Genomic DNA, 72,089 nt, shown 5'->3' on the forward strand with positions numbered 1-72,089 from the left:
CTGCCCGTTTCCTTACCAGCAACAGCTGTGCATATGCAATACATTAGGAGTGAAATTTGAAACCTTCCACCCCTGAGAGAGGATGAGGACAACTAAGTATGTTGTACTACCAATTATGAATATCAGGCACATGCACATGTTTGTGAATTGCTATACTGTCATTAGTACGTTGCTCACTTCTGAACAGTTTGTGGTTTGCTTGTGTTGACATTAGCACAGTCTGCTCAGGACAACTGGACATATTTCAGTACTGTGTATGCCTACCTACACCCGTGGGTGTGCCTGACTACACAGGTATATGGTACTTTTGGGTAGGGGTGCAGAACTGCGGAGAGCATTATTTATTATCGTGTGCTGTTTATCTTGCTGAACATGCAGAGTTGCTGTGTACCTGTTAGTCTATGAAGGCTAGTAGTCTGTCTCAGTAGCTCCCACCTGTGGACATATCCATATGGTAGACAGAGGTTAGCCTAGTATCCTTTGACTGTGCACCACACCAATCTTTTCAGCACCTGAACAATGGCATTGTCACAGGTAGTTGCTAGCAGTACATGGCTACATCCTTTGATATTTCTGTGGTGTACTCCTACATACGGGCATGCTTGTGGAATTCATTCTACAGCTATTTACTGAGTGTGTAACAGCAGACAAGCTGATATGCCTGTGTGTTTCTGACACTTCCAGGCCTCAGATACCCTCAGGTAAATATTTGAACAGCCTCAGGGAAAAGTACATATAAGTAGGATACACCGGTGATATATTTCAGATATTTTGCTGTTGAGACTTTGGGGGATTTGGAGAATATGTATTACTACACCTTTTCTGACGTGCAAGCAGTGTCTACTCTCACTTATTGACATTTTTCATTAAGTGAGATTCCCCACCTTTCTGCCTACTGTTAGTACATTTCACAGGGAGTCAGAGGGGCACAGCTAACATTTGTTTGCAAATCAGGGACATCCCTGTAAATCAGTCACAGTTGGGAGGTCTGGCCTCTGACCTATTCAAATATACCAGTGTTTATCCTGTTCTGATACTGTGTGGGGTTTGTAAGGTGCTACTGTAACATTATTCCCAACTAGCATGGCTGGTTCTCTTTTCACAGTCATGTCATGCAATTCAACAACACATGCTGGTTAAGGGCCACAGAACAATATTTGTGTTATGCCATTCCTATTCACCCTTTACATTCACTCATTGTAATGCATGACATATTTCTTTCAGCACCACATTAGTGTATATCTGCTGTGGCTTAGTGGTACTTCCTGCAGTCTTGTGAGTCCAAGGTTTGGGGTTCGAGACTGACAGGGGTATTTTATCATGCTGCTGAGCAGTACAAGGGCCCTGCCATAGAGTGAGTAAGGCAATTTTAAGCAGTTGTAAGTGGGTTTGCGCGGGTTTGCATGATGCTTAGCGATGCTTAGCTAAGCACACACATGCGAACACTGGTGCAAACCCGCTAACTACTGCTTAAAAGTGCTTACTCCTGCTAACCCCCGCGCTAATTTATTTTAAAGAAAAGAAAATGGGGAGATAGGAAAGTGGTAAAAAAGGGGGCACAAAGAGGTACACTCAGTAGGTAAACAAGCTCGGGATGTGCAGGACGGGTGTAGGGAAGGTCCATAGCTGCCCATTTCTTTAACAGCAACAGCTGTGCATATGCAATGAATTTGGAGTGAAATTTGAAACCTTCCACCCCTGGGAGAGAGGTGAGGACAACAAAGTATGTTGTACTGCAAATTCTAATTATCAGCTTACATGTTTGTCCGATGGGCATGTGTGCGAAATGGGCAGCTATGTATGGGGCATACTTTTTTGTGGGTAGAGATTGCCCCTTTTTTTTTTTTCTGGTGAGAGTGGGAAGTGAAGTAGAGGAAGTAGGTATATCAGGGGAGGTAGGTTGGGAAGGTAAACAGACAAGACAGACAAGACACATACAGGGGCGGTGTATGACACATGGGGTGGGTGACACAATTGATGGGGTCAGATGTTTGGAAATCGCAAGCCCATGAGCCCTCAGATGGTAACAGTGGAACTGAGATCCCCACCCATGGGCGGTCACCACTGAACCGTCACAGCCCTGAGGGTGGCTGTGCTGGGGGCTGCATAGGATGGGCAGGCTCACCTGTGAGACGTGCCACTCTCGCCTCAAGCTGGCGTAGGGGATCAGCGACTGTACGCTGGATCTCCCTACGCACCACAGCATGGACCCTTCAAAGGGTGACAGGTGGCCCTTCTCCGCCCACGCTTGCACGGGGGGGGATGAGCCCCATCCCCTGCAGCGCTTCCACCCAAAGGTGGCACAGGACCAACGGAGGAGGGGAGCCCGGGCTGGGCACCGGACCTGCTGGTGCCAGGTGCACTCGCCGGCTGAGGAGGGACAGGTGGGTCCGCTGGGACCGGCCTTCCCATACGTTCTGTGATTATGTGTGTTTTATTACAACATAAGCAAAACAGCATTCCAGATTAATTGTAACAGCATGCAATACTATTCCCATTAACCCAACACACCAATGGTACAACAGTTGAACAGCAAGCATAACACATGCATATATTGAACCACAGTGGTTATTCCAACAGCATGCAGGGATGTTTAGTAGCAACAGGCCAGCATGATTGTAGTGTTTAAACAGGGCACATGCATCAACGTGAATGCAAATATTTATAAAACAATAGGACATATGTCCCAACAAATATTTAAGATTACACATACCCATTGAGGTGTGGAATTGCATGGTTTATGCACATACAGTAGGGTGTGTAAAAAACCTTGGTTAACATCTTATAATGACCTTTTAGTCTACACTACATTCCTAGTGACTGCAAGTGTATATCCCCTATCTGTATTATTACACTTGCCGCCATACATTAGGTTGTGTACTGGGTTTGGCTAGTTCAATATATACCTGACCTATATCTGACATACTAACTGTCCTGGATGCAGATGTTACTGCTACATATTTCTTGATTGCATTTATATTTTTTTTATCTACATATCTGGGATGTTTTCACATGACATTTTCACTTCTATTTGTACAGAACCCTGCATTTCTTGACACACACTCACATTTCTGGGGAAAAAATAACATGCTACACGTGTGCCAGGTTTACTTATTCATGCCAGCCAGTAACTGCCTGTTGTGGACTGTATATATGTTTCACAGCTACTAGTACTTCCATCACCCACTTTATATGGGACTGCACAGCTCTGGGTTGCCAGCACCTTTTCAAACAGTACTGTTTGTATACTGCAAGGGTACAACAACATTTCAGACTCTGTGACACAGACACACTCTGGGTTTTAGACCTTTATTAATGACATTACACACTTTTCCACAGGCTCACTCCTTTATTTGTTTTAACGGTGTATATGGCAGACATGTTCAAGATGTATAATACCTTTATTAATGGGTTAGAACAATCTTTTTTCAGGCTCACTCACTTATTTTATATAACAGTGCCTGCAGAGATATTATTCCAGACATATGTTATCTTTCTTAATGGGTTTCTACACTCTTTTTCTGCCTCTCTGACGTTTTTATCTGACAGTACATGCAGAGGACTTATTCAGGCAATTTTGTGGCTGTATTATTGGACTACAACATTTTCTTTCATGCTCTCTCCCATATTTTATATAACAATACATGCAGAATAATCACTAACCTGCCTGGTGGCGCAGCCTTAGCAGCCTATCAGCATAGGCTTGCTGATTCGTAGCACAGTCACCTGCAGCTGTAAAGTAAATGAAGGGATATTGAGACATACCTATCTATTATACATACTCCATTATCAATTCTTACATACTGCATTCCATAGCTACATACTCAATTGTGGGGCATCCAGCATCCCACGGGCCTCCTGTATCCATTGGTTCAGGCGGTCCTGCTTTCGTCTCTTCAGGTCTGCATGGTGGTGATGGACCTGCTCACCAGTCCAAGGAATGCCTGTGGCACTGGTGAGGTCATGAGCTAACTGGTTCCAAGCCTCAGCCTTATACTCCGTCCCTTGGAACTGACCCTGCAGGAGTCTTGACTCGTGATGGTGGACAAGGAGCCAAACCATGTATTTGGACTCCTCGATGCCCCAACGCTGTGCTTGAAAGCGTGTTCCCTCTCCGACACCAGACATTCTAACTGCAGATGTGAGCTACAATCAGTTATGGAGTGTATTCCCACCTGTGGGGCTTAAAAATGCTGCATTTCCCACAGTTTTTGTGATTGGCCATTTTGTAAAATTCTCGGCTGACTGCAGACCTGTGTAGTAATGGTTAAACTACCATTCGTACATAAATGAATGTTAATAGTGGATTTTTTCTCTATGTTGTCATGGCTTAGTGGTTCTGTACTTTGCTTCTGATGCACAGAGTCCTGGGTTTGAATCTTATCATTCATTTTATTTTCATACTATCCATACAGGCTAGGGGGTGTGGCTGCATTTAAGCAACTTTGCTCTACGTTGCTCCTCGGTGCCCTATGGTGCCCTGGTTGGCGCGGCGCGCACGTCCGTGCAAACACATTGCGCTGGGTAAAGCGCCATTGAACTATGGGCAACTCTATTGCACTGGGTAAAGTGCTATGAAACAATGGGCAACTCTATTGTGCTAGGTAAAGCGCTATTCAACTATGGGCAACTCTATTGTGCTGGGTGAAGCGCTGCTTAACTGCAGGCAATTTTATATCAGGATCCCTTAAAATATTTATTTTGTTCACTGATACATTGGCCATTTCACTGCTTTTTGGTAATGTTTAAACATATTTGTCAGGTATTATTTCATATACCGATTTAAAAAATAAATACGAAGGGGAGTGGTGGGACTCAAACCGTGAATGCCTTTTCTTTGTGCGAACGCTCTACCATTACACTATTGCTATTTGGTGTGATTTGCATTAACATTCTTTCTTATGCTCTTCCATGTCAGAATTGCTAACTCTAGCTAAGCAATGGGCACACCTGCGCACTCACGCGCAAATACGGGCAGCTATTTTGGGGATTTAAAAAAAATATATTTAATGTTTTGCGTTTTAGAACTGTGATAGGGGTTTACAATATCAGGGAGTGTGGTGTTGGGTGTAGGGACATTTGAGCGGACTCACTCTTGTGTGTATGCTTTGTTTAGTTTTAAAACACTTGCAGGGGCATGGACATTTAGACTGCTTGGCAGTCAGACACGCCTCCTGCTTTCTTACACGGTCCGTGTAAGACTTATGGTTGAGTCAGCATACCCTCATGCATATTCATGGCACGCTGATGTCAAACCATTCAACTGCAGCCTCCGAGTAAGACTTATTAAGTCTTACACAGAGGATTAGTGAATCTGGGGGAAACTCTTTTCAACTATTTTGTTGAATAGACTTTTGGATTACTATGCAAGATCTTACATTTAGGTATTTTCCACATAAGATTAAAGTCAGTTAATAAAATATTCTAAACTAGACCAAATAATGAAAACTGAAAACTGTTAAAGATAGAGCAACAAAACCACACTGAGTCAAAAAATAAAGTAAGCGCTTTCGTTTACTAAATGAGCAAACTTCTTCAGACAATTAAAAAAATAAAAAATAAAATGCAAAGCTTAAATAAATTTACAAATCATGACATCACACACTAATTAAATACCGAGCCTCCATTTAAAAGACTAAACACTACATATTTCCTTGCTATTAAGACCATACATAGTTAGAAGCCTTAAATATCAATGGATCAACCATTAAACACATAAAACACTAAACTTCTTAGACATTATAAATATAAAGTCATCTTTAAATATAATAGACAGTATAAATATAAGCATATATATAAAACATATATAAGAAGTATGTATACATATATATATATATATATATATATATATATATATATATATATATATATATATATATATATATATAAAATAAATAAAACATTCATATTTTTCATCTGGTCAAAGCCTTCAATTTCAGAATGCTTCTAATAGACAAAAAATCATTCAAGCCTGGGGGAGTTAAAGCATTCAATTTTAGTTGCCAAATCAATTCTTTTTCATCCAATTTCAAGTCGATTGGCCCACCTCTAATATTATCAACCATCTTTTCAATAACTAAAAATTTAAATTCATGGGTCGGGCAAGAATTAATATGCCTAGCTAGAGCATTATTTAAATTCATTTTTTCAATTGAATACATATGTTCGTAAATTCTATTTTTCAGGGGTCTTTCTGTTCTACCTACGTAAAAAGCAGGACAATAAATACATGAGCTCAAATAAACAACCCCTTTTGTATTGCAGTTGAATTTACCCTTTATAAATTTTTTTTATCCCTAATGCTAAAAGAATTTGTCACTTTGTATGTTTACACCACCAACAAGCCTCACATTTGAACATCCCACAATAAGGTAAATGATGTCTTGGTGTTCCTCTTTCAAGAATCATTTTCAAATTCCTACCCCTCCTAAACACCACACAAGGAAAATCATCCACATTATTTTTGATTAAGTTATCATCCAAAAGGAAATGCCAATTCTTCAAAATAATTGATTTAAGGGAAGGTGCATCCACAGAAAAAGTGGTAATGAAACTCAATTTGGTTAATTCGATATCAAAAGGGGCATGGGAATGATTGGTTTCTGATCCAGTATGGTTAAGACCTCTAACCAAACCAAAATTCATGTCCTGTAAAGGGTCCGCATTATCAAAAAGGTGGACATCTCCAATTACATCCTTAACATGCCCCTCCCTAGAAGACAACAATGATTTAAAGAAACCTCTCAGTCTTTTATAATGGACTTCCTCAATAAGGTCATCAACTAATTTGCTGGGGTAACCATGTTTAATAAACATCCACCTCAAAAGATTGCATTCATCCATGAAATCAGATTCCAAAGAAACCACCCTAGCAGCCCGAACTAATTGGCCCTTTACTACGCCTCTCTTCTGGGCAAAAGGATGGCAACTGGAATAATGTAGGAATGCACTGGAATAAGTTGGTTTTCTAAACATCTTCGAAATATATTTCTTCAAAGAAAAATCCTTAATCAGTTCTACATCCAAAAAGGAAATGTTTTCTGTTTGAAATTCCCAAGTAAAATCCAAAAAGTTGGTAAATTTAGTAATATGCTCAATAAATGCAATAGCTGAAAGTTCATCACCTTTCCAGAGGATGAAAATATCATCCAAATAACGGGTGTACCATGCAGTTCTCTCTTGAAAAATAGCATCCTTAAATAGGAAATGTCTCTCCCAATAGGCCATTACAGTATTCACAAAAGTGACCCCACAGGGAGAACCCATGGCAACACCCGTTTTCTGTAAATAAAATTCCCTATTGAACAAGAAATAATTGTTAAGTATAAGTTCCAATAGATAATCAAATCAATATTAGAACCCTCAACATGTTGTTCTAAAAGGAAATCTCTTACCCATTCACAACCTATGTCCTGAGGAATAACTGTATAAAGATCACGTACATCAATTGTGAAAAAGATTACAATCCTCAGAAAAAGGGAAATTATTACTCACCCCTAAAAAAGCCAGCGAGTCCTTACATATCTGACTCTCATTTTTCAAGGCTTCTTTAAGTTTAGTGTCCACAAATTTGGCACAAGCATAGGTGATAGATTGTCTACCATCAATAATTGGACGAAAAAGGGGAGTTATCCAAATTTTATGGATTTTAGGTAGTCCAAACATCAAAGGGGTAAGAGGATGAGAAATGGAAAGGTAATTGAATAAATCCATATCAATACATCCATCCATAAGTACATTTTTAATAAAGCCCTTAATGCGTTGATATGTACCGTTCATTTCATTTAAGGAAACTTTAACATAAACCTCATTATTAAAAAGTGCACGCATACTGTTATAATAATCATCATTATCCATAAAGATCAAGCCACCCCCTTTATCAGGTTTAATAATATGTATATCAGCAAAATTCAAATCTTTCAATGCTTCCCTTTCTGCACGAGACAAATTAAATAATAATTCAGATCTATATAAACCTTTGTTGTTCAAAACATTCCTAAAGTCATTCTCACATTTTTTTTTCAAAAGTAAAATGGAAGGATGTAATACAGGGTTAAATATGCTGGCAACCCTAAAGTCTTTAATCAAACTAGAATTGGTACCGAAAAGAACATTCAAATTCAATTTCCTAGTAAAAGACTTAAGATCAATGATAGTTCTAGCTAAATCTCCCCTAGAAGAAGGAATAAATGTTAAACCTTTAGCCAGAACATCAATGAGTAAGGGGGCAGGTGTAAATGTAGAATAATTATAGATTTTAAAGTCTTTGGTACTGTTAGATAATATTTTAACGGTTTTTACATGAATGCCAACAGGATTTAAACAACTTCTAACATCAGGGATTAAATAACTTACAGGACTAGGAGTAAAAATTATCTCCTCCTTCTGTTCTGCCCTTTCCTTTTCCAATGCTGTTGTTGTTGGGGCCAATTTTACTGTCTCCCGTTGTTTAATTTCCTGGCCCCCTGAAAACCCTGAGAGGAACCCAAACCCTCCATATTGGGGTTACTATTGTTATTCCCACCACTGTTAGGGTGCTTATTAGCAAGTCTTTCACTCCTTCTCACAGGGGATACTTCAGTAGGCATAACGTTATTCAAAACACTCTCATTACTATCAAAATTATCATCAGCATTCTCACCCAGGTCAGACAGCTCATTATTAAGTCCTGTATTCATGTTCAAGTTAACATTAGAAGGGGATAAAGGGTAAGCTAACCCTTTCACGTAGGCTAAATGGTCTCTGTTCAGTTTCTTCAGTTTATTATCTTTGATTTTAGACAATGCATTATCAATACTAGACAATATGTGAAAAAAATCATATTTGTAATGTAAAAAGTCATTATCCGAATGGATAATCAAGTCCAATTCTGCAAGTTCCATTTTCAGGACATCCATTTGGGCACAATAGTTCTTGACCAACAAGCCCATAAATTCAACCCCTTGTTGGTCAAATAGGCTAAGCAGTTTTTTATGAAAAACAGAATTAGGAGTCAAGCCCGAAGGGAACCACCATTGCCTAAGCCCCTTCGGAACTTGTTGCCTCCTAATACATTCATTTAAATATTGCACCTCCATTTGTAATTTCTTAAAATGGAACATTTTAATGTCAACATTTTGTTTAATTATTAATCAAGTTGTTTCCAGCAGCAACAGTACTCGATGAATTAGATGCTTGTAAAGTAATGTTAAAACAGGAAACCGGATCCTTAAACCATTTGTTTAGATTAGGAATGGCTAAGGAAGTACTCACTGCTCCACCGATATTAGAATTAGCTTGAATGTGTCTTTCTGATGTAATCCCACCATTCGGTGAAGAACGAACCCCAGAACAGGGCAAACCAGATGAAAAACTCCCATGCACTGGATTACCTCGATCCTGCGATCCGGAGGTATTAGCTTGTAACCTAGGAAGAGCTGAATCCTCAAGTAAGTTCAAACCAGAACTACCGGCATTTCCGGTGCTACAAGGCAAGGTATTCGCAACTTGGCTAGCGAGAGTTTCAACCCATTGTGATAACATTTGAATTAATGCAGTTAATTTTCCAATGGCTCCAGAATCAGTATTAGGTATAGGAACCTCATTGTTAAATAAATCTTGAGACACAAGTGTGGTCGATTCCTCCATATAAACCACAAACAAACAAACTAGACCAAATAGCGAAAACTGAAAACTGTTAAAGATAGAGCAAAAAAAACACACTGAGTCCAAAAATAAAGTAAGCGCTTTCATTTACTAAATACTAAATACTACCTTTTTCTGAGGATTGTAATTTTTTTCACAATCGATGTACGTGATCTTTATACAGTTATTCCTCAGGACATAGGTTGTGAATGGGTAAGAGATTTCCTTTTAGAACAACATGTTGAGGGTTCTAATATTGATTTGATTATCTATTTATTGGAACTTATACTTAACAATTATTTCTTGTTCAATAGGGAATTTTTTTACAGAAAATGGGTGTTGCCATGGGTTGTTCCTATGGGGCCACTTTTGCGAATACTGTAATGGCCTATTGGGAGAGACATTTCCTATTTAAGGATGCTATTTTTCAAGAGAGAACTGCATGGTACACCCGTTATTTGGATGATATTTTCATCCTCTGGAAAGGTGATGAACTTTCAGCTATTGCATTTATTGAGCATATTACTAAATTTGCCAACTTTTTGGATTTTACTTGGGAATTTCAAACAGAAAACATTTCCTTTTTGGATGTAGAACTGATTAAGTATTTTTCTTTGAAGAAATATATTTCGAAGATGTTTAGAAAACCAACTTATTCCAGTGCATTCCTACATTATTCCAGTTGCCATCCTTTTGCCCAGAAGAGAGGCGTAGTAAAGGGCCAATTAGTTCGGGCTGCTAGGATGGTTTCTTTGGAATCTGATTTCATGGATGAATACAATCTTTTGAGGGGGATGTTTATTAAATGTGGTTACCCCAGCAAATTAGTTGATGACCTTATTGAGGAAGTCCATTATAAAAGACTGAGAGGTTTTTTTAAACCATTGTTGTCTTCTAGGGAGGGGCATGTTAAGGATGTAATTGGAGATGTCCACCTTTTTGATAATGTGGACCCTTTACAGGACAGGAATTTTGGTTTGGTTACAGGTCTTAACCATATTGGATCAGAAACCAATAATTCCTATGCCCCTTTTGATATTGATTTAACCAAATTGAGTTTCATTACCACTTTTTCTGTGGATGCACCTTCCCTTAAATCGATTATTTTGAAGAATTGGCATTTCCTTTTGGATAATAACTTAATCAAAAATAATGTGGGTGATTTTCCTTGTGTGGTGTTTAGGAGGGGTAGGAATTTGAAAATGGTTCTTGAAAGAGGAACACCAAGACATCATTTACCTTATTGTGAGATGTTCAAATGTGAGGCTTGTCAGTGGTGTAAACATATGAAAGTGGCAAATTCTTTTAGCATTAGGGATAACATTTTTTTATAAAGGGTAAATTCAACTGCAATACAAAAGGGGTCATTTATTTGAGCTCATGTATTTATTGTCCTGCCTTTTATGTAGGTAGAACAGAAAGACCCCTAAAAAATAGAATTTACGAACATATGTATGCAACTGAAAAAATGAATTTGAATAATGCCCTAGCTAGGCATATTAATTCTTTCCCGACCCATGAATTTAAATTTTTAGTTATTGAAAAGATGGTTGATAATATTAGAGGTGGGCCAATCGACTTGAAATTGGATGAAAAAGAATTGATTTGGCAACTAAAATTGAATGCTTTGACTCCCCCAGGTATGAATGATTCTTTGTCTATTAGAAGCATTCTGAAATTGAAGGCTTTGACCAGATGAAAAATATGAATGTTTTATTTATTTTATATATATATATATATATATATATATATATATATATATATATATATATACACTTTTTATATATGTTTTATATATATGCTTATATTTATATTGTCTATTATATTTAATGATGACTTTATATTTATAATGTCTAAGAAGTTTAGTGTTTTATGTGTTTAATGGTTGATCCATTGATATTTAAGGCTTCTAACTATGTATGTGCTTAATAGCAAGGAAATATGTAGTGTTTAGCCCTTTAAATGGAGGCTTGATATTTAATTATTGTGTGATGTCATGATTTGTAAATTTATTTAAGCTTTGCATTTTATTTTTTATTTTTTGAATTGTCTGAAGAAGTTTGCTCATTTAGTAAACAAAAGCACTTACTTTATTTTTGGACTCAGTGTGGTTTTGTTGCTCTATTAATAAAATATTCTATTTAAACAGAATTTTTCAGTAACATGATAACATTTCTCCTACCATTTCTAATAAGGTGGAAATCATTTGCAAGGGTGTTACATTCAGCTACAGATCAAACACCTGTTTGTTTACTTTACTGGGAGTGAAAGATTCATCACAGATATTATACTGTTCATTTCTGGAAAGCAAGTTTCATTTCATTTGGGAAGTGTGTCTATGCTTCAGCGACCTTTGCGTTGAGGTCTCCAAATTATTTGTACATTTTACTATACTTCAGCGGAATTTGATCAGGGAGTTATCAAATACCCTTTTGGGTGCTGTTTCTGATGAAGTTCAGGCATCAGTTACTTCTCAGCTAATGACCTTACAGTCCATATCGAATTCTTTCATGAGGTTGATTTCACATGTAATGGAAGGAACCTCAAGCCCAGTGGGTTCAGGCATTTCCATAAGGAGACATGCCTGGATGTGTCTTTATGAGTTTGCAAAGCCCTTTAAGTTTTCTTTCATGAGTGCTCCTTTTGACGGAACATCTTTATTTGGCCCCAAGGTAAAACACACTCTATCCAGGTGTGAAAAGGATGGAAAGACCCTGTCTGCCATGGGCGTGCATTTTTTGACTCCGCAAAGAACCTTTTCTAGGAATCAATGAGGTGGTTGAAAAATGTGGTTCAAGAAGTCTCTGGGTCCTTTTCAAGGCAAACATAGGTTCATAGGTAGATACTAGGTTATCGCCCTAGGGCCTATACAAGCCTAAGCAAAAAGGTACCCTGTCTTTCGCGACCCAAGAAAATTATTTTCTTGTGCCCCTGTCGAGCGGAGCCACAGAGGTGATCCCCGGGGTGAATTTTCTATTTCCCATCCAAGCATCAAGATTTTTCTTGAAGACTGCCAATGAGGAGCTTTGTTTGACATAGATAGGTAGTTTGTTCCAAAGTATGGAAAGTCTCTGGGACAGGAATCTATCCCTCTAGCATGTTCTATTTATTGTGGTGACAAGGTTTAGGTCCCTAGAGCGTGTAGCTTGGAGGGATTGGGATTTCTTTAAGTGGAGCATGTCCAACAGCTCTGGGTTTGACATAGCTTTGTATATTAGGCAGAGATTGCTTCTGAGTAGGCGATATGTGACAGAGTAAAGCTGGAGTTTTTTGAGATAGTCTGTGTAGGGCATCTGTTTGAGGCTGGTAATGCTCTTTGTGAGGTATATCTGCAGCCTTTCCAGTTGTTGTAGATGTCTTGTGAGGTGCATACCAAAAGGGTCGTTGTACTCTATAATGGCTCTAATGAGTGACGAGTAGCGGTGAACAATGACCTCTTTTTTCCTGGATAAGAAACCTTTTGTGATGAAGTGTGCCATGTAGAAGGATTTCCTGACTACTGTGGTGATGTGATTATCAAAGGAGAGACTACTGTCCAGCTGTGTCCCAAGGTTTCTTATCACACTTTTGGTGTTAAGTAGACTACCACCTATGTTTGACATGGAGGGGGTTCCCCCCAGAGGCAGAGGAGGTACCTCAAACGGATGAAGACTTCCTTCAGGCAAAGGAGGCCCGCAGAACCAGGGTGCCAGAGAAACTTTCTTTGGCAAACCCTACCACTGCTCCTGAAAGGAGGCCAGATTGTCCACCTTTGGAGGCAATCAGGGAACTCTTATCCCTGCACCAGAGAGCCTGGATAGATATAACAAAAGATACTTGGGTACAATGGATTATTTCCTGAGGATATATTACACCCTTTTCCCTTTCTCCCCCAATCCCAAGAAAAACCCTGATGTCCCACCCAGTCAGAGGGAACAAGCAGCATTTAAATACAAAATCTGATTGAAAAAAAGAGTCATCCAAGAGGTCCCACAAGACCAAATAGAATCCTGACCTTGCTCAAGTTTCTTTTTAGTGCCAAAGAAAACAGGACTGAGACTAATACTGGATCTCTTCAAATTAAACAAGATAGTTTGAAGAACAAAGTTTCAGATGGTCATGGTTCAGTCCATTCTCTCATTTCTGGGCAAAGATGACTGGATGTGCCCATAGACCTTCACAACATGTACTATCAGATGAAAATGAACAGATGGTCCAGAAGGTTCTTATGCTTTCGGCTGAGAGTCAGTCATTATCAGTTCAGAGTACTGCCCTTTGGACTCGCCACAGCCCCCAGGGTGTTTACCAAGTGCATGGCAGTAGTAGCAGCTCACCTTACACTGCAAGGTTTCTGGATGTTTCCATATCTAGATGACTGGCTCATTACTGCTCCCAACAAGCATCAACTCATATGTGCAAAAGTCCAGGTTGTCCAGACTTGCTGTCTTCTGGGGAGTACCATAAACTATGACAAATCTTATCTGGAACCAACTCAGATTTTAGAGTTTATAGGACTGATTCTCAATACAAAGACAACTATTATTTCTCTTCCATTACTGAGAGTTTAGACCATAAGATTTCAAGTCAGAAAGATAATATGCAGCACTTCAGTTTCAGCCCAACTGGTCCTTCAGGCTCTGGGGTTGATGGTGGCATCAGTAACCTTAGTACCACTCACCAGGTTCTATATGAGAATTCTGCAATGGATGTTGACTACTAAATGGTTGATTATTTATCAACCAATGTCTTGCAAGATAAGAATCACGCAGATTTGCAAGATAGATCTGACGTGGTGGATTCATTCAGACCAGGTTCTACAAGGTCGTCCTTTCATTCACCCTCAGCCCAAAGCTGTAGTGACCACTGATGCTTCCCAGCAAGGGTTGGGGGGCATTATATGGGGAAGACAGTCCAAGACATCTTGTCCCATGAATAGGCCAATTTGCATATTAATGTTCTGGAGATGATAACAGTGCTGTTAGTGTCGCAGGCATTTCAGAATACTCTCACTTTGGGCACAATTGCAGTACAGTCAGAAAACATGTCAGTCATCTGGTACATCAACAAACAGGGAGGAACCAAATCCTACGCATTGTGTTTAGAAGCTCTCAGAGCATGGCAGTGGATGATCTCTTCCAACCACTTTCTTTTAGCAGCATACATTCTGAAGAAATCCAACGTGATAGTGGACAAATTGAACAGTTGCATTCTTCTACCTCACAAATGGTTCCTCAACAAAAAGACTGGGAGAACAATCTTCTGACAATGGGCCAACCTTGCTGTGATCTATTCCCACCCCCCCCGAACAACAAATGCAGCAGTTACTTTGTCCTAATCCCCACACAAGGGGAATCCCCAAGAGAAGCTTTACTTAATGATTGCTCCTCTGGTCTCCTTTATGCGTATCCTCCCACTCCACTGATTTCCAAATTTCTACAGAAAGCTGCAAGGTGAAGGGCAAGGTTATCCTCATTGCCCCTTACTGGCATGAAAAAGTTTGGTTTACCTTCCTTTGGCCTCGCCTAATTCAACCACCTTGATTTCTGGATCTAACTCCAGACCTCCTGTCTCACCCAACAGGTATGATACATCCAGACTTAGTGAATCACAGGCTGACTGCCTGGCTCCTCCAATTCCATTAATAGTCAGACAACCTATGCTGTCTTCTCTGGTCCATCATATTCTTTTTTTCTCCCATAAACCCTCCACCAGAAGACTGTACTCCTGCAAATGGAGGAGATTTATTTTTTGGGCTCAAAATCATAACACTAAACCTTTTCATCTCCCATTCATGATATCCTGGAATTTCTAGTGGATCTTTTTAAAGAAGGAGACATTTCTTCTACTATTAAAGTACAATTATCAGCGATTTCCACTTTTCACTCTGTAATATATGACTCTTCTGTAGCATCCCATAAGTTGAGCAAAGCCTTTTTAAAAGGCAATCTACTTTTAAGGCCACCATTTAAAGATCCTACACCCCCTTGGGACATTAACCTTGTGCTGCAGTCTCTTACACAGTCCCGTTTTGAGCCCTCAGCTACATGTGAGCTCAAATATCTTTCATAGAAAACAATTTTCTTAGTAGTCATTACCTTGGCCAGAAGAATTTCTGAGATCTAAGCATTGTGTTTGAAACTCTCATACTTGATTTTTCATAAAGACAGAGTTACCTTATGTACCAACCAAACTTTTCTTCCAAAGATGGTGTCAGAATCCAATATAAATCAATCTATTAATTTTCCAGTATTCTTTCCCAAATTTTCTTATAAAGGAGAACATGTATTACATTTACTGGATGTTCATAGACAGTTATGTTTTTACTTACATAGGAAAAACATCAGAAATGCTGATCAATTATTTTTTTGATATATGGAGCCAACATTGGGTAAACCAGTTACCAAAGTTACTTTAACTAGATAGATAACAATTTATTTATTATTTTATTTATCATTTGTTGACTGGGAAAGTCCGACTAGGTTCCACAGAGCCTGTTTTCAGCAGAGGCCCAGGGAGAAATGCTCCAGATGCATGTCTTTGGAATGTGGGAGGAATCCGGAGTACCCAGAGGAAACCCATGCGAACACAGGGAGAACATGCAAACTCCACACAGAAGGCACCCCAGCCAAGAATTGAACTGGAGAACCCCTTGCTGTGAGGTGACAATATTAACCACTGCACCACTGCGCCACCCAATTTGAATTTCTTTTGTGTATAATAAATTGGGCATTGCTCTGACAAAACCGGTTTGAGCCCACTTCACCAGATATATGGCAGCTTCTTCAGTTTTTCAATCCAGAGTGCCCATGGATGAAATTTCTGCAGCAGCTACTTGGACTACTAACCATACCTTTGTTAATCACTGCAAATTAGATCTGGTCTCCAGAGGAAGGCCATATTTTGACACTATGGTGCTCAGGAATATCCTTCCTTGAGTCCACCCTGGACATTAGGTAGCTGGGGACTCTGTCCCAACAGCTGAGAACAGAATGGAAATTGACAACATCAGATAAAGAAGTTATGTACTCACCATAACATTCCATCTGTGTTGTCTATTTTCATTCTTCCTCAACTGGAAGTGTGAGTGCTTAGGGGACATATATGTTCTTATTTTATATGAACTCCAGCTATAGCTTTTCCATAGTAATTTCCATATTTTACTTTCTACTAAGGCAGCAAAGAAGATCTGATGTAATTGGGACTGGTGCATTGTGGGTAAGGGAGAAGTTCCAGAGTTTTTGGTTGCCATGAGCTTTAGCAAAGGCCGAGTCGGATCCAACCCCAACAGTTGAGGAAGAATGAAATGGACAACACAGATGGAACATGACGGTGAGTACATCATTTCTTTTTTTGGTGACATTGTGCCTTTTTCCTCTAGGAAACTTTCAAATCACTTAGAAATGTTAAAGATCCTGATAGTACCAGCCATTATAATAACAAGATTTCAGTCATAAGTCATAAGCACTTGGTTCAGAGTTGTGAAACTGTGCACTCAGTATTCTGCTGATATTTTACAGTGCTAATCTGATTTCTTTATTATATTAGGTTGTTTTCAAGGAGACACATGTTAAGATTTTACTTAAAGCAATTCTTGTTATTCATGTACTAAGATGAGTTCCTAAAGTGCATAGGAGGACAAGAAATAGGTGGTGCAGTGGTAGCGTTGTTGCCTCACAGCAAGAGGTTCTCCTGTTCGATTCTCGTTTGGAGTGTGGGAAGTGCTTTCTGTGTGGAGTTTGCATGTCTTCCCCATGGTTGGGTGGGTATTCGAAAGACATGCGTAAATGGGCATGCCTTCGTTGAAGGTTGAACGTTGAACTTGTACCTCGGCGTTCGTCAAAATCTACTGCCAATCACTAGTGGACCGGAGTTCTGCTGTGGCGACCCCAAACTGGGAAAAGCCGAAAGACAACAACAACTGTGTGTTAAACCTAGGTGCAATTGGTAAGCATCTTAATCAACTAATTTTGGGCAGTAGCATGGTAACAGCAGTAAAGGAAAGCTTAACATTTGTAGGGCTCCCTAAATATTAAATAAATAGATACAAATGAATACTATGTCACAAACTGTTGAGGAACTTGTTGCAACTATGCATAATTCTAGAGTCTTCTCAGTGGCAGATGCCAGTAAAGCAGTTAGCAAGTGCTGCTGCATAGACAGCAAGTAAATATAATTGCAGGAAAATATCAGGGGCAGTTTTTAATTACTGGAGTGGGTTTGCATAATTGTTAGGTCTTCACCTCATAGACACATTGTACAAGGTTTGATTTTGACTTCTAGTTATTGGCTAGGCTTAAAATAGCCCTTCATGGCAGTTAAATTAGTATTCACCTGTGGACATATATTCTAGTCTCATTAAATTACTTACAGACTGACATCTGTAAATTAAATGTATTAGGAAAGATATTCATGGACAGTTGAGAAAGAAGGAACGACCCTTCCCTGTTACATTTAAGTGCTGTCACATTTGGGTCTCGCTGTAGAGAAGTATGTTACTGGCTTATCTTTTTTTCCAGTTTTGGAGTGTAATCATGGTGCTCTGTGCACTAAGTTGTTATGTTCTTTACATAATTAGTGAACTTAACTGTAATTATTTAAATCTTCTATAATTATTTATACTATCTTTTTAAATGAAGGTGTGTGTGTGTGTGTGTGTGTGTGTGTGTGTGTGTGTGTGTGTGTGTGTGTGTGTGTGTGTGTGTATATATATATATATATATATATATATATATGTATGTGCATCTATATATATATATATATATATATATATATATATATATATATATATATATATAAAACAAAAAAGTACAAAGGTCAGACAGACAAACCAATTAATAAAAACTACAAGGAAAACCTAGGCAAGCTAGAGTTTTCACTGCGTGACACCTTTAACCTCCTGTAATAGAGGCCTATGGGATATATGCAAATGAACCCTTAAGGGCATAAAGTGTTTCAGCTATATGGCTTCTTATTGAAACACTTGATGTCCTTAAGGGAGGTTTAAGGTATCACACAAAGAAAATTCTAGCTTGGCTAGGTTTTTCTTGTAGTATATATATATATATATATATATATATATATATATATATATATATATATATATACACACATATACATAGATATAGATATCTATCTATCTATATATATATATGTGTGTGTGTATATATATATATATATATATATATATATATATATATATATATATATATGTATATATATATATATATATATATATATATATATATATATATATATATATATATATATATATATATATATATATATATAGTTTTATGATATGTTGTCAGTAAAAGGATTGTACAATATAACTTTATAGAGTTAAATGCTGGACTAAAGTTATCCTTCACCTCTTCTTTCTACTGGTACTTTCTATGTGTACTAAACTGTTTAGCTATATTATAGGGTTGGCAAATATCAGTATGTCAGGATCAGTGAGCTGAGCTTCAACATTTTGATAGGTTGTCATAAAAGAGATATATGGGAGAGGAAAGAAGACAGACTTAGGTGAGAAAAAGTAGATGATGAGCATAAACAGAGTTTTTTTGCTAATTCAGAGTAACATGGAATTCATGCCTACTGACGTCAAAATATTGAAACCATTACAAGCTTCAAAGTTGCACTTAAAGAGCATCTCTTTACTTAATCTATCTGCAACTGCTACAATAGCTTACCAGCCCATTTCCATATCATAGATAGTAGAATAAATTTAAGAAACTTTTCTCAGCCTTATAATGTACCATCATATATGCCTGTATTTCAAATGTATATAAAAATGTATGTTTATGTTTATACATTATATGTACGATTGCCCTTTATTTTATATATGTCTTGACTTGCATTTTGCTTTTCTCTCAATACATAGTGAATAGATATTCTAATCATACACTATCTTCATTAAATCTTGTCATCATGCTTTGTATTTTGCTATGTAATCATTCTGTGTATAACATTGTTGAGTAGTAAGACCATAATGTGTTTCTAGCTCTATGAGCTCAGGTAGTGTTTGCGCAGAGCAATAGACTAGCCCACTCTCCCAGTGAACAAGTCAATATATACATAAAATAAAAGTCTTTCGGCTTTTCCAGGTTAGGGGTTGCCACAGAGAAACTCCCATCTGCTAATGATTGGCAGTGGATTTTTACTGTGCTGAGTTGCCAGCCCGACACCCAACCTTCAAAGAAGGCACACCCATTCATGCACACACCTACCTGCATGTCTTTAACATCACTCGACCACAGGGAGGACATGCAGACTCCACACAGAAGGCGCTTCAGCCAAGAATCGAACAGGAGAACCACTTGCTGTGAAGCGTCAATGCTAACCACTGCACCACCACAGCCTCAATAAATGCATAAAATAAACATAGGTAATTTGGTAGAATAGGAAAAATATGGTAAGGGGAGGGCTTTCCTATGAGTCACCACTGGTTGATGGGGATTTTCATTTCAAAACATTAATATCCTTTTGGGGGAGGTGTTTGTGTATTACTTTATCCACATGTTGGATACAGGGGAGGCTTGCCCCCTGCAAAAAAAAAAAAAAAAAGATTTTTTCCTTTTTTAATAGGTTTTTGACTCATTATTTGGACTGTAATTTTCAGTAAATGGTGAGTCTAAGAGATATGCTATGATGGGTAGTAGGTAAACCTAAGTGGAGAACCATAGGTTGAGAAGAGGCAATGCCATTGTTCAATCATTGTTCACCAAAGTTAAAGTAAGTTGGACATGGAGAGAGAGAGCTAGAACACCATCTTTACTGGAGGTAAAGATCAGCAGATAAGGGACAGGGCAATCTTCATGTGAGACTATGCATTTGCTGGGAACTTAGTTTCAGCATTAGCTTAAGTCAAACTCTATCAAAACAATATAGCTATCAGTTTTAACAATGCTGCAATGTGTATTCATGTTGTTAGATGCCAGTCTTGACTTGGGATGGCTTATGGAAGTCCTGCTAGATGGGGAAGAACCGAACAACTCTTAGCCTCCTCTCCAGTTTTGGTGTGGATGTAGCCACTGCTTGATTGCTATCTGATAGAGGCCAGGAAGCCCACTCCAGGTAACAACACATGGTAGAAGTGGTCTGAAAACCCTCCAGATGAGATTGTGTACATGGAAGTGCATTGACGATTTCCCTACATGAAAATGCAAGTGCCAGGGATGGCTGCATGAAAAAAAGATAATAATAATAAGGTACTTTTCCGTTATCGGGGCAACACCTTCAAAGCGGTTGCTGAGCTCCGATACTACTCTATTTACATGTCTTTCAGCTGTTCATCTTTTAGGTGTTTATGTTAACATTTCTCAAAAATGTAGAAGTCACATCTTTCCTCTTTAACTTTTATCCAATTTACATGATGTTTGTAGTAACTCCTTACAGACATGACAATACAGAGCATTCGGGGCTCAGCAACCGCAGGAGCAAATTACCGATAAAAACAAAATGTCATGTAAAAGGGAACACTTTAAAGCATTCTCTCAAAGTGTGAATGGCTCAACTTTACAGTGAAAAATGTTCTTTTTTGGGGAGCTAAGTGTCCCTTATTTTCCTTCTTTTCTGTGTCATACTTAATGTTATTTTCAGGACAGCCCGGCAAGATGAATGTGGGGGGAGGAACTGACAGGAGCTTTGCACGGTGGTGTTGCCTGTGATAGTCAATCGCCTCATGACTTGGGTACCGCACGCAGGACATTAACACTAAGAAGTCACTGTACAGGGAGATCATTCATTTTTCCTTTCTGGTAGGGCAATTATAACGATTGGATATGCTGCAGAAATAAAAATGAAGAAAGCCCACGGTTTCCACATTTGCTGCATTTATTTACTTTTCTTAGCATTTCGCGATGCACTTTCAGTGCCATCGCTTAGGTAAAATCCAGTAGCAAGACACATCCGTTAACCAGGCATGTGGACAGTTTACCCAGATAACTTCATTTTTTGCTTAGAAAATTTTTTAGGACAAATACTTTTTACACACATGTGGTCGATAGACATGTCAAGGTTCTGGATTTCAGCTGAACGCTCGCATTGAAAGTGTTGCCCTGATAACGGAAAAGTACCAATAATAATAATAATAATAATAATAATAATAATAATAACAATAATAATAATTCCCATTTGTTAACAAGGTTGGCACTGGACTCACAATCCCTTTAGAGGCAAGACTTGGGAGCAATGTCTGGTTAAGTGACGGCTAAGGTAATCATACCCTCTGTAGCTGAGGGTTGGAAATTACAGGACCAGTGGAGACTAGAGCAAAAAATTGGTTATGTAGGCTACGAGAAGGAATATTAATGTTGTTGTTGTGTCTTTCGGCTTTTCCCAGTTAGGGGTCGCCACAGCGGAACTCCGGTCTGCTAATGATTGGCAGTTGATTTTTACGTGCTGAGTTGTCGGCCCTAATGCACAACCTTCAACGAAGGTACGCCCATTCACGCATGTCTCCACAGTAGACGTTCTAGCTGAGAATCAAACGGGACAACGTCTTACTGGGAGGCGACAACTCTACCGCAGCACCACCACCGCGGACACACGAGAAGGAATATTAATATGCTAAAGAATTCACATCCAAGGGAAGTTTCAAAACTGCTGCAACACTTGGGATGTGAAATTACTTTAAAAGCTATATAGCTCAGGCTAACACTGAGAATTAAGGCTATTTGTTGCTCAAAAGTTTCATTTAATTTAGGCTGGTTCTGGAATGTGCTGTGCCCTAAACTGTGACAATGTTTGATTGCTCTGAGTTTCTGTTTTCCCATTGTGTGACTGAGCAGCTCACAGCCAAACAGTACTACTGAGTTGCCCCTGGAAATAAATACTTGTATCTAGTGTATCAATCTGGTTAACAAAAGCTGTATTCTATTGTAAAGACAAAGACATTATACAACGCTGTCAAAACATTTCTAAAGAATCATTGTCCAGGCTTGTCAAAATGGAAAGGATAAATATAAAGCAAACATTCAGATGCTTAGACAGCTGTATATAATTTGTCCTGAGATTACTTTTTTTTTCACTCCATCTCTGTTGGGCCATGTCAATGGCTCCCAGAAAAACAATTATTGTGTTTTTATTATATCATCTAGTAAAAACAACTGATACATATCTTATATTGCTGATGTGTGTCTTAACATCTGAAACCCAATATTATCAGAACACATATCTTTTTCACTAATAGTTGCATATATTGGTATCTTGCTTTATATGGTTAGATAAATTACAGCTAGAAAACAAGAAATCATTATTCTTTTATATAAAAGCTTTTAGCGAGATTCCATCATGAATACTATTTTTTCTCAAAATGTCTTTTTCACAAGAAGCTAGGAGACACAGAGAAAGTCCAAAAAGAGGCTTTTTACTCAAGTATGATCTATACGAGATACTATGTGAAAAACAATGATAAAGGCAATGAACTTATTTATATAGGAAGAAGTAAATATGGTGGGCTGGTATGACAGAAACCTTCAAGTGCAATAAGGAGAATGAACAGAGTCCAAAAAAAGAGAGAGCAGTTGAGGTGAGGAATTGCCTTCCTGAGGAAGCAATGAGTTCAAAACTGAAGGGAGAGGGTTGGGGAATTGAGAGAGCGTTGAACAGTAAAAAGTAGCTGTGTGGAGACATTTTCCACAAGAGTCAGAAAACTGCAGAGCGTTTGAACAAGTCATTTTTTCCTGCTACCAGATTTCATGCTTTTATATGTTTGTAACAATTATAAGTCAGACCTACTGGGGAAGTTTTGCAAACAAACATAGGAATCCTGCCATTGTTAATGGGTGGCACTACACCTTAGTGACAGAAAACCAACAGTATGAAAGAGCAATGTGTTATTTTTATATTATGCATTTTTATAGCAGTCTGATACTTTTTTTGCAGTCTGATACTTAATGGTGTGGTTTAACATATACATTTCCTATAGCCTTGGGTGTAAAATTTGTACTGGCATGCAGCCTGAGTATGAACCTCTAATAAGGAAAGAGGGCCTTCTAGATTAAATATATCTGTGTAATTGGGATTAAAGGACACACATAAAGGAATGCACATAATGTTGGAACAGGCAGTGACAAATTAAAAAAGAAATGAAAAATGACAGACGAAAATCAGCTATAAAAGTCTATAAACAGTTGGTGTGAAAATAAAGATCTGAGGAAAAAATCAGGCAGATTATTTGATCAGGAATATTTTCAAACATTCATAAAGCCACAGGTATCTGCTAGTCTGTACGCCTGTGACCACAGCATGTTATTGTTGGTGTAATTTAGGCTGGTTCTGGAATGTGCTGTCCCCCAAACTGTGATTGACATGAACCGCTCTAGCAAACAGTGTGGTTTGGAGGTGTGTGTGTGTTCTCATGAATATAGTGGAAATGTGAGCAGAACCAAAGCTGTTTTCATGTGGTTGCAGGCATCATTATGTATCATTTAAACATCTGAAAATCTAGTTAAAAGGACCTGCTTCCTTTCTTGGCACAGAGAAGAACAATCTAATATAAAACACACCTCTTTTAATTTTGTTGCAGGGCCACTTTTTTGTGGGATTTTATCTTATCTGCCTAGAACAGGGACCATATGCACTCACTGGAGAGGCATCAGAGCAAAATGGCATGTAAATCAGAATACTGGCTTAAGAAAGAGATAACAGGAAGTGTCCCATTTGAAATGTGTCATACTGAAATCTGGCATCCCAAGCTCTAAACATATGTCTTACCCAAATGCTTACCCAGGAAAGGATTCATGAAGTGACTCCAGGAAATATACCACTAAGGAAGCATTCATGTAATATATGTAACTCATCTGGCTAGCCCTAATTAAACCTGGTATCTGGATCGGAATCAAACAACCCAGAGTGCATTTTTTGCACATGTATCCTCTAAGGTTTTGCAAAATCCTTCCCTTATACCACATTTACAACTGCTTAGAGGTCAACAGAAAAATGAATAGATTATCTTTGAACATTCATAATTCTTTGTGTGAAAGAATATTGCAGGTGAAGCCAGTCTTTGCAAATGTTTTAAAATGTAGATAAAATTACGATTATCAAGTATACAACTCAAATTTGTTTTTTTTTTCCTGATTTAAAAGGAAATAATGTCATTTTTATTTTTGGGAAGCAGTATGCAGTAGATACATCGACAGATAAAGTGGTATGAATTGCCCGCTTGCAGTCAAGCATTTATAGATGCTTATATTCCAAATGATTTTAACATTCACAGTTGGTACAAGTTTATCAAGCTCTGGTTTTAAGGATATGGCCAATGTCATCAGACACAAACGAATCCCATTCCTGGATCACGTTGCAGGTAAAGTTTATCTGGTAAGTGCATTATTTTATCTCCTTTATTGATGTATATTTTCCTAAAGTGTGTGGTGGCACAACTGACCATTCTGGCCATTTTCTCCTTTTCTGTAAAGAACTCTCATCAAAATGGTGTAACTTATTTTAAGGAAAAATTCAAAATTTCAGGACACACAGCTGCAATATATCATTAGATTGTGGTCTCAGGCTTGAAGGGAATGAAACAAGTACACTTTGAATTTTGATGTAGACATTTTAAAGTTTTATGTTATTTCACTTGTTTTGCTATAGCTTCTCAAAATATTAAAAACATCACATTTCTGCACAAACATAAATCAGACAGCCATACTTTGTGCACTTGTGCTTGTGTGCGTGTGCATGTGCGTGCGTGTGCGTGTGCGTGCGTGCGTGTGTGTGTGTGTGTGTGTGTGTGTGTGTGTGTGTGCGCGCGTGTGTGTGTGTATATGTATGAAACATATATAGAAAAATGAAATCTTTCCTGAAAAATTTGTTGAATGATTTGGTCATTTGTAGTGCTAAATGAATGCTGTGGTTGTCAAATAGAATAAAAATGTAGGTTAGAATTTTCAGACAGGGATCAGAAAGGTGATTTATAGTTATTAGGGAGTGAGGGAGTTTTACGTTTAGGGAACAGTAGAGAAGTTGAGGGTTAGGGACCAGTCAGGTACTTTAGATTAAAGGAGTGGGACAGGAGTTTTATGTTTAGGAAGCAGAAAGGGAGTTTATGGTTAGTGAACAGAATGAAAGGCACAGGTGAAAGAAGAGAAAAGGGAGTTTTAACGACAAGAAGTTGAAGTGGAGTTATAGGTTTAAGGAGAGACTGGGGACTTTAGGTGCAGGAAGGACTGAGTGGAGTTTTAGGTTTAGGGAGTAACTGAGAACTTTAAGGGTTAGAGGGCAGAAAAGGAGTACTACAGTTAGAGTTATGGAACAGGTGGAAGTTTTAGGGCTAGAGTTAGGGCTCTGTTGTGTGGTGAGAGGACCAGGTATTTAAGTAAGATCATGCTAATGTTTGTCATAGAACTTGCCATTTAGAGGAAGTGACAGAGAGCTATGTTAGAAACCTAGGAGGAAACTCCCAGATATGCTTGGAATTAGTTCAAAATGATGTGAAGATTACTGAACCTGCACACATTGCCAACATACTGGCTGACAGGTTCAGTGCAAACTTCTCCCCCCCCCCCAAAAGGAGAGATATCTATGCCAGAGGATTGTAGCCCCCCAAACATCTCCAACGCCCAGGTGAGAACTGCTCTCTCCAAGGCAAAAAACACAGCATCCATGGGACCGGATGGTGTCCCCGGCTGTGTGCTCCATGAACTCAATGAGGAATTAAACCCGCACTTAGGACAGCTGTTTAATCTTAGCCTCACCTCAGGATACGCACTGCAAGGAGTGGCGCGGCGACTGTGGTCCCACTTCATAAGGGCGGTGCCTCCACCGACCCTGGAAATTACCGTCCCATTAGCTTGACAAGCCTTATCTGCAAAGCCATGGAGAGGATCATAATGGAACTCATAAATAAAGACATAGGGAACTTGCAGACTTTGGATCCATCCCAGTTTGGCTTTGTCAAAGGCAGATCATGCCTCTTAAACTTGGTTGACTTTTTCGAAACAGTCACCAAGGCCATTGATGAGGGCAAGGCAGTCCATACAGCCTACCTCGACCTGGCAAAGGCCTTCAACACAATACCCCACTCAGGTATCATCGAAAAACTCATCGGCTTAAATGTAAACCCATACATCACAAGATGGGTTGCAAACTGGCTAAGTGACAGAACCCACAGGGTCAGAGTTGCTGGCGCCATGTCAGACTCAAAGCCTGTCACAAGTGGTGTCCCACAGGGCTCAGTCCTGGGACCACTCTTGTTCAGCATCTACTTTTCTGAAGTACAAGCAAACACAGGAGGGTTATGGCTGACAAAGTTTGCAGATGACTGCAAACTGGGCCATAGTCGAAAACACATCTGACACAGATATCCTTCAGAAGGGCCTCACAGAAACAGATAACTGGTGCCAGAGCCATGGCCTAAAGTTAAATGCCAAGAAATGCATAGTCATACCCTTCGGGAAAAACAAGGTTACCCCTAGCTACCATATAGGTGGCAATCCACTGAGCACAGAAGAAGTCATCAGGGATCTGGGGACCCAGGTTGACAGTAACCTTTCGTTTGACACTCATGTTGCCAAAGTAGTTAGGAAAATCTTCTACATTGCCCACCTGATCATGAAGGGATTCACATCTAGATCTAGGGAGGTCATCGTCCCCCTTTACTCATCACTCATTAGACCTATGATTGAGTACAATGCCCCATTCGGAATGTATCTGACCCGACACCTGCAGCAGCTGGAAAGGCCCCAAAAGTTCCTCACCAAAAGGATAAAGGGTTTCAAAAATATGTCTTATGCTGCCAGACTGAAAGAACTCCAGCTCTATTCAGTCGCATACTGCTTGCTCAGAGGTGACCTATGCCTGACATATAAGGCCATGTCAAACCCAGATTTGATGAATATGCTTCACCTCAAAAAATCTAGATCCCTCAAAACCACAAGGGCAGGAGACTTAAACCTTGACATGGTTATTAATAGAACATGCTGGAGGGACAGATTCATCACCCAGAGACTCCCTATGCTGTGGAACAAAATCCCGGTACATGTGAGGCAGAGCACCTCGCTGGCCTTGTTCAAGAGGAATCTTGACCAATGGATGGGAGATCGCAGATATACCCCAGGGGTTATTTCAGTGTCACTGCTTGACAGAGGCACAGCAAAATAATAGGCATAGTTTTCTTCAAACTAAAGGGGTGGCGAAAGCCACATAACTATGGGCTAGGCTTATAAATGCCCTTGGGCAGATAGCCTAGTATGAACCTATGAACCTATGAACCTATGACACAAGGTACTAGCTTGCAAACACATGTAGTAAACCTGTTGAGGTTAGAGTTAACTTGCAATTTTAAGAACTAGAAGCCCTCTTGTCTAACATTAATGCATGCTAAGCCTAATCTTAACTATACCCCTGCCCCATACCTGCCCCTAACCTTAGCCCTGCAATTTATCTTAGAAAATCCCCTTTCTGTAGCACCACCACTATTTGGTCTGAATGTAATGTTAGTTTTTTTGTCATAAGATTGGAGAAGGAAAATGTTTCTTTTTTTTTCTTATTTTATTTTTTCAGTAGATGTGTTTTTACAAAATTTCAGTCAATTGGGATTTGATGCTTGGGCATTTTGGTAAGTAGACATAAAACTATAAATCTCTCTCTCTCTCTATATATATATATATATATATATACATATATATGTATATATATAATATATTTACATATATATATATATATATATATATATATATATATATATATATATATATATATATATATATATATATATATATATATATATATATATATGTATGTATAAGTATATAGGTGTGTGCATGTGCATGTATGTATATATCAACTTGTAGAACTGGAAAAAAAAGCCAGAACAGCTGATCAAATATTTTAGCTTATTGACATACTGGCTTTCTTTTCTGAGCAAGACTGCAGTACAATAGGGATGAGGGAGTTTGCCCTTTCCCCACTGTAGTGCAATCAGGAATGTGGGGGAATATAAGGATGCTTGCCCCCTGCAAAAAAGTTTTACTTTTGTTTTATTATTTTTAATAGGCTGCTGTTTAACCAGTTCTTATATATGTATATATGTGTGTTTGTGTATATATATATATATATATATATATATATATATATATCTAGGAATGCTACAAAATCCCAAAAGCCCAAAATCCTGAAATCAAAATCTTGAAAGTTCGAAATACTGAAAACTCAAAATACTGAATCTCATAATACTAAAAACACACAAGATACCAACACTTGCAATATTCCAGTACAAGTACATACAGAAACATATTACCATTCAACTATAAGCAGGGGCAAGCCCCCCTGCGCCCCATGTGGGGGGTGTACCCCACACACACCCTGCTATTTAAATATATCAACTCCGAGATTGCACTTCACTACACTAAGTGCAATCTCTGAGTTTATATATTTAAGTAGTAGGGGGCGTGGGGGGCACAGCCCCCCACATGGGGGAGCAGGGGGGTTGCCCGCCTGCTTATACTTGGAGAAGAGTAATACGGTTTGTCTTTTATTTGTTTCTTTATGCACTTGTGCTGGAATATAGTAAGTGTTGGTATCCTGTGTGTTTTCAGTATTTTGAATTTTAAGTATTTTGAACTTTCAATATTTTAGTCTCAGGATTTTGGGTTTTAAGATTTTGGGCTTTCAGGATTTTGTAGCGCTCCTATATATATATATATATATATATATATATATATACACACACACACACACACACACACACACACACACACACACATATATATATATATATATATATATATATATATATATATTTATGGATTCATTTTATAAACTAGAACATCAGTAATCTTGAATTACAGAATCTTGATCTCATAAAGTAGAAAATCCAAATACCCTAAACTACACAATCACAAACACCTAAATCCCAAAACTGCAAAACAGCAAAATTCAAACTCCCAACACTTTAAAAAACCATCACAACACACACGCACACAACTAAATAAACACACACTCCTACCCTTATGATATGCAGGGGGCAAGCACCCCTGCACCCCCCCCCCATGTGGGGGCTGCATCCCCCACACCTCCCTACTTAAATATTCTAACTCCAAGGTTGCACTACATACACACAGACACAAAACACCACCACGCAAACTACATTCCTCTGACACACACACACATCACAGTAACAACACACACTAACACACACTACAGTCCCTACCCTACAATCTTAAACATAAATACTTACCTAAATCCACAAACACAGAGCAACACCAGAACTACTAATTCAAAATCTCCCACATTTGAGATTTTAAATATATATATATATATATATATATATATATATATATATATATATATATATATCTGACTTTCTCCAAGCTCTGAGTTTCATAGGGAATTTATATAATGGTAGCACAATAACCCTCGACCCCCGAAAAAATGAACAGCTTGAAATAAGGAAAGTACAACAGACTCGGGAGAGACAGTTGGAAAAAAAGAACCTCCAATGGGAGAAATATATCCAAGCACAAATCTGGAGAATAAACTAATTCCCAGAAGACTTAGTATTAACAAGAGACCCATATGGAATAATGTGGATCCTGATCACAACAAGAAATGGTATTATATACTGGAAGAAGCAGATCTGAAAGTAACTGAAACCATACTGGAAACCAGTAAAAAGCTGCAAGCCATACTCAAAGCATCCATTGTGGAACTGGAACCTCAAGTTAGACATTCATTTCAGAATGTTTGTACATCAGAAACACTGAAACTCATGAAAGAGAGGATGGCCAAATTTGAGCAAAATATCAAAACCAGGAAACTTAAGAAGGTGGCAAAAGACAAAAATTAATTACAGCCAGAAAAGTCTAACAGAAATAGATAAAATATCAACAGGTAATAATGTTTGCCTTTCCAACAGTCTTGGCACCCAACACAGAATTTGGAGACTCAAAAACTAGTCCAAGTAGGAGTAGAACTGACACAAACTACCATCCATATCTGAGATGCTCTTCCTCAGACACAAGAGTAAACAAGGGGTTGGGAAGGTGGCCTAATGGTTAAGGTGTTTGCCTTGCAAGCACAAAGTGCAGGGTTTGAGTCTCACAAGGGATAATTGGCTAGGCTTAAAATGGCTCGCAAGGGCAGTTAGCTTAGTACTTACCTATGCACCCATAGTAAGATTTTCCAGTAGTTAGCAGAGCATCACCACCAGACAGAACTCCATGGAATCAACAAATGAGAACAGTATGGTTTCACTCACAAACATCCAAACAGCAGAACAACAAGAGAAAGACTTACAGAAGAACCTCCTGCCCCAAGGACAAAATGTCAACCAGACAAGGCAACAAGGGATTTCCAGGATACAAACAAAACAGACACCTCCTTCCAGCCAGGACTAGACCAGCCCTCCACAAACACCTGCAAGAACAAAATCTGGAACCATTCCAGGACACCATTATTGGATGCAGAAACCAGTGTAGTAGAAAAAGGGCTTACCTTTATTCTACATAATAGAAAAAAACTTGTCACTATAGTCATTGACCTTGAGCTGTTTTGTCGAAAACTGAACCTTAAAATATTTTTTCATGAGAGAGAAAAGAGAAACAAACATCTTGGAGAAAGCAATGATTTAGGTACAGAACAACAAGCAATGAAGAAAAAAATGGAGGAAAGTTAGCACCTTCTGGCCCCCACTTCACTCTACCATCTGGTCATATGAAGAGAGATGTGAGGACGATATACATAGAATTCTAGTTACACTTTGCAAGAGGAAATTTTATAACCTTGCACACAAAGAAATGTCCTCTGTAAAATGAATCAATGAAGACAAGACAAAACAAGAAGGATTATGAAAGCAGAAAAGGGTGGTGACATCTTCATTACAAACACTGAGAAATACAGTCAGAGCACTGAAGAAATGCTCAGGAATCAGAATTTCTACAAGAGGGTATTTACTGAACAAGTCACAAAACCTTACAAGGTCATTGACATCATATACTGGGTAAGCTTAACTCGAGAGGGACTTCAAGACAATGATTTGTTGAGCTTTCTGACAGTCCCCCCACCCTGGGATACTGCAATTGTTTGGCATCCCAAACCTCACAAAAATGTGGAAAATCCTCCTTATTGCCCAGTAGTAGCAGGAGGTGGTACAGCCACTGAAAAAGTATCCATTTATATCAAATTTAAGAATAAAGAGCTCACTAGGTCTGATATCTCCTTCATTTTGGACTCACTCGATTTCATGAAAAAAGTCAAAGAAATAAAAGTACAACTGGAGACTATAGTTGTCACGATTGATGTGGAATCCCTGTACACTGTTCCTCACCATAACTACTGCATTGATGCTGTGAAACAGTACATGGGTTCAAGTACCAACACCACCCAAAGAGAAATTAAAGGTACTGAAAATATGCTGGACATGATAGTCACAAACTACTTTCACTTAAATCAGAAATGATGCAAACAAACAAGGGGGATAGCTGTGGGAGCTGCTATGGCCCCTAGCCTAGCCAATATAGCCTTGGCAAGATGGGAAGAGAACCCCATTTTTTTCCTCAGAATTCTTTCAATACATGGATTATTACTATAGTTTTATTGATGATATTTTTATCACATGGGAAAGCTCCCTGGACAAGCTGCATAACTTCTTCTTCTATATCAAAAGCACCACCGACTTTGTACACTTCACCAACAACTATAGTTATGATAAGGTGGAATTCCTGGACATCACCATCTAGAAGGAGGGAAAAGAGGAGAAGCTCAAGAATGACCTGTACAGAAAACCTGCATGAATGAATCTCCCCAAAATTATTAAGAAAATGTCATCAAATCACAGGGAGTGAGAACAGCCAGAGTTTTTGGAGAGATATGCCAATTTCTCACCAACCCAGATCAACTGCAGAAATATTTTCTGGAAGGATGATACAATGAGAATTTGGTAGCTAACATACTGGGAACCATTAAACTCCTCAAACAAAATAATGATCCAGCTCTGGTGGACCCTCTAGAAGGAAACCATTACAAGCCACATGACCAAGTATCAGTGAAAGAAATGACAAACATAAAAAGAATATGATCCTAACTTATTCCAAAGATTCACACATAATAAAAAGAAAAATGCTCAAAAACTGGAGCATCAAATCCCTACATCACTCAATGGGTTGCCAACTGGCGTACTGACAGAACCCAGACTGTAAAAGTAGCCGACTCCAAATCCAGCTCCAGACAAGTGACAAATGGAGTATCTCAGGGTTCAGTCCTACTTCCCTGAAGTACAGGGCAACACTAAGGGACTCTGGCTAACAAAGTTTGCAGATGACTGCAAACTGGAAGCCATTATTGAATCCCCAAATGATGTGGATATCAGATGCTTGGTGCCAGAGCCATGGGCTCAAGCTTAATGCCAAGAAATGTATAGTTATCCCCTTTGGGAAAAAACATGTACCCACGAATTACCACACAGGTGGCAGTACACTAAACACCGAAAGTGTGATGAGAGACTTAGGGACGCAGGTGGACAGTGGTCTCACCTTCGATAACCACATTGCCACAACAGTCAGGAAATCCTTCTATGTGGCACACCTCATCACTAAGGGCTTTTCATCCAGAAAAAAAGAGGTCATTGTCCCACTGTACTCATCCCTCATTAGACCCATTATAGAGTACAACACCTCATTTGGTATGTATCTCACAAGACATCTGCAACAGCTGGAAAGGCCGCAGAAATACCTCACTAAAAGAATCACAGGCCTAAAGCCAGATGCCCTATGCTGACCATCTAAAAAAACTCCAGCTATACTCTGTGGCATATCGTCTACTCAGAGGCAATCTCTGTTTTACATAAAAGGCCATGTCAAACCCAGAGCTGTTGGACAGGCTCCACTTAAAGAAATCCCAATCCCTAAAAGCCACACCCTCCAGTGATCTAAACCTTGTCATCACAATGAACAAAACATGCTGGAGGGATCGGTTCCTGACCCAGAGACTCCCCATACTCTGGAATAGACTGCCCATACATGTCAAGCAGAACTCCTTCTTGGCCATCTTCAAAAGGAACCTTGACGATTGGATGGGAGATAGGAAATTCACCCCGGGGATCATGTTAGTCACCCTGCTTAGACAGGGGTCAAGGGAAGTAAACATTGTGGGAAGAAATATCCAGGGAATTGTTATGGATAGGCTGGTATAGGTCCCAGGGCTGATAGCCTAGTACCAACCTATGAACCTATGAACCTATCATTAGGGGAAACTAATCTATCAGTCAGATTCTGGACCCATAATCATTTACTGAAAAGAAAAAAACAGTAGAAGTTGGGTAGAAAATGTAAAAACAATTAGTGCACACACATAATTACATATAGGAACCTTTCCCTGCACCCCCCCAGGCCACAGATGCTGTATATTTATGAGTCAAAAGAACTATTTTATATGTCCAACCTCAGAAAATAAATATGTCTGCAATGATAGATATAACTGCAATAGTAACATTGTAGTATACCAGTCAGACTGCACAAAATGGAAAGCATTCTTCACTGGAAAAGCAATTAACCCTCTCAAAATAGGAGTACCCAAACACCTTTCAGATATCAAGCTTAAGGACTTCAAAAACTCACTGTTCAGGCATACTCAGGTCTGCAGAAATTATTATAAGTTTGTTTTTTTTTTATGTGAGAGACAGAATACATTCAAGTCTATTACAAGGCTATATGAATGCAAAGCAAGAGAAAAAAGAACTTGAATGGCAGATTTGACTTAAAGCTTATTGGAAATCTGTACTTAACTGGAGATTCTCCATTAAGAGCAAACCCAAGTTAAAAAACTAGACTATAACAACGCTTACTAAAAATACATTTTTCTGAAGCGACACTTTTTTATTTCATGGCTAAGCATAATGAGTTTTATTTTCATTTTTATCTTTAGTACCAGTTGTTTAATTTTACATATATGTTTTTATTGATATGTAGTTTAAGTTAAACATTTGATTTTTCCTTTTTCTTCCTTTGTAATTCTTTTAATTATCTATGAATTATTTAAAGTCAGTTTGAACTGTTCATATTTTGATATGCATAATCAGTGGTATGAACTACCATGTTACTACATGCTAGCATAATGAGATCTGAGGAAGCCCTTCACTTCATTAACAGAAACAGGCAAAAGCACTTTAAAATCATTTTTTGGTAAACACAAGTTAAGGCACATGATTTCAATTAACATTATGTAGTACTTGGACAGTCACCTCTTATTATGTGGTATTTTTGTGTGTGCATATGCATGTGTCTATGTGCATTTGTGTATGTTTATGTGCCTGTATTTGTTGTATGTGTAAATGTATGCATGTGTATTTATACATATATAAATATATGTACATATAGTTCTCTGTATGTTTATTTATGTATTTATTATTTATTTTACATTTGTTTACCGGGAAAGTCCTTTTTCAGCGGAGGCCTGGAGAGAAAAGCTCCACATAAACGTACAAATTTAACAATGATTCAAACACAGTAGATATGACATATACAGTTGTAGACAGTAGAAAAATATACAAGTGTAATGTACAGGTATAGTTAACAGAGAATTAGCTATCCTTTGTATTAAAATGCACTGATAAAGAGACTTACTCATTATAGATGCAGTACAAGGAACAAGTTGTTTAATCAGGAGCCATACATGGACATATCCATTTTTTGGATAGGTGAGTTTTTAGTATTACTTTGAACTGAGCTGAGGTTGTGGTGGATGTTATGTTGGGAGGCAATGCATTCTAAATTATAGCTATATAGTTGGAGAACAGGGAATCTCCAGCTTGATTGTTGGCCATGGAAACTTTTTATCAAGGATTTGTTATTGGATTGTAAAGTTCTGATACTGGAATATGGCTGTAGTAGGTTTTGCAGGGCAGGTGTGTTTTCTTTCTGATAAAGGATTTTCTGGACCATGGTTAGTTGGTAATAAAGCAGGAGTTGGGGAAGATTACACCAGTTGAGCTGCTTGAGTGCTATACAGTGATGTGACCTAGAGATTGAGTTGGTGGCAAATCTAGCAAATTTATTATAGTATGTCTCAAGTTTTGCAAAGTCAGATTTTCTTAGGTTGGTGAGTATGGGTGATGTGTACAACAGAGTTGAGATGGGTTTGAGCTATCGTAGCTTTTGTGTTGTTTGTGAGGTAAAGTTTGTTCCCGTAGAGTGTACCTATTTTCTGTGCACTTTTGTAATGGTTTGAGATATGTGGATGTCATATCTCTTGTTGCTATATATGTCAATCCCTAGCAGCTTAGTATGAGCACGAGGAGTGATGATGGTCCTATTTGTAGATTCCATCTTGAAAGAGAAGAAGGGGGCAGTAGTTTTAGTTGGGTGGAACAGCATAAGTTTGGTTGTGTTGGGGTTCAGGATAAGGTGGGAGTTTGTAAGCTATGTTTTGACTGCTAGAAAGGACTTTTGTGTCAGTGATTGTACTTTTTGTATGGAAGGGGCAACACATATTAATGTGGAGTCATCAGCATACTGAATAATGGATGCATGTGGAACTGAGGTATGGAGGTTCTTTGTGAAGAAAGAGAATAGTAGGGGACCTAGTATGGAGCCCTGGGGAACACCTATGGTCACAGGAAAAAGGAGTGATAGATCTCTTTGCCAATGTTCTGCTTGCTGGCATCCAGTCAGATAGTCTTGGAACCAAGCAAGAGTACATTGGGAACATTTTAGTTCAGCAAGGGTGGCTAGGAGTTTGTTGTGTGTTACCATGTTAAAGGCTTTAGATAGGTCTAAGAAAATAGAGGAAACATATTTGTGATTGTGTCTATGATAATTATTGTGTTGGTGAAAGATAACAGGGCAGTAGTTGCACTGTGGTGTAGGCAGCAGCCATGATGTGTATGGGCTAGTAGATTATTTGTTTGCAGGTAATGCATGAGTTGTATGTGTACAATTCTCTCTAACATTTTAGAGAGCGAGGGTAAGATAGCAATAGGATGGTAGTTGGCAAGCTCAGTAGAGTTGCCTCCTTTGTGAAGTGGAATTATGTGGGCAGTCTTCCAAATGGTTAGGACTTGGTGTTCTAATATGGATCTGTTTATAAGTATTGAGACTGGGTAGGCTATTGCTTTGGTTGCAAGTTTTAGAAAATGTAGTCATAGATTGTCTGTGGCTAGGGTAGTGGGCTTTAATTTTCTAAGTAATTTTTTTATTGTTACAGTTGAGATAAGTTGAAGGGAGAAAGTGTTATTGTCTTGTCTTGGACTTGGAGTATCTAAGGTTGGGGAGGGTGACTGTTTTCTAGATAAGGCTAAAATGGTTTCGGTAAAGTATTTATTGAATTGGTTAGCAATATTTTGTGTATTATTGGGGTAATGTGTTGGACAGTGCTAGCTTTTCATGGTTGGAGTAAATTGTTAATTGCTGACCAGAATTTTTTGAGGGTTGTTTTGGTGTTTAGTTTGAATGTCAGTGTAGAAATGTATTTTGTCATAGTTAATTTGTTTTTTTGCTTTATTTCTAAGTTTGTGGTAGTTTTGTTTAGCAACATTGGATTTAGTGTTGCACCATTTCTCCCAGGCTAAATCTCTTGCTATTAATTAAGACTAGTTTCTTTTTTAGCCATGGGGCATAATTGGATTTGACTCTGGTAGGTGCTTGAGTGTTTCGGATAGAAAGGAAGGTATTATTAAAGTGATGGATAGCATCATCCAGGGGAAGCTGTTTAAGTGGTAGCCAGTTGGAATGATTTAGGGAGCTTATGAAGTTATTGAGGTTAAATGGTTTTATATTCCTTATTTGTCAGTAAGGAGTTTGTTTTTCTGAGTTAGTTCTTTGTCTGATTATATAGGTTGGGAGATGGTCACTCAGGCAATCTGGAAGATAGCCAGAGTGACAGGAGTGGACTGGCTTGTTTATTAAGATTCAGTCAAGTATGAATTGTGTATTAGATGATTTATTGATCTTGATAGGGGTTTGTATGAGCTGGGTGAAACCATACAGATTGATGTGATTAGTGGGATTTTGAGAACTACATGTTGTCCAATCAATATTAAAATCACTCATGATGATAGTTTCTTGGTGTAGAGATTTTTCAGACCAACTTAATATGTTTTATAATGTGGGAGTATTGTCACTGGGTGGGATGTAGGTTCCAGTGGTCTATATGTTTATTTGAGTTCAGGGTAAGCTTGGTAAGTAATACATCTGCATTGCTAAAAGTTGGAATGTTTTGATTTGAGGCTTCTAGGGTTAGGTGATTTTTATATAGAAAGGCAATGCCGCCACCCTTTTTACCTGATCTGTCAAGACATAGGATATTGTGCCCTGGAGGGAGAATCTCATTATTGGGAATGCTAGGTTTAAGCAATGTTTTGGTAAGTAGGACTATGTCAGGGGGGTGTAGTGCTAGGTTGGCATGTAGTTCATGAATTTTATTACAGATACTTTTAATGTTAATGTTTAAGATTAGGAGATCAGATTTTCTCCTAGTGGGGATTGTTCAGAATTGTGCTAGGATGCAATTTGTGGCAGTTGTACTGTATAGTTTGGAATATGGACCAGGATTAGGGTGAATGTCACCATTAAGAGCTAGTTTGAAGACAATATTAACTAGTGTTTTTAAGAATTGAAGTATGTGCCTATCATATTTTGGGAAGGAGTGGGAGTGCTGGGGCTAGGGAGTGGAGAATAGTGAGTGAAGTGATGTATAGATGTATTGAAGATGGATGGTAATATAGTGATGTTTGTAGGTTTGAATTTCATCAAAATGTGGGTGGAGGTAATGTGGGGTGAGATTGGTTGTTTACTGGTGGAGTGGTAGGAGGAGATGTGGGTCGCTAACATTAGAAATGTAAGAATAGAAATTTGTGTCAGTAGCATTCTGATGAGGAGGGACCAAGATTGGGAAATAGTCATTATTGTAGATTTGTCAAATCTATATGGTTAGGTCACTATTAAGACAGGCAAAATGACAAGTTACTTTATTGCCATTTGTGTAAACAGATGAGATGTTGAATAATATTAAGTGCCCTTAACTGATGTAATGTGGTGAATGGAAAGTAAACTTTGATTGTTGAGGTGTACTGATTGGATGAGATGGGTGGTGTGACTAGTTAAGAATAAATCTAAGGAAAGTAGGTGTGGGTGGGAATAGGGGTAGGGTGGGGGAGCAGATGAGCCAGAGTGAAGCAAGGGCGAATGGAACGAGTTGACTCATGAGGCAGAAATCACACTCTGTCAAAGAAAACAATCTATTGGTGTATTTATATGTATATATATATGTGTATGTGTGTGTATATGTGTATGTGTGTGTGTGTGTGTGTGTGTGTGTGTGTGTGTGTGTGTGTGTGTGTGTGTGTGTGTGTGTGTGTGTGTGTGTGTAAGAATATGCAAATGCAGTAAACATATTTTTTTATTTGCCTTGAATCTGTTCTTTTGTGTAACCCATCTGTGACCCTTTCCATTTCTAGTCCCCTAAGTGCTCTGAGCATGGGAATTTTCACATGCACACATCTTCACACTTGATTTTCCTTTTAGCTTGGTGTGGTATCAACCCTGATGGAAATTTATGTTATTCCTTTTTCACAAATACTTCCAAGACTCATGCATAGTTGCTAAGTTCTAATTACACCTGTGCCCTTAGTGGCATAATTCTTTTTTTTTTAAGTTCAGATAACCACTGTACTCCTCCCCTCTAGCATCACAGTATTTCACACAGAAGTGAATCCCACTGACATATGTTTGATTATTTCCTATAGTAATATAACATAAATACAGGACTAAATGTTTACTTTGTTATTTGTCACTATACCCATCACACTGACTAACAGATACACAATGGTTTTGTACTTAGAGTCTACAGCACCAATCACAATAAAAATGCAAACTAGGTATATACCACTATTCCATTTGCTGTCACTAAATGTGATCTATTTATGTGCTCTTGGATTATTGCCTGTATTGTAATATACATGGCTTATTATATGGAACATTGAAAAGTATATATTCTTTGTTACATATTTGTATAACTTTAGATCTGATGAAGCTCTGACAAGAGTGAAAATGCTCTTTTGTTTTTACTTAATAAACCATGGGTTAAACAAGCAATACCAGCCTGAATCCTGTTTTCATGTTATTAATAAGAATGTAAGGTAACTTTAACAAGGATCTTACATTCCTATTTATGACAACAGTCTATTTTATCACATCATATGCTGATATTCATGTACAGCTAGTTTTGCAGACTGATACAGTAATGGCTTGTTCATCAATATACAAGGCACTATCTGAAATACCATTTGAAATTTCATTGTAGTATATTAAGAAAATAATAACTGCACCTTCAGGAATATACATTGCATTTAGACTGTGATTTCAGGGTTTCTTCCAAGAAAAAGTCTACGGTTAAAGAAATTTAAATATTGCTTTTGAGAAATAATAATGCAGTGTTCCATAGACATAAAAGAGGGAAAACAAGTGTATTCTCACTCTGACTAATAATGAGGGGGTGGAGATGACTTCCCAAACATAAGATACAGTTTTGGACAAATTTTTACAAATTCACGACTGTAAGCAGTGACAAGGGTACCAAGGTATAAATAAAATCTGAATGCACCATCTTCTAATCAGTTTCCAGAGCTGTGGACGAGGGTAAGGCGGTCCACACAGCCTAACTGGACCTTGCCAAGGCCTTCAACACCATCCCCCACTCTGGAATCAACTGCTTCACCAAAGTCGAAAACTGGCTATTAGGACGACAGTTAATCCTAAATCCTAAAAAAACTAAATTATTAATCTTTCAACCAACTCATAAAAATCATCTTATTGATGTCTCTTTAACATCCAAAAATGGTACTATCATCTCCCCAGACCCCCACACGAAATTGCTAGGAGTTACTATTGATAATAAACTGAAATTCGACATGCATATCAACCTGTCCATCAAAACAGTAAACAAAAAATTAGGATCGCTATATAGAATTAAAAACTTCCTAACACCAAGTACTAAAGTCACCATTGCCCGAACACATTTGCTCTCCACCCTTCTTTATTCATCTGCAATATTCACCAATCTTAACAAAACCATACTTGATAAACTATCCAGCTCATATAATCATATAGCTAGATTTGCAGCAGGAACTCCATACAGGACCCATCATTGCACCAACCTAAAAAACCTAAAATGGATTGAACTCCCCAACCTTGTTAGAGTTACCCAACTCACTGAGGTACATAAAATTCTCAAAAACCCCGACAATTGTCCTTCACTTCAGAACCTAGTCCTTCCATACTCTAATCTTAACAGTCTACGTTCTGCGAACAGACCACTCATAAAGATGGTCAAAGCTTATAATACTGGAGGAGATGCACTCTTTCCAAACGCAGTTGGAAAAGTCTGTAACTCTCTTCCCACCAGTATTCTTTCCTCTACCTCTCTACCCCATTTCAAGAAACAACTGTTTCACCACTATCAGAAGCACTGGCTCTGCCAATGCTCACCTCCTGACTGACATTTCCTAGTCTCTATTATCTTCTTGAATTGTCCATTGTCATCATTTTTTTTTATTTCCTTATATGCATTGGTAACAAATGAATTCTGCAATCTGATTGTTTGTTTGACTTTTTGACTTTTTCACTCTCTGTAATTTTATAACTTTGGAAATGTCTGTATTTGTATAATGATGGAGCTTTTCTCCCCGGGCCTCCGCTGAAAAAGGACATTGTATCCAGTCGGATTTTTTTCCCGGTTAACAAATGTAAAATAAAATAAAATAAATAAATAAACTTAGTAAGCTGGGCATTAATCCCTACATCACACCAATGGGTTGCCAACTGGCTTACTGACAGAACCCACACTGTAAAAGTAGCCGACTCCAAATCCAGCTCCAGACAAGTGACAAGTGGAGTACCTCAGGGTTCAGTCCTGGGACCGCTCTTGTTTGGCATCTACTTCTCTGAAGTACAGGCCAACACTAAGGGACTCTGGCTAACAAAGTTCACAGATGACTGCAAACTGGGAGCCATTACTGAATCCCCAAATGATGTGGATATTCTACAAAATGGCCTCATCACTGAGGGCTTTTCATCCAGAAAAAAGGAGGTCATTGTCCCACTGTACTCATCCCTCATTAGACCCATTATAGAATACAATGCCCCATTTGGTATGTACCTCTCAGGACATCTGCAACAACTGGAAATGCCACAGAAATACCTCACTAAAAGAATCACAGACATAAAGCAGATGCCCTATGCTGACCACCTAAAAAAACTCCAGCTATACTCTGTCGCATATCGCCTACTTAGAGATGATCTCTGCTTAACATACAAGGCCTTGTCAAATCCAGAGCTGTTGGACATGCTACACTTAAAGAAATTCCAATCCCTCAGAGCCACACGCACCAGAGATCTACACCTTGTCATCACAATGAACAAAACATACTGGAGGGATAGGTTCCTGACCCAGAGACTCCCCACACTCTGGAATAGACTGCCCATGCATGTCAAGCAGAGCACCTCTTTGGCCCTCTTTAAAAGGAACCTTGATGATTGGATGGGAGATAAGAAATCACCCCAGGGATCATGTTAGTTGCCCTGCTAGACAGGGGTCCAGAGAAGTAAATATTGTGGGAAGAAATAGCCAGGGAATTGTTATGGCTAGACTTGTATAGGCCCTAGGGCCGATAGTCTAGTCGCAACCTATGAAATATTGAAAATACTGAGAATATTTCAAATACAGACAAGATTAATAGAAAAGGATCTATGGTAGTGCAATATAACAATTCCCGTGGACAGTCTATAATGAATATGATAAATAGCCATTTTAATATGTTTTATTCCCAAGAAATTATATCCAAAGTGGGAAATAAACCACTGGTAACATATTCTAAGGGTAAAAGTCTTAAGAATTGGTTTGAGAGTGGAACAAATTTTGCACATAACAAAAACAGAAATTTGATTTCTAAACTGTGTAAGTGTGGTTGTTGTAGATGGTGCAAATTTGTCTATGATGGTCCATATATTGTCATTCCAGTATACAATAGAACATTCAGTTGTCCTGGCAGGTGTAATTGTAATACAGAAAATGTAGTGTATGTGGCATCCTGTAATTCATGTACAGCATTCTATGTAGGAAAAAAACTACTAGGAAGCTAAGAGAATGTTTGGCTGAACATATTAGGGACATAAGGAACGGGAAAACAAGTAATGTTCTATATATTCATACTACAATGTGTACCAATTTGAAAAAGTTTTTATTTTTATTATAGATAGAATTTATGTGAATAACCGTGGGTGTGTGTGTGAAAAATCTGTTAGGGTTTAAAGAATTGGAATGGCAATTGAGATTAAATGCCATGCAAAGCCCACGTATTAATGAAGCCTGTTATATTAGTTGTGTTTTAAAACTCAGAGCACAAATTAAGTAAGAGTTGATGTTATTCTCACCATATAAATACACAGATATTTAATTAATTAGCTAGTTTTTATGAAATGTTTTATAGGTTATTATTAAGTAGATACAACTTAGGGATTTGTTACTTATATATATATTTTTTTATATTTATATATTTTTATTGTATTTAGGTTGTGTGCCTTTAAAAGTCAAATAAGATCGTCACCTGTTTCGAATTTTTCTATTTAAGGCTAAAATGGCACAATGTTTTTAAATCTGAAGAAGCCTGAATTTTATGCATGGGCGAAAGCGCTCACTTGTTGAATTAAATTAAAATATTATTTGATACATGAATACAGTTTAGGGTTTTATTTATACCTTGGTACCATTGTCACTGCTTACAGTTGTAAATTTGTTTTGTTGGTGTGGTTTGTTCATTCCTTTACCAATTCATTGGTTGAGAGTGGTTCTTGGACACACTTTTATTTGCATTCTTCCAGTTACTGTGTTGCACATTCAGAAGGAAATATTCAGCATTTGCTTAGTGGCACAATTCTAGACAAATGGGCTTAGAAAAAGATGTAGGCTGCAATGTATGTTTTTTTTGCTGTTGTCAGAGTTGAGGATTTTTCTTTTGGTGACATTAGTAGGTAACTGAGTAAACCAATGTAGTATTTAACACATATAACTGATGTTTAATTATGATATTATGATAACTCCATACAAGAGTATTCTGGATATGGATTGCATTTTCAGTTGAAATTGTATACCTATCCTTTACATAAATACAGTATTATGGATATTTGTAGATTGTAACACTACTGTACCTGTCCAGGTCTAATTCTGGTGCATAGGAACACACACACTCACACAGACACACACACAGACACACACACACACACACACACACACACACACACGCGCGCACGTGTGCACACACTCACCCACACTGACATGAAAATATTTGATTTGGTGAGATACAACAAAGTTTGTCCTGCTGGATCCCAAATGATCCAAAAAAGCAGGTACAGCTTGTCGCTAAGGAATGTACAGGACCCTGAATATAGAAACAGAGCCCTTAGACTCTCCTGGTAACTCAGGTGTTTTAGGATTGTTATCTTTTTTGTTAGGAACCTCTGTGGTCTCTCCATCAATGTAGATATACTTCAGAAGTGTCTAAATCAGGCAAATGATTGGTGTCAAAACCACAGCCTGAAACTTAATGTGAAGAAATGCATTATGGTACCCTTTGGGAAATCACATTTTTATTTATTTATTTATTTATTTTACATTTGTTTACTGGGGAAAGTCCGACTGGATGCAGAGAAAAGGTCCAGTTATATGACATACAAATAATGCAGAGGCTGACAAACATGCAAGGAATTAGAGAATTATTAACAAACAACAGTTACGTATTGAAGGATAATACAAGTCTTAGAAGTACAATTTACATAACACAACATACATGTATATGTACAATTTAAATGAAAAAGAATACTAGTTTCTATACAGTAGAAGCCAGATATTGGTGAAACATATTATTGAATAAGCAATATTTAGTTAAAGAAGCTGGGGTAGGCTTAGCCAAGACAACTGCAGGAACAGAGCCAAGTATCCATTAAGTGTGATTTTAGGAGATTTTTAAATTGTGATATAGAGCAGTTGGAGGTTATTGAAGCTGGTAGTTTATTCCATAGTTTAGGAATATAGTTGGAGATTCTCAGCAGAGTTATTAGCTTTGGTTATGTCTAGAAGGAGTTTGTGACTAGAATGGAGGAATCTAGAAGTGGTGTATGGTTGTATAAGATTATGAAGAGCTGGGGTTTTGTCTGGTTGATGCAGGATTTTGTGGGTGAAGGTTAACTGGTTAAAGTTTAACAATTGAGGAGGTTCTAGGCATTTTAGCTTTTTAATAGCTGTACAGTGATGTGACCTGTATGATGCATCTGTGGCAAACTTGGCAATTTTATTGTAACAAGATTCTAGTTTGGATAGATCAGTTTTGCTGAGGTTGGTTAAAATTGAGGAGGCATATAGGAGAGTTGACAAGAAGTGTGTGTGAGCAATAGTAGCTTTTGTGTTTCTTGTTAAAAATTGTTTGTTACTGTATAGAAGAACTAGTTTCTTGTGGACCTTCTTAATTTTTTGAGCTATGTGAATGTCGAATTTTAAGTTAGTGTCAGTTTCAATGCCTAGCACTTTAGTGTGAGTTATTGGGGTGATAATAGTTTTAGTTCTGGATAAGATATTGAAAAACAAGGACAACGAGGGGGATCTTGATGGGAAGAACAGAGCGAACTTTGTTTTGTTGGGATTTAGAATGAGTTTGGAATTAATGAGCCATGTTTCCACAGATAGAAAGGAGTCTTTGGTTATGGAATGGAGTTCTTGTAAGGAGGAGGCTGCAGATATAAGAGTAGAGTCATCTGCATATTGAACCACTGAGGCCTGAGGTGTGGATGTGTGAAGCTGGTTGGTGAAGAGTGAGAAGAGTAGAGGCTCAAGGACAGAGCCTTGTGTAACCCTAAGGCAACTGGGAGAAGAGGGGAAAGGTGGTGTTGCCATTGGATGGCTTTCTGTCTTCCTGATAGGTAGCTTTGGAATCAGGTGATACTGCAGCTACTAAGTTTAAGGGTGAAGAGAATATTGCTGAGTTCTTTGTGATTTACCACATCAAAGGCTTTGGACAAGTCTAAAAATATGGCAGATACAAATTGTCTGTTATTTCTAAAGTGGTTCACTGCATTAGTGAAGGACATTAGGGCAGTAGTGGTGCTGTGAGAGGGGCAGAAACCATGCTGAGTAATTGATAATAGGTTATGTGTGTAAAGGTAGTCCATGAATTTTACATGTATGACTCTCTCTAGGATTTTAGAAAAGGGTGACAGGATGGCAATTGGTTGAAAATTAGTAAGTTCTGTAGAATTACCTCCCTTGTGTAAAGGTAGAATGTGGGGGGATTTTCCAAATAACAGGCACCAGGCTCTCTAATATTGATCTGTTTATGAGTATGGCAACTGTGTATGCTACTGCTTCTACTGCGATTTGCAGAAAGATAGCTGGGAGGCTGTCTGTGGCTAGTGTGGTTGGTTTTAGTTTTTTTAGTAGTTTTTTATGGTATCAACAGACACCGTGATACAATGAAAAGTGGTTGGTACTATTTTGGGAGTTAGTGCTGTGCTGGGGTACAAAAAGGACAGAATCATTGGAGATGCCCTGATAATTTTCCAGGGCTTGGATTGTTTCTGTAAAGTATCTATTGAATTTGGTTGCTATATTTTCAGAGTTACTGGCTGATATTGGAATGGGGGTACCTGATTTACCTGGCTGAAGTATATTATTAACTGCAGCCCAGAATTTTTGAGGGCTATTGTGGTGTTTGTTCTGGATGTTGTGGCAGTGGTTGATCTTGTCTAATTTTACCAGTTTCTTAGCTTTGTTTCACAGATCTAAGAATGTTTGTTTTGCAATTTGGATTTTGTTTTGTGAAACTGTTCCCAAGCCTTAACTTTTAATCCAATAGTTCTAGGGGGTATGTGGCAGTTTAGTATATCTAAGAAAGTGGTGTTAAAGGAATTTCCAGCATCTTCTAGGGGTAGCTATCTGAGAGGTTCCCAGTTGCAGTTTTTTTAGAATGGAGATGAACCTGTTTGGGTCAGAGTTTTTTTTATTTATGATTAAGCGGTAGGTAATTTGGTTGGTTTGGTGAGTGTGGGCTCTTAGAAAAAAGGTTGATTGATGGCCACTCAGGCTGTCAGGGACACAGCCTGATTGAGTTGATAGTGTGTGGTTGTTAACCAAAATTCAGTCGAGAATAAACTGCCATTTGGAAGATTTGTCAGTCCTAGAAGGAGATCTGATGAGTTGGGTGAACCCATGTAGGGTAATAAGGGATGATGAATTCTGGGAGGAACATTTGAGCCAGTCAGTGTTGAAGTTACCCATCAGGATTGTTTCCTGTGGGAGGGTACTGGCAATCCAGTATAGTATATTTTCTAGTGTGGGAATATTGTTTCCTGGTGGGATATAACCACCAATGATGCTGATGTGTTTTGTGGGATTAATTTTCAGTTTGGCAAAGATTAGTTCTGCATTTTCAAAGTCAGGGATGCTTAATTCTAAATAGTCAAGTATTAAGTGATCTTTAAGATTGCTACTCCCTGCCCTTTCTGGTTTTCCTGTCTTTACATAGAATATTGTATCTGAGAGCTACAATTTCATTGTTGTTATTTCGGGTTTTAGCCATGTCTCTGTTAATATTACAATATCAGGACAATAGAGGGAGAGTAAGGCATGCAGAACGTGAACTTTATTTCCAATACTTCTTACATTCATATTAAGGAGGAGAAGGGAAGAATTGTTTTTCTGGTGTAATAGTCCAGGGTTAACTGTGGTAGAGCTGCTTACTGTACTAAGTAGGGCAATGGGACCAGGATTAAGGTATCCTTGCTAAATACAACATTAGCACCACACCCCCTAAGAGTAAACTCAGAGTTGAGGGGTCTAGGTACACAGATAGATATTAGCCTGAACTTTGACCTTCACATGTCCACAGTGGTGAGGAAGGCCTTCTGTGTGAAACAGCATATAATTAAAGGTGTGGTATCCAGACCCAGGGGGACTATACTCCCATTGTACATAGCCCTCATTAGATCAAAAATTGAGTACAATGAGCCCTTTGGAATGTACATGGATGGTTACTTACTACATCTGGAACGACCTCGGGAGTTTCTCACTATAAAAATGCAGGTTGTCAACAACATGTCCTATGTGGACAGACTGAAAGCTCTTTCTCTTTACTCTGTTCCTATCAGCTACTATGCCTGACCTACAAGGCACTCACCAATCCAGCCTTGATGGAGCTGCTGCATATTCTCAGAGGAAACAGAATGAAGGTCACCCATTGTAGGGATCTAAACTTAGTCAGTGAATCAAACACAACATGCTGGTGAGATAGATATGTGTTTCAAAGATTGCCCCTTCTTTGGAGTAGGCTTTCTATTCACATTAAACAGAGTCCTCCACTGGCCCTCTTCAAGACCAACCTGGACCGATGATTGAGGAATCATAAATTCACACCTAGGGTAGCACCTATGTCTTTAATGAACAGGGGCAATCTGTAAAATCTGTAAAATACTCAAGACATAGGTACAAACCCATGCCATCCTACTGCCTCTAGGGGACATATACTGGGTAAAACTGGGTTATATTGGCTAGGCTTGTAAAGGCTCTTGAGTAGTTCTTCTGTGAACCTATGAACTGTCTGATATGCCTAGTAAGCTAGATCACTAATGGGGCATTATATTCTGCAATCGATCTGATTAGTGAGCAATATAGATGGGTAAGGACTTCTTTGGATCTAGATTAGATACCCTTTGTGATCAGTTATACTAGATAGAAGGGTTCCCTAACTGCTATTGCAACATAATGGTCAAAGGAGAGGGATTTATCTGCCCGTGTTTCAAGGTCTCTCTCAGAATCTTTATTTTAGAGTAAGATGTTAACTACATCATAGGCAATGTTATGGGATTGTTTAGCAAATGTGATGATATTGCACTTTTTAGCATTTAGTTGTAACCCGCTTTTTTGTTTTTGTTTGTTTACCAGCTATTAACATGTAATGTCTAAATGTTTCATAGATTCCCATATATTACTCATAGGTGATGAGAGAAAAGGAGAATATATTTTTTATGTGTTTTTACCTTTAAATAAGTGATTTTGAGACATTTGCTTGCCTTTTATTGGTTGAGTGTTTTTACATTGTTTGAGACCTGCTATAAAATGGGGTAGTTATTCATCAATGGTCATACAGTCTGATGAAGCGTTGTGATCAACGCAAAAGTGCTTACTGGCCAGGTCCTTTTGATTTTCCCCCTGATTCATGAAGCTCGGAGCAAGGCCGGTGTAAGGCTTGCGCCTGCCGTGAGGAGTAGATGTGGAGTAGTTGCTCCATATGCATATTAATGAAGGCACGCAGCCGCCACAGCCATGTGCATAGGAAACGTGCGCAAGTGCAAGGGGTGTATTGAAGTTGCGCAGTGAGGCATGTCAATGTCGGCTTTCGAGGAGCAACCTAAACTGCTGAATATTATATTCCACCAGCAATAGTAATCGTACCTATCAGTGTCCGTGGAGACTGAAACGTATGCAAAGCAGAGTCCCTGCAAACAGAAAATGAAGACTCAAACACAAATGCACGGTAGGGAATAACGGATCCCTACCCATGAACAAATGACAGGAAAACCATTTGCCTGTAGTCCAACATAGTGTAGATAGCTATACCATGTGGAAGTGAAACGTATCAGATGTTAGCGCGCCACCAGTAGGTACGTCCAGTCCAATGGAGAGGGTCACCAGCCGACCCATAATTTGAGGGAGGGAACATAGCTGTGCAGATGTGTCCATAACAAAATACACAAGGAGAAATGTAGATATAGGTAGTGACCGTATGTCTGAATCATATCCCACAAGCCATGTAATAGTCACATACAAAAGGTATGTCCGCATTTCACATACCAAATGTGATAGGAAATAGCATATGCATGTAAACGAAACAGAAGGAGCATATAAACGAGCCATAACAACATGGACACATGTAGGCCGAAAGGAACAGTATGATCCGTGCCATCGACCAAGATTACCACCTGTCCCACTTTGCGAGTGACAGTCCCTCTGTGGGCAGATATGTCCTGACACAAACATGTAAAACTGGCAAATGTCCAGAGAATATAGGACATAATTCCTCCATAGACGTCATGCAATAGTTGCATTAAACATATTTCACTGGACGTATAATACATAAATGTCATAAAAAACAGAATAAGATACTGAAATGCTACAAGAATAAGCTTAGCTATAGGCAAGAATTGTAAGTTCTATCTGCAGAACTGACCGTGGGTATGTGTCGGCCTGTAAAATATGCTGTGTTCACCGCAACTGCCACAGTAGGGTTGCCACCCTTACAAATGGCCAAAGTGGGACATGTTTGGTACAGACATCAGACTGTACAGGCCGACACATACCCATGGCCAGAACAAAGGACAGAACATTACTGTTTTGCCTACAGAAAAGCGTATTCCTGTAGCATTTTAGTTGCTTATTCTGTTTCTCATAACAGTCAGGTATTTCAGATACAGAATTAACTGTTTAATGCAACTATCACATAAAATATCAGAAATATGTTTGTCCTAAAATCTCAGGACATTTGCCATGTTGACAATTACATGTCAGGACACAATAGCCCAAAGAGGGACTGTCCCCTCACAAAGTGGGACAGGTGGTAACCCTATGTCACACTGTGGCCAACTGAAAAGGTGGAAACACAACTGTCGACTGTGGGGAGGCAATGTCCACAACGGTCGGACATGTGTAAGGAATAGCTTGGACATAGGAAAAGGTGCCATCCTACCAATGAGTAGAACAGGCTGGCAAACTCCGGAAGTCAGCTGTATAATCTGAACGTGTATGTGGCACAGTCGAACGGGTAGTACCCGGATACACCAACCAAGTAATGAAAGTGAAGTAAGGACGTGTACCTATGTGCATGAGGTATAGCATATGGAAAGCAAACATGGCAGGGTAGTCCACACAACCATAAAGGTACCCGACACATGTAGGGTAGTCAATGTGTAACTCTGGCCATGTCATGGGCTAACAACCAAAGTAGTGCTCTATGGGGTGTGAGTAATTCGCGTGAGAGGGGTGTGTGTTTAATGGTAAATTCCTCAAAGGCCATACTTGTGTCGTATGCAGAAAAGGTGAACCAGAGGTGTATGAGGGAGCAGCAGGTGAAGTGAAAAGAAACACAACCTCATGTAGAAACAGCTGCAAGACAAGCAGACAGGCCATAGTGTAGAACATAATCCCACAAACATATGAATATGGAAATATGCAAGACAAATGTATAGATACGGCACCGTCACATACCCACAGATGGGTCCTGATGGAACTGGCCATAACAAACGCAACACACCTGGATGCATAATAACCTACCCAGCTTACCCTCCACAACACACAAACTGCTACCATACCAGAACATCCACCAAATCCAGCCATACTTGGTCCACTGGTTTGTTGCAGAAACAGCTGCACACAGTGACCCCTATGCATATGTAGTAGGTATTGTCACCCTAGGCAGTGTCAGGACTGCAAACCATGTATCTCCTGCAGGTAAAACCCCCTGCACATTTTCGTGCAGCCACAAAAATCTTCATTATCTAACTTGTTTTGGTTTTGACCAATTTTTGGGATATCCCTCACGGGATGACCAACTTGTGTAAATAGTAGAATGGGTATGACGACATGATGTCCAGTCCAGTAGATATCCGGACACAAGTCAGAACATGCAGTGAAGGTCCATGACACTGTCCAGCCCTAAGTGGGCATGCATAACCTACCACCCAGGATAAAATACCTTCCCGTGACGCACGTGTCCAGACACGAATAGGAGGGAGAATATAATGCACACATTTGCAAAGTGGAAAATGGCATGAGGGCAAGGAAGACACTACGTAAACAGGTCAACCCTGATCAAGTGTGAGGGACACTGACTGTGTGCAGTCATGACTGACCATACCTGTCAACCTGCATGAGCAAGATATCTGGACAGAGCCGTGAATATAAGTGAGACAAAGGTCACAAATCAGGGACAATCTGTAAACATATCTCTTAGAAACATAGAATTTGATAGAATAACAGTTTGCACATTGGCATTAATGTCTGGAGTATGAAGTCTGAAACCCAACTGTCTGTCAGCACGTTCCAACTGCAGTCTTTAATGTTGAGCTACTGCCGTGCCAGAACACAACAGCGTATTACAGAGGTTTGTGCCATACCACTCAACTGTCCGGATATTTGCAGAATGACTAGGGTCACCACCTGTCCCACTTTGCGAGTAACAATCCCTCTGTAGGCAGTTGTGTCCTGTGAAAAAAATCAAGATATAGCAAATGTCCTGAGAGTTTATTTCCTAATTTACTTTAATAGTCGCATAAAACGGTTATTTTATATATGAATCCTCAATATATGTGAAGTAGCATAAGCAATTCAAATGTTACTAGAATAAGCTATTATATGTACAAAAAAGGTTAAAGTTCAGTACTATGCATGGCTGTAGGTATGTTTTGTCCTGTAAAATCTGACATCTGTACAGAACATGTCCCACTTTCGGCAGTCGAAAAGGTGGCAACCCTAAGAATGACCACAGGTTCGCCCCATAGTGTTGGTGTGTGCCTCCAACAATCTGCACCAGTGTGGTAAATAGCTGAGGATTGACATCACTAAATAATGAAAAATATCCTGAGTATAAGACTCCACAACCTGCAGAAAAGTCATGCTAATGCAAAACCTAGCATTCTATCAACATTCTAAGCTTGTAAGAGCAATCGTTAAAATGTGTCCCTAATTGTCCACCCATTGTGTAGGTTTTGCCCAGGTTCGGTCCTCTAACAGGTTGAGAGGTATGGTCCGTACATATTTACAGGAACAGCCCTTCACACTTGTGTAATGTACAACTGCATACCTGTAGTCACTTCATGTCCAAAAGTAATAATCCCCGTATGACTGTATACAGGTAATAGTCAAATGTGAATGGGAACACCCCTCACCGTGGAGTATGGACTATAACAACCCCACCCATAATATGTAACGCCAACAGAATAAGCTGCTGACAGGTGCCCAAACATCTGTGTCTATAAACACAGGTAAAAATTAAAAATAGGGAGATAATCCCTGTCCATATGCTTCGTCTGACATTTGACCTCGGCCAGGGAAGTTCCGTTCACCAGGTGGACAAGCCTAAATCCAGATCACTACATGAACACCCTGACAATCAAAGACCTATATGTGGCTGGACTATATGCCTTGGTGTTCTGCATATCCTCAGAGTGATTAACAATGCAGCCGGAGTCCACAGCAGTAGGCAATAGGGAATGTGTAATATGTAGTATCGCCTTCTTCCCAGCAGGAGAATGGATGCCTGTGTCATAGGTGAAGTGGTGAGGCATATGTTGATGTAGCTAAGTACTATGGGTATGCATATCAATGAGGCAGAACAACAATAGAATAGTGGTTCCGGTATCTGGCCAACGTGAATGCAGTCCTGGTTGACCTACGACCACTGCACATATAACTTGAAAGTGTAATGAAAGCGTTCGTGCAGTACACACATTTAAATATGTAAAGGTGAACGTGTGTTTCCCAGTAGTCCGTAAACTGGAATACAGATATGTAACTGTTACGTTCAGAATTATGAAAGTTCATGGAAGCACAATTATCTATGAAACACATGTAACCCACTATAAGGATATGCGAGTGCGCCTGCGCATGTGTCATCTGCTCACAGAATAGAAAATGAATGGTGTTTTCCCCACGTTCTATGTACTTGGCTCATACCTGTTAAACCCATAAAGTACAAAACGGACAAAACCATGACAAAAACTGGTACAAATAGGAACAATCCCCAGATATTGCCCTAACAAACATAGAAAGTGGATAGAATAACAGGTGTGTCACTAGCATGGATTCTCTGAAGGGTATGAAGTCGTAACCTGAAATGTTTGTCATTATTTACGTCAGTCTTTAATGATATGCCACTAACTTACCAGATAGACACAAGGTTATGAAAAATGGACCAAAGAAAAGAGGCAAACAGCTGTACATGCAGCGGAAATCTGTACAGTTGAAAGGTATGATATGGAGATATATATACACATATATCCACAGACATAAATCCAAAGCAAATTACGAGATGAGGAATGTACAGACATATGTATATATGTACATATAGAAATTTATACACACACGATACATGAATAAATATATACACAACAAACATATGTCCCTGTACATATAACACATGTACATAAATAGGTCACGGTATAGCTAATATGGATAGACAGACAGACATGCATGAATGGAGAATACACCGATGGTTTCCAAACCATTGCCCGGAAAGTACCAGTGTGACAGGGCCTGCAAGTTCTACACATTAAACATGAATATAGGTGTCCTTTGCAGGACCCCAAAAATTGATCCTATATGAAGTGCCAACCATCACTGATGCAAAAGAAGTCACACCTGCAACTACGATATAGGTGTACATGCAACAGTAGCAGGTGCAAAGGTAATACCACATGGGTCGATTGAATGTATGATGTACGAGCTGATATCCGCAGAGTGGGGAATGCTCGGAAGTGTCCTCACACTTTATTATCGCTCACATTAAACATGTCTAATGGGTACTGTGGAGGTGTGTCAGGTATGGGAATCATGGGTATGCAGAATTGGGCCAAGGTGTTGGTTGGCACAGATCTATTAGGTAAGCCCCATGGGAGTAATCAATATACCTATGTGGGTATAGCACACTCCTACATTCTCCAAAAAGGTGCAACCCATCTACTGGATATTGTGTAAACCATTGGGGGGAAGACGTAGGGACCCATATCAGTGTCATGTAGGTGATTATCATGGATGGACACGCGTATGACCAAGATGGTAACCATACCAGCCAGAATGTCAGAATAAGACAGCTGGACTAAGGCATAGTACACGACAGACAAATAGGGACTATATTAAATATACCTCAGACAAAGTCAGACCGTTGATAGAATAATTGCATAGCCAGGAATATGAATGTTATGAGAGTTAGTAATCATGAAATAGAAATGTCAGTCATGATTACCTAACCGCACAGTCCGTCATGGCTTGCCAGCAATCTACCAGAAAGGCACATTATCATGACAAATGTAACAGAATCATAGGTCAAACCCCAGGGCGTATACCCATAATGTGTACAGGTGAGAGGTATGACGGTGATCTGTCCTAATGAAATGTACAGAACTAGTGATATTAGGTGGACAGGTGAGAAGAAAGACGCCAGGACAAATGACAAAACATGTACAACTCATAAGCATGTTTGTCCACAAATGTGAATTACAACTTATGACCTGTGAAAGTCAATATGGAAGGTTAATAGACTCAAATGACATGTGTCCCTTAGGGTGTCATGCAGTGTCACCGATACAGTGTCCAGTCCACCATACTTGTACGTGAGCTCTGCCACTGATGGAAAGCGCAAATACCGGCCTACACATAAGGTACATTATGGAATAAGTAGTGTGGATAAGCACCTGTTGGCCTGTGTGAGGAATATAACCCAGTGGTTGGGTGTGTTCAGCAATAGGAATGTAATGGTAACTGGCCTGTGATGGCGCCATGTATTGTGTGCATTGGCGTAACTGTACGAATATGCAGATGTATGCCTCATATGTGTGGTGTGTACCTCTCACAATCTGTACCTGCATACCTCTCAACTGTACAGATTTTTGCAGAATGTCCATATTTTTGCCTCATATATTTGGTACATTTTTAATAAAATTATGATTTTCTGGCAAATTAGTGCAAATCATTAAAGACTGAAGTTAGAAAATAATGAGAGACATTTGAGTTTCAGACTTCATACCCGTCAGAAAATTCACGCTAATGCAAAACCCGTTATTCTATCAACTTTTTAAGTTTGTAAGAGCAATATTTAAAAACTGGCCCTACATTTGGGCTTTTGCCCCATTTTTAGTCATGGCTTTGTCCAGATTTCCTGCAGTCGGAGGTTGAGAGGTATGTGTACCTGTCTGCCAAATACCTGAGAACTGACATCATTAAATAATGATAAACATATGTGTTTAAGATCCCAAATCCCTCAGAAAGGGCATACTAATGCAAAACCTATAATACTGCCAACTATCTACGTTTGTAAGAGCAATATGTAGAATCTGCCCCTATCTGTCCCCCCATCATGTTAGGCTTTGTACAGAAGTTTTGCACTAGGAGGTTGATAGGTATGATCAGAAACAGATACATGTCTGAGGAAACAGCATTATCGACCGCAAGATAATGCAGAAGGTATGAAAAGCACTGCAGTAGGAAGTTCATTCGCAGGTATGTGCTGACATGTCAAATGACACAGCAGTCTACAGGAAGTACCTATAGGGTGTCACCTTTACCAATGATGACAGTGGGACATACCCACAGCCATGCATACACCACAAATAGACATAGCACACAGCAAAGCCTAGGCCATGATACACGACGCCTTCGGCGTTTATGGATTGAGTGAGAGTACAGCAAGGAAAGATGACTGCCAGGCTATTCAGCAAACACCCACAGGGGCATGCAAGACCGCCCGTAACACGAACATTGCACGGACAATGTTGGGATTTGCAACATACCCCATTTGTATGTGTAAGCTATGCAAATGATGTAATTATAGGGTTGCCACCTTTCCAAATGACCAAAGTGGTACATTTGTGCTACAAACATCAGATTTTGCAGGGCAAAACATACCCACGACCAGTACAAAGGACAGAACTTCAGTTGTTTACCTGAATTAAAGTTTATTCTTGTAGCATTTTTGTTCCTTATTCTGTTTCGTATTAACATTTAGGTGTATCAGATACAGAATAACAGTTTTATACAACTATTACATACAATATAGAAAATACTTTTGTCCTAAAATCTCATGACATTTGTCATTTTCTCACAATATTTTGCAGGACACAACTGCCCAAAGAGGGACTGTCCCTCGCAAAGTGGGACAGGTGTTAACACTATGTAACTACGTGATACATGAAACAGTAAGCTGTCCGTGCAAGAGCAGAGTTATGTGCAGAAATGTACCCGAATGTTATGCAACTAATGTTTTGCACATTGCTAAATGGAGCAATGACAGCTGCAAATACAGTATGAATACAGTCGAAGAAGCATGCCAATGTCCAAGTCCAAGGCCAGTGGCGGCTTTGTCCATTGGATATCAATGAACCAGTAGTTGTCCTCCCCCGATCCCTGGTGTGGAAGCGTAGCGCAGCCCCACGAGAACGCGCTGCGCTTCAACACAAGACATATGGATAATATACATACAAAATGTAGGTTTAGTTAGATGTTAGTATGCCATACAGATAATGGCAAGCCGGAGACAACATGGCTACTGCGTACTGGTACCTATGTGTGGAAGCGCTCTGTTAGAGATGTAACGAAGCATTTGTAGGCAATGTGAGGCAAGTGAGGCTGAGGATAGTGAATCACAACATGTCATGCCATATGGGCCAAGCCTCTACAGTGTAGTGTAGGTTAAGGGGACTATTAGAGTAGAAGATAGGTGACAACAGGAGTGTGTATGTACAAAACACTGTAACCTCACTGGAGCATTGTCATATGTGTGCTGTCAGTACTCAGTGGAAGAGGCATGTCATGAGCTATCCCAGGGAATGTCAGGAGACTGACGGCGTACCCCATGGATACCACCGATGTGACCTGCAAACCTGCCCACAGTGTGTCTGCGCCCGTGCACGCCAGTATGCCCGAGTAAGTATGTGTGCGTGCGTGTTAGCCCGTGTGCGCATGTGGAAGAACGAGTAAGCTAGTGTACGAATGGTGAAGCCCGTGTAATGTCATGTATGCATTTGTAAGCAGGTATACATGTGTACTACACACATCACACACATACTGCACACACAGACATATGCTGCCAATACTACACACATAAGTGAAATGGCACATGGATGGAGACTACATCATCAGAGGTAACAGTGCTGTAAACTATGCTACAGTGATGGTCATAGCTGCAATGCATCATGCCTGCTGAAGTACACCTGGAAGTAACACACTGTGTGTTAACAGCATGCTAACATCAATACAGTGGAATAAAGCCACTGTGTGCAGCAGCACCAGGTTAGTCAGATCCTGCATCAATGTTACACATCACAGGTGGTGGCACAGGTGACATCATATGCACAGGGTGTGGTGTTAACATGTCCAGAGCTGTCATAGAGCCATCCAATGTACACGTAGGTGTGTGTGTGTGTGTGTGTGTGTGTGTGTGTGAGGGACAATGGTTATTGCATGGCCCAATGGTGGTGCAATGGGTGTGTGTATGTGATAGCCGTAGCTGTTTGTGGTAAGTGTGTGTGTCTGCATATACACAGGTACAGCATGTGTCAGCCATGTACAGGAGGTTGTAGGACAGTCACAGACCATACCTGCCAGGCTGTAGAGATCCCCATTACTGGCCATGGACACCCCTCCATGCATCCAACACAACCCAGTCCTGCACTTGTCAATGTCTACACATACAGTCCTGGGATCTGTACCACAACCTGTGGATAAATGTGTGTCTGTAATGTTAACCTGGGGTGCATAGACTTGACAGTTACTACAGATGGATATGAGCCATATTCACACTCCAATGTAATAACCACCGCTGACTGTTTCTGAGATCTGCATACGACCACTCAAAGATGCTGCACTAACATTGTTTCCAATGCCCATGTAATACCGAGCAACACAATAACCAGTCACTACACATGTATAACCCATGATCACTACAGCACACAGTATGTGCACTATCACAGAGCCATAGCAGATGTACATACATCCAAGGTGTTCACGTACAAACAATGCAGCACAGTCAAGAGTGATAATCCCAACATACATATCTATATACAATATACTATATATATATATATATATATATATATATATATATATATAGGTTCATAGGTTCATAGGTTCATACTAGGCTATCTGCCCAAGGGCATTTATAAGCCTAGCCCATAGTTATGTGGCTTTCGCCACCCCTTTAGTTTAAAGAAAACTATGCTTATTATTTTGCTGTGCCTCTGTCAAGCAGTGACACTGAAGTAATCCCTGGGGTATATCTGCGATCTCCCATCCATTGGTCAAGATTCCTCTTGAACAAGGCCAGTGAGGTGCTCTGCCTCACATGTACCGGGATTTTGTTCCACAGCATAGGGAGTCTCTGGGTGATGAATCTGTCCCTCCAGCACGTTCTATTAATAACCGTGTCAAGGTTTAAGTCTCCCGCCCTTGTGGTTCTGCGGGATCTAGATTTTTTGAGGTGAAGCATATTCATCAAATCTGGGTTTGACATGGCCTTATATGTCAGGCACAGGTCACCTCTGAGCAAGCGGTATGCGACTGAATAGAGCTGGAGTTCTTTCAGTTTGGCAGCATAAGACATATTTTTGAGACCCTTTATCCTTTTGGTGAGGAACTTTTGGGGCCTTTCCAGCTGCTGCAGGTGTCGGGTCAGATACATTCTGAATGGGGCATTGTACTCAATCATAGGTCTAATGAGTGATGAATACAGGGGGACTATGACCTCCCTAGATCTAGATGTGAATCCCTTCATTGTCAGGTGGGCAATGTAGAAGGTTTTCCTAACTACTTTGGCAACATGAGTGTCAAATGAAAGGTTACTGTCAACCTGGGTCCCCAGATCCTTGATGACTTCTTCTGTGCTCAGTGGATTGCCACCTATATGGTAGCTAGGGGTAACCTTGTTTTTCCCGAAGGGTATGACTATGCATTTCTTGGCGTTTAACTTTAGGCCATGGCTCTGGCACCAGATATCCATTTCTGTGAGGCCCTTCTGAAGGATATCTGTGTCAGATGTGTTTTCGACTATGGCGCCCAGTCTGCAGTCATCTGCAAACTTTGTCAGCCATAACCCTCCTGTGTTTGCTTGTACTTCAGAAAAGCAGATGCCGAACAAGAGTGGTCCCAGGACTGAGCCCTGTGGGACACCACTTGTGACAGGCTTTGTGTCTGACATGGCGCCAGCAACTCTGACCCTGTGGGTTCTGTCACTTAGCCAGTTTGCAACCCATCTTGTGATGTATGGGTTTACATTTAAGCTGATGAGTTTTTCGATGATACCATAGCTATATACATACATATCTCTCTCTCTCTCTCTCTATATATATATATATATATATATATATATATATATATACACATATATATGTAGATAGATGCATACACACACACACACACACACACACACACACACACACACACACACACACACACACACACACACACACACACACGTGGCAGGGTTGGGAGCAGAACATAAACGTAAGCATTGTACCACACAACAGCATTACACAGTTACAAAATGCGCTACCGTGATCAGTGGATCAAATGATTCACACAGGCACTCGTCTAGCCTGCAGACAGCAGCATCAAAGGCAAAGACACCGCACAGATGTTATGGAGAGTGAATACTGTCAAAGCAATGTACTGTTGTCATGCAGCTGGAAACACACACACACACACACACACACACACACACACACACACACACACACACACACACACACACTTGGCAGGGCTGGGAGTCGAACATACACCTAACTACCCTAACACACTACAGCATGATGCATTTACAGAATGCGCTACCGAGATTACTGAACACAGCACTCCCAGAGGCATACTTCTAGGTGGGTGACATCATCTGCAAAGGCAAAGACATCGGTAGCAAACTGCTGTGGTGTGCAGCGTCTAAAAGCAAGACTGAGTCCCCAGGCAGATGGGAGCATGCGCTCAAACACACACACACACACACACACACACACACACACACACACACACACATACTTGGCAGGGCTGGGAGTCGAACATACACCTAACTACCCTAACACACTACAGCATGACGCATTTACAGAACGCGCTACTGAGATTACTGAATACAGCACTCCCAGAGGCATACTTCTAGGTGGGTGACATCATCCGCAAAGGCAAAGACGTCGGTAGCAAACTGCTGTGGTGTGCGGCGTCTAAAAGCAAGACTGAGTCCCCAGGCGGATGGGAGCATGCGCGCAAACACACACACACACACACACACACACACACACACACACACACACACACACACACACACACACACACACACACACACACACACAGACACACTTGGCAGGGCTGGGAGTCGAACATACACCTAACTACCCTAACACACTACAGCATGACGCATTTACAGAACGTGCTACCGAGATTACTGAACACAGCACTCCCAGAGGCATACTTCTAGGTGGGTGACATCATCTGCAAAGGCAAAGACATCGGTAGCAAACTGCTGTGGTGTGCGGCGTCTAAAAGCAAGACTGAGTCACCAGGCGGATGGGAGCATGCACGCAAACACACACACACACACACACACACACACACACACACACACACACACACACACACACAAACACTTGGCAGGGCTGGGAGTCGAACATACACCTAACTACCCTAACACACTACAGCATGACGCATTTACAGAACGTGCTACCAGAGGAATACTTCTAGGTGGGTGACATCATCCACAAAGGCAAGGACACCGATAGGGAATGTATAGAGAGTGAGCAGTCTGAAAGCATATTACTGTCCCAAGGTAGACGTAGACAAACACATGGCATTGGTGAGATTGGGGCAACCAAATATCTACGGAGCACTACAACACTACTTAGATATGGGACGCACCACAGACAGTACACCCTTCAAGACAGCAACCAGTGTGTTCAATGTAGGCATCCATTGTGACATTGAAAATGGACACCTGTTGCCTGGATGACCACCATCGCTATACAGGATGTCAATGGCCATGCCTACACACTTAGTATCACACGTCTGTTTGGAAAGTACTGTGTGCCCATCTACACAACGGCGTACTGGGCATGCTCAAACACTTAGCAGTTGCAAAGGCTGTCTTGCATGCATGCACATGGATTCTAAACACGGAAGGGCACAGTTTGGAATGTACTGTGTGTCCATCTACACAACAGCGTACTGGGCACGCTCACACACTTAGCAGTTGCAAAGGGCCGTCTTGCATGCACATGGATTCTAAACACGGAAGGACACAGTATGGTATTACTGTCCCCATGTACATGAAGGCCACTCACATGTATTGACCAGTACACACTCAGGAGCTATCACAGATGTCTCAGGTGCATATCACAGAGGTACACACCACAATCTACAATGTAGCCCTCCGACATCACCATGTCATTGGACCAGCAATACACAGCTATACATTCACACAACACCGTGTGACTCATGACCAGTGCACTGTACATAGGTATACAGCAACTGTGCAGACTACACATGTACTGACAGGGTTCCATCATGTGTTTTGCATTGCAATGATACCACTTTGCATAACCAGGTCAGCTCTACACATACAAGGGGCCCTGGGTCTTACACAGCTGTGACAGATGACTGTCGCTGTACACCAACGAACACACATGTTAGGCTATGTCATACATGTAATTGTAGTGGATATGTGCATGGACCACACACATGACACATATGTACATAGCATAGCTTTTGTTGTCTTCTGTGCAGACAAGTGGCTACAGCAATCATACGCATGCAAATGGAAGGTGGGTCCATGGCTGTTGAATGCTAACAGTACATAAGGCAGCAATGTTGACCGAGGACACATTCCCTCTGTACTAGTTACCCATGACACCCATCATATCATACAACAGTCCATGTGTTATGTATGTCAACACACATGTCCACCAATTGCAATGCATACAAACATGGCTACATGACAGGCATGTAGGACCAACACACATGTATAATCTGTAGTGTGCATGCAGCTACCATGCATGTGCAGTAGCTGATGTAAGTAACTAATCTGTGCCTAACTACAACATGCAGTTGCAATGCAGCCCCATCATCGACACCTGTATATGGTGACATACTGACAGTACGGTAGGATGTACAGCAGGTATGGATGGATGTGTGTACATAAAGTGGTGATCCACCTGTGTAGATGGATGTTTGCCAGGGACGGCTCACAGGTGTGTCACACGCCATCCTACCATTACATGCGCAAACAGTACGCTATGTTACCGTTACTTGATGGTGGAGACATAAAACCTACACAGTGGTCAGGTGTCACCGACAGTATGTCACTTGACACCTGTAACACTTACATCCTCCTGTGTGCATATAGCAGCACAATTGCTGAAGGTAGCATTGGTACAAATAATGCGGCCAATACTGCTGCATGTCTGTCAGACGTATCATCATATAACAGATGTATCATTCACAGTACTGCCATGTGTGTTTGCTTGTGTGACCATATATGCCACATATGGTGGAGAATACATCCCAATTGTTACACACCCCTGTACACTGTTGTAGAGATCTGTACATACTGCAGTGTGGAAAGCATGACGTAGGCTGGTGTGGTGTGTGTATCACACACATCAGCTATCCATATGTGTATGACATTTGTGGTCTCCACAGTGTGTGTGTGTGTATGTAGTATGGCTGTCTGGGGCATGGAGTGAGGGTGTGTGCTACCATACAGAACACACAGGATCCCTAATCCCTCATGGTGATGCAGTCCACTACCCTGTTGATGCCATTGGTCTCAGCTGCACTGGCTACCTGTGCATGTTCTTTCTCTGTGTCACGTGGGTTCACAGTACTGTGATGGTGATGACCACATAGGCAAGGGTCCTCACCTCAACACTATGGGGTGTGCATTATACTGTTGTTGATCCGGTGAGTGTGAACATGTTCCTGTAATGTGACAAGGTATTACTGCTACACAGTGAGGCCTCATGCTATCAAGTGGCCTCTAACATTATCATTGGCCAGACCGCTGTGTACAACCCCTGCACCATGTCAACATACCTGTGATGTGACCTGGTATGGATGTCACATCTCTAGCCACTGTAGCCTATTAAACTGCCCACATGCTTCTGGATCAGTATATGTGTGGACATCTGTGTTATGTTAGACTTTCCGACAGTCAGGCTAAGGCTACGTATAGCATGCTGATATTGCCATATGTGCCTGTGAGTACTCCACAGTCACACATGGGAGACTGCAAACAGTGCTACCTGTAGGCACATGCAAGTAGACCATAAAGAGGGAACCAGGGCGTCATTACCAACATGCTGTTAACTGACACACATACTGTGAACATATAACAATGCATGCTAAACCTGTACTACATGTTATGTCTGGTGCGTGTCAACAGTACACAACTAATGTAATATACACGTCTCTCACTATTCACACACAACTAATGTAATATACACTTCTCACACTATTCTTACACAACTAATGTAATATACACTTCTCACTATTTTGTTCACCCTGTGCATCAGACCATTTGAGCATGTCCCTGCACCAATGGTGTGGATGACAGGGATGTGGCACAGGCTTCGTCATATGCACAGGGTGATAATGTTTGCCAGGGGCATAGGCTGCACCAATGGATGACATCTTGTGTGTGGGTAAGGGCCAGTGATATGATTGGACATGTCCGTTCAGTATGCATGTGGGTGTTGTAGTGCCCTACAGATGTCTTTGCTGTGTGCGTGTATGTGTGCACTCAGTTCTGCCTTTTGTGAGGCCTACACGGGGTATTATTGACAGCTCCAGATTGTACAGACCAGGTTGTACAGCTCACTGTGTCCGGCCACGGCCACGTGACCTGTGCCTGTCAGGGGTTGCATGGGCACTACCAGGCGGAGGTACAGCTTGGCTACTGTCCAATGCCACATGTCCACTGGAACCGTGTCCCCGCTAGGAACATCCAGGGCCATGTCTACGTGGCCTGCTGTGTCCTGGTGTGGACAGCGCAGCACCAGCTGCACTACTACTGCTACCAGCACTATGGGAGCGGGCATGTGAGGTGGCACACTCACGTTGACCTGCACTAGGTGGTGTAGCTGGCCTACGTCCACGTGGCCTATGCCTCACTCCTACCAGATGTTCCAGCACAGACAGCTCACGCTCGTGGATTGCCATGCCACGGTCAAGGATTCCGACCATGTCACCCAATCACTAAACAACACGTAACCAAAACTGTTCCCAGGACAAAACCACGATCCAATATAGTACACAATTGTCTTCTTTATTATAACACAATAAAATGATTGAGCGCTTTCATCTACCCAACGTAGATTTCATCAGAAGACTTGCACATTCAAAACCTACCCATTATATACTTTAAAATACCCGCCTTTTGCACCACCTGATCAATTAACTATCATTGAAATTTTAAAACATAGAACAACAATACATAAAATCAATATGGTCATGACACCACTAAATAATATGATTAAAACTGTCTCATATACCAAGACAAGATCATATTTAGCTGAAATTATTTTTGTGTGTATATAATACATAACACATAAAACCAAAAACAAAAGACAAAAACATTGCATGTTGACAGTGTATAATATATGTTAATACTAAAAATACATAAAATATTTCATTATAATATATATTTAGGCAACCTTGTATATTACTTAAAAAATATATTTATTTAAATAAATAACTAAAGAAGAAATTTATGTACATCCTATAGATATTTAATTTCTAATAAGGGGTTTAGTAGGGACATATTCATTAATACCAGGGGGACAGGCTGCATTAAGTCTAATTTGCCATTTAATTTCTTTTTCCCCCAGTATGGCTTTGATGTTACCTCCCCTTGGATTAATATTAACCACTTCTAAAATAGCAAATTTGAAGGAATCACAGCCTGCACTACTAGCTAAATGTCTGTAAAGGGCATTATTCATATCTTTCTTTTTTATACAATACAGATGGTCATAGATTCTATTACGTAATCTTCTGTCAGTTTTTCCAACATAAAAACTAGGACAGGAAGTGCACTTCCCCAAATATACAACATGTTGGGACTGACAATTTCCTTTACAGAAAGATATTCTACTTTTTATGTTATTCTCTAAACTAATGCTCTCCATCAGTAATATGGACGAACATTGATGGCAATGTCCACATTGCTTAGTCCCTTTCATATCATTCTTCCCAACATGTTCTCTGTAGTTGGACCTAACATCAATCATTTTTTTAAAATTCATCCCTGTTTTATAAGCATAGGTGGGTCTCTCACCTAATTTCTCACACATTCCTTCATCACTAGTAAGTATATTCCAGTTACTGTCTATAATCTTTTTAACTTCCCCTATATGTTGTCCAAATAAATATTTACAATTTACCTATAACATCAGTAGGACAGGGATTAATTATTGACATCTACATATTCAGTGACGGGACTACCTTCCAGTCCAAGATTACCAGGAAAGATACCTTTTGTAATGCCTATCTGGAATTCTCTAGTAATCATCCCTATACACAGAAACGTAGTATTTTAAAAGGGCAGTGTATAAGGGCGGCCAGGATGACATCTATTAAGGAAGATATGATTACTGAGATGGCATTTATTGGTAATCTATTTAGACAAAGAGGTTACCCAGAACACATGATAAAGGACGTCACAGAATATGTTACAAGAGAATGTGGTAATAAATATCCACCAGTCCTAGGAAAGGGATTTTTAACACCCAATGCAAACAGATGTAATAAAACAGGGGAACAATATCAAAGGGCATGTATATTACAATTTGGACAACATATAGGGGAAGTAAAGGAAATTGTCAGTCCCAACATGTTGTATATTTGGGGAAGTGCACTTCCTGTCCTAGTTTTTATGTTGGAAAAACTGACAGAAGATTATGTAATAGAATCTATGACCATCTGTATTGTATAAAAAAGAAAGATATGAATAATGCCCTTTACAGACATTTAGCTAGTAGTGCAGACTGCGATTCCTTCAAATTTGCTATTTTAGAAGTGGTTAATATTAATCCAAGGGGAGGTAACATCAAAGCCATACTGGGGGAAAAAGAAATTAAATGGCAAATTAGACTTAATGCAGCCTGTCCCCCTGGTATTAATGAATATATCCCTACTAAACCCCTTATTAGAAATTAAATATCTATAGGATGTACATAAATTTCTTCTTTAGTTATTTATTTAAATAAATATATTTTTTAAGTAATATACAAGGTTGCCTAAATATATATTATAATGAAATATTTTATGTATTTTTAGTATTAACATATATTATACACTGTCAACATGCAATGTTTTTGTCCTTTGTTTTTGGTTTTATGTGTTATGTATTATATACACACAAAAATAATTTCAGCTAAATATGATCTTGTCTTGGTATATGAGACAGTTTTAATCATATTATTTAGTGGTGTCATGACCATATTGATTTTATGTATTGTTGTTCTATGTTTTTAAATTTCAATGACAGTTAATTGATCAGGTGGTGCAAAAGGCGGGTATTTTAAAGTATATAATGGGTAGGTTTTGAATGTGCAAGTGTTCTGATGAAATCTACGTTGGGTAGATGAAAGCGCTCAACCATTTTATTGTGTTATAATAAAGAAGACAATTATGTACTATATTGTATCGTGGTTTTGTCCTGGGAACAGTTTTGGTTACATGTTGTTTAGTAAGTGTTGGGTTCCCTGGACTACGCTGTTGGTGCATGTCACCCAATCGCTTCTCCAGACCATCAGCAATCTGCTGTTGAGCATTTGCCAATGCCTGGATGTTGTCATTTAGGGTACGGATAGCAGCCCTCTGCAGCCTCTGCCCTTCTCTGTTCTGCCATTCAGCATGTGCCTGTGCTGCCATTACAGTCTGGAACATGCGTCTGGTGATACCAGCTGCTGCGCTCTGTCCTGCAGGTGCATGTCTGCCAGAGGTCCTCCTATGAGCAGCACCGGCCACATGCCTGTGTGGAACATCTGCAGTCATTACACTGACACCATGGTGTGTAGACACACCTTCTGTAGCCACCACATGTTTCTGTTCCACGCTAACAGACGCTGACTGTCCTTCCTCTATGGCCACTGGTGATGTGGTATGTGTTGGCAGCAGAACTGTGTGTGGGGAAGAGGGGGACATAGCTGGGATGGCAACCATTGGCACAGATTTAGCCCCTGACAACCCTGCCTGTACCTCATGCATATGTTCATCACTGCTAGTATCTGTGGGGACACTAACATCAGATGGACCGCAGGAGGGTAACGCACCTACATCACCTGTGAATGCAAAGAAAGACTCTAAATTACAATAGACACACAGACACACACACACACAGACACACACACACACACACAGACACACACACACAGACACACACACACACACACACACACACACACACACACACACACACACACACACACACACACACACACACACACCATGCATGTGATTTGACAGATGGCATGCAGCATGCCTGTGATACGGCAGAGAGCATGCAGCTCAGACATTAATAGTGTTAGTAAGCATACCTCCCTGGGGTGCACACTACAGCAAGCAGGTGTCATATCAGTAGCCATGCAGTTCACACAATCATGGTAGTATGCATGCATCCCCATGATACACCATGTGGACCACAACAGGATAACAGTACACATGGCTGATGTGACCTTGACATGTAATCTGCTGACGTGTGCATTAACATGCATACATGTCTGACACAGTGGTGTCCTGACACATGTACAGCATCGTAATGGGCATCACATTGCGGTGTTGCCTGTATGCCCTACAGATAGAATCATGTTTAGCAAATGTGCATGAGCATGGAAGGGTAGTGTGAGCCATCTACATTGCTATACAGTGTGAAGTACAGACACTGTGCCATTGCATGGCATCATGAGGCATCTATATTACTGTACAATGCATAATATGTACAAATTGCACAGCCATAACTGCATGCATACCCATGACATAACTGTAGATTGTGACCCACGATGCTGAGGTGTATACACACCAAACCATGCTGTGTCAAGTGACAGGTCAGTGGAGGACCTACAGATGATACCCCTGCACAACAGCTACAGGGTCTTAGCTGCCTGACAACCATGTCCACACATAGTGGACATGTCAATTCACCATTTCCCACATGACATTGATGTACTACACACACGAGGTGCACAGCTAACGGTGATGTCCTACAGCAGCAAGGGAAATGTACAGTATCTGTGGCCTGATGTAGTGTCAATGTCTGTGGAAGCTGTACAGGTGACTACTGTCATGCTATGACACAGTCATGATGTTCAACAGATCTTATATGGTAGACGTCAGTGACACCTCCACTAGCTGTACACAGGCTTTTCGGATGTCCAGTGTACCACATCAACTGTATAATCAGTCAACTAAGGCTATAATTGGACCATGTGTGGACAATGTGCAACAGGGTGTGTACACATCACATCCACTGTGTGGCTATGTGTCTCTGGCCATCCCCCATGGCCATGTGTGCACATGTGTTGACCAAATGTGTGTGATGGCCATCTCACATGTCTGTGTTGTCCCATATGACATACACCTATAGATGTCAGATATGTCACCATCCACAGGGCTATGCAGACAACGGGTTGTATGTTTGGTATGTGGGGTATGGATCATGGGATAGTGTGACAATATTGCAGCCAGAACACAATGTGTCTGGGACATGTCAGATGGCACATCACAATGTGTGCACCCAATGCAGGGGCATATAACACAATGGTGATGCCTGTGGGCTGCCCATATCACAGCTCACTGTGTGGTACTGTTTGCGTACCACACATGTTGTTCCACTGCATACTACATATGCCTCCATTGTAGAACACCTCCACTGTTGTATGCACAGCTGACCACACATGTAGCAATGACAACTACTGTGGTTTCAAGTCGGTGTACCATTTCATTTGTATATATTGCACATGGGTGGCCTGTGTGAATGATGGGTGATGCGACCTGTATATCATGACTGGAACAATCATCAAGTGTGCAACTGTTAACTGGCGACATGGCAAATAGATCTATGCTTTAACATGCCTGATACTGATGACAGTCTCACCTGCAATGGACTCATGTCTGTGCGGCACGCCACAGGTACCTGTATAGGGGTGACACAGCAGTATGAACATTATCCCTGACTGTGTGACAGCCACAGGGTGCACTGTGCATGTTAACACATTCGCCTGTATAATAGTATATAGTATGTACATGTGTGCATACACAGGGTAGCATACTGTAGTATGCAGCATGTGTGTCCACATACCTTGCATATGTTGTTACTTTATATAATGTACAGTGACACATGCAACTAAATGGGATATAATAGCCATATGTGCAGTACTGACTTACCAGGCAACTCCAGGCTCATTGGTTGGGAGACACCCACCTCCACGATGGCAGCTAGTGTGTGTGGATGCTGTTTTGAGGGTGTCCCCAGACTGGCCAGTAGCTCCTTGGTGTGTGTGAGTGGGGGCTGGGTTGGTGGCCCACCACCTGTTCCACCTTGTTCCCTGGTGATTGCAGTGGCATGCTGTTTTGCATGTCGTATCAAGTCCATGCAGTGTCTGCGCACCTGCTGGTAGGTGCAGTTATGGCCACTCACATCGTTCACCCCCCTGCGTAGATCCTGCCACAGGTCTTCCCGCTGCTGGGCATGCTGTGGCACATGGCTGAACAACACCTCAGTTCTTATGGAGGTACGGGATGAGGACATCATCCTCCTGGCGGCTGTACGCTGGAAGGCATGTACGAGGCATTATCTGTAAGACATAATGATGGTGACAGGTCACAGTTTCAGAGATGTACAGAGATACTGCTGCACATACATTTCTATGACATCTAGTACATCTGCACAGTAATCTTTGCAAATCATCATGACACTGACATGACTGACATGTTTGTGTCACACACATGTAACACCCATTATGCATTGGATATCATCACCACATATGTGCGTCACCTCATTACAGTGTTCATACTCCATGTGAATGCTGTCTTGATGTGGGCATGTCTATTTGCCTGCACTGGTGTTCTTACCTATCTGCACATGCCTGGATGTGTCCACGGTACTGCTGTTGACCTTGATGCTGTGTATATGTTACATATCAACACAGACACAGCCTTAATGGACTTGAGCAGTGACAATGCACACATACGCATGGACACCTGTACATGTATGTGTTTTGCCATATACATCTACGCAGCACTGTACAGCTGTTCAACATCCTGCCACGGATCACCTCTGTTGCACATGTGATAGACATGGGACAATGGCTAGTCGGACGTCATTCTCAGGGATGGTAATCTACCATAGCATGTACAGGCAAGGTTTCCCAGCTGTAGCAGACAGCCAGTATGCCACCACAAGGTGCATCAGTGCCGCATTACTGATCCGGACAGTTGATACTACATCTACCATGCGGCCATCACACCATGTATGACTGGGATGACATGTGCAGCTTTGATGGACAGGGTTGCATGGTTTGGCAGGAGTATGTCACATGTATGGCACAGGGATCTGTTCAGCATGTGACGATCCTAGTATTTGGACGGTGGCTGTCCATGACGTATGTCTTACAGATCAGGAGTTGGACATGTAGCATGTCCATCATCATGGTGTAGCAAATGTCTTTATGCAAGGTAGACAGCATGCTGCGTAGTGGAGGTGAGGATTGTGAAGGCTGGTATCGCCCATCCACGCATGGCCATTACCCCTCAAAGGTGATATGTGATCCAATATTGGTCACCCCAGTGCTGTATATGCCTGACCTATGATCTCCATGCTCATGGATGGCACCCTGTCATGACATGGGTACCTTGTATGACTACCCAAGGGGCCTGGAGACGTCACCAAGGCAGGGAGGTGTACTGCACAGCACCATCCCTTACACAGTGTCCATAATGTTGACCACAGCCTAGGTGGTAGTTAATGGGTACAGGGATGTTCACCTAGCAGTGACAATGCTGATATCATCCATCAGAATGTGCACATATGTCACACACCTCACCCACACAGCCCATTCTGTATGTTGTTCACAACACTGACACAGCTATTCCTCACAGGTCATGGCCATTCACATCCTTACATACACAGATGCCTAACATTTGTCTGTGTGGTATGGGCTACAATGAGGGTGGAGTACAACACGTTAACCCTGTTCTACTGTAGCTGGCACTGGTGCGATATGCACATGTTACTCTGGCACCTTTTGTAGTTGTGAGTCTGTCAATGGGCCACTGGTAGAACACTCCGGTGACATACAAATGTATTTGTAATCAAACATCCGTACTGTCTTGTACATCTGTACTGCTAACATCTACAGTGATAATGGTTCATGGACATGCACACCATACTCAGCAGGGTTATAGTGCGGTGCCACCCATTATGACTGTCGTCACCACTTGCGGATTGATATTATCCAACACCCTATCTGTATTGTATGGTCATGCTAGGCACTTGTTCAGAACTTGAGCATGTCATGAGCTACTGATTAATATAGCACCCATTCCACACCATTTCCCACTGGTACACTAGCTGTCCTAAAATTTCCAGCTTGCTTATGGTACAACAGCTGTTGTACACACGTAACACACATATCCTGTGAGACATGGTTGTATATACAGGCATGTCCAACTGTCACGTAGCAGTGCTATTACCTGTCTATATGATGGATATGTCG

Source organism: Protopterus annectens, chromosome 2.part1 (genome assembly GCF_019279795.1).
Source record: "Protopterus annectens isolate FY-2018-M chromosome 2.part1, PAN1.0, whole genome shotgun sequence".
Classification (NCBI taxonomy): Eukaryota; Metazoa; Chordata; order Ceratodontiformes; family Protopteridae; genus Protopterus; species Protopterus annectens.